Source organism: Thyridium curvatum (genome assembly GCF_004353045.1).
Source record: "Thyridium curvatum strain D216 chromosome Unknown NODE_60_length_267819_cov_83.081011, whole genome shotgun sequence".
Classification (NCBI taxonomy): Eukaryota; Fungi; Ascomycota; class Sordariomycetes; order Thyridiales; family Thyridiaceae; genus Thyridium; species Thyridium curvatum.
Window position 1 is genome coordinate 15,466 of NW_022156815.1, and position 60,948 is coordinate 76,413.

General features: G+C 55.3%; 15 protein-coding genes across 15 annotated transcripts in view; 8 read left to right on the top strand and 7 right to left on the bottom strand.

The window, feature by feature from the left end:
- E0L32_008786 (uncharacterized protein) overlaps nt 1-2,089 on the bottom strand; it is a gene marked incomplete at both ends in the record, with an annotated part of 4,348 nt that extends 2,259 nt beyond the window's left edge. Inside the window, 6 exons of the mRNA XM_031143679.1 lie at nt 1-65; nt 122-446; nt 544-1,030; nt 1,130-1,275; nt 1,366-1,508; nt 1,678-2,089. The exon at nt 1-65 is cut by the window's left edge and continues 139 nt beyond it. Coding sequence (XP_030991650.1) covers nt 1-65; nt 122-446; nt 544-1,030; nt 1,130-1,275; nt 1,366-1,508; nt 1,678-2,089 — 1,578 coding nt within the window. The remainder of the gene's footprint in view (nt 66-121; nt 447-543; nt 1,031-1,129; nt 1,276-1,365; nt 1,509-1,677) is intronic.
- Nucleotides 2,090-6,364: 4,275 nt separating this feature from the next.
- Nucleotides 6,365-7,564, top strand: E0L32_008787 (uncharacterized protein; the record flags this gene model as incomplete). The annotated part of the gene is made up of 1 exon (XM_031143680.1): nt 6,365-7,564. One exon carries the CDS (start codon nt 6,365-6,367, stop codon nt 7,562-7,564), a length of 1,200 nt encoding a protein of 399 aa, XP_030991651.1.
- A 206-nt stretch (nt 7,565-7,770) lies between these two features.
- E0L32_008788 (uncharacterized protein) lies at nt 7,771-8,551 on the bottom strand (the record flags this gene model as incomplete). The annotated part of the gene is made up of 2 exons (XM_031143682.1): nt 7,771-8,281; nt 8,340-8,551. 2 exons carry the CDS (start codon nt 8,549-8,551, stop codon nt 7,771-7,773), a joined length of 723 nt encoding a protein of 240 aa, XP_030991652.1.
- A 321-nt stretch (nt 8,552-8,872) lies between these two features.
- On the top strand, nt 8,873-9,876 carry E0L32_008789 (uncharacterized protein; the record flags this gene model as incomplete). The annotated part of the gene is made up of 2 exons (XM_031143683.1): nt 8,873-9,673; nt 9,733-9,876. The coding sequence occupies 2 exons, from the start codon at nt 8,873-8,875 to the stop codon at nt 9,874-9,876; spliced, it is 945 nt and encodes a 314-aa protein (XP_030991653.1).
- A 6,172-nt stretch (nt 9,877-16,048) lies between these two features.
- E0L32_008790 (uncharacterized protein) lies at nt 16,049-18,769 on the top strand (the record flags this gene model as incomplete). The annotated part of the gene is made up of 2 exons (XM_031143684.1): nt 16,049-18,111; nt 18,169-18,769. The coding sequence occupies 2 exons, from the start codon at nt 16,049-16,051 to the stop codon at nt 18,767-18,769; spliced, it is 2,664 nt and encodes an 887-aa protein (XP_030991654.1).
- Nucleotides 18,770-19,868: 1,099 nt separating this feature from the next.
- On the top strand, nt 19,869-20,840 carry E0L32_008791 (uncharacterized protein; the record flags this gene model as incomplete). The annotated part of the gene is made up of 3 exons (XM_031143685.1): nt 19,869-20,059; nt 20,113-20,259; nt 20,312-20,840. The coding sequence occupies 3 exons, from the start codon at nt 19,869-19,871 to the stop codon at nt 20,838-20,840; spliced, it is 867 nt and encodes a 288-aa protein (XP_030991655.1).
- A 625-nt stretch (nt 20,841-21,465) lies between these two features.
- Nucleotides 21,466-22,294, top strand: E0L32_008792 (uncharacterized protein; the record flags this gene model as incomplete). Its single annotated transcript, XM_031143686.1, has 3 exons — nt 21,466-21,552; nt 21,687-21,843; nt 21,927-22,294. 3 exons carry the CDS (start codon nt 21,466-21,468, stop codon nt 22,292-22,294), a joined length of 612 nt encoding a protein of 203 aa, XP_030991656.1.
- Nucleotides 22,295-23,886: 1,592 nt separating this feature from the next.
- On the bottom strand, nt 23,887-28,422 carry E0L32_008793 (uncharacterized protein; the record flags this gene model as incomplete). The annotated part of the gene is made up of 6 exons (XM_031143687.1): nt 23,887-25,391; nt 25,451-26,339; nt 26,699-26,888; nt 27,519-27,988; nt 28,086-28,106; nt 28,195-28,422. The coding sequence occupies 6 exons, from the start codon at nt 28,420-28,422 to the stop codon at nt 23,887-23,889; spliced, it is 3,303 nt and encodes a 1,100-aa protein (XP_030991657.1).
- A 4,848-nt stretch (nt 28,423-33,270) lies between these two features.
- On the top strand, nt 33,271-36,885 carry E0L32_008794 (uncharacterized protein; the record flags this gene model as incomplete). The annotated part of the gene is made up of 3 exons (XM_031143688.1): nt 33,271-33,397; nt 33,477-33,489; nt 33,555-36,885. The coding sequence occupies 3 exons, from the start codon at nt 33,271-33,273 to the stop codon at nt 36,883-36,885; spliced, it is 3,471 nt and encodes a 1,156-aa protein (XP_030991658.1).
- A 384-nt stretch (nt 36,886-37,269) lies between these two features.
- Nucleotides 37,270-38,919, bottom strand: E0L32_008795 (uncharacterized protein; the record flags this gene model as incomplete). The annotated part of the gene is made up of 1 exon (XM_031143689.1): nt 37,270-38,919. The coding sequence occupies one exon, from the start codon at nt 38,917-38,919 to the stop codon at nt 37,270-37,272; it is 1,650 nt and encodes a 549-aa protein (XP_030991659.1).
- Nucleotides 38,920-40,239: 1,320 nt separating this feature from the next.
- Nucleotides 40,240-42,967, bottom strand: E0L32_008796 (uncharacterized protein; the record flags this gene model as incomplete). Its single annotated transcript, XM_031143690.1, has 3 exons — nt 40,240-40,388; nt 40,475-42,472; nt 42,535-42,967. 3 exons carry the CDS (start codon nt 42,965-42,967, stop codon nt 40,240-40,242), a joined length of 2,580 nt encoding a protein of 859 aa, XP_030991660.1.
- Nucleotides 42,968-48,819: 5,852 nt separating this feature from the next.
- On the top strand, nt 48,820-51,471 carry E0L32_008797 (uncharacterized protein; the record flags this gene model as incomplete). Its single annotated transcript, XM_031143691.1, has 9 exons — nt 48,820-49,342; nt 49,398-49,742; nt 49,818-50,308; nt 50,367-50,405; nt 50,467-50,524; nt 50,574-50,765; nt 50,832-51,049; nt 51,114-51,161; nt 51,247-51,471. The coding sequence occupies 9 exons, from the start codon at nt 48,820-48,822 to the stop codon at nt 51,469-51,471; spliced, it is 2,139 nt and encodes a 712-aa protein (XP_030991661.1).
- A 332-nt stretch (nt 51,472-51,803) lies between these two features.
- E0L32_008798 (uncharacterized protein) lies at nt 51,804-54,322 on the bottom strand (the record flags this gene model as incomplete). The annotated part of the gene is made up of 4 exons (XM_031143693.1): nt 51,804-52,963; nt 53,083-53,117; nt 53,429-53,987; nt 54,055-54,322. 4 exons carry the CDS (start codon nt 54,320-54,322, stop codon nt 51,804-51,806), a joined length of 2,022 nt encoding a protein of 673 aa, XP_030991662.1.
- A 1,279-nt stretch (nt 54,323-55,601) lies between these two features.
- E0L32_008799 (uncharacterized protein) lies at nt 55,602-56,646 on the top strand (the record flags this gene model as incomplete). The annotated part of the gene is made up of 5 exons (XM_031143694.1): nt 55,602-55,615; nt 55,736-55,910; nt 55,969-56,016; nt 56,084-56,311; nt 56,449-56,646. The coding sequence occupies 5 exons, from the start codon at nt 55,602-55,604 to the stop codon at nt 56,644-56,646; spliced, it is 663 nt and encodes a 220-aa protein (XP_030991663.1).
- Nucleotides 56,647-57,619: 973 nt separating this feature from the next.
- Nucleotides 57,620-60,744, bottom strand: E0L32_008800 (uncharacterized protein; the record flags this gene model as incomplete). Its single annotated transcript, XM_031143695.1, has 2 exons — nt 57,620-58,646; nt 58,703-60,744. The coding sequence occupies 2 exons, from the start codon at nt 60,742-60,744 to the stop codon at nt 57,620-57,622; spliced, it is 3,069 nt and encodes a 1,022-aa protein (XP_030991664.1).
- Between the last annotated feature and the right edge of the window lie 204 nt (nt 60,745-60,948).

A 60,948-nucleotide genomic window follows, 5' to 3' on the forward strand; every position in this document is an offset into this window, starting at 1 on the left:
GTTTTCTGGGTTATCACATTTGGTAGCCACGAGGATGGTGGGCAAGCCCGAGTTTCCAAGAGCAGCTATTTTTGTTATCAGTACCGTTTCACTCCAGTTGCAGCTGCGCACGAGTACTTACACAAGGTTGCCGGCAACTCTTTGATGCTCTCTCTGTTCATTACATCGTATAATATCAACGCGCCGTCCATAACGGGTACCATATGGCCATTGATCTGCTTCGGCCACCTCACTTTCTGCGTGGGGTCAAAGTCAAAATGCTCGAGATCCAGCTCGATGAGACTGACAATGCACGGCGCACCCTCCACTTCGATACGCATACCAGTCACATTTGTCGTCGGAGGTCGGGGCAGCCGCAGAGCTCGCTGAATGAAAGCAGACTTGCCAACACCGTCGGCGCCTATGACGGCGATGTTGATGGTGTCCATCTTAGGTACCGCGCTTGACTGCATATAAAAAGAGACAAGCGGTCAGCTTTTCCCTGCTGGCTAGCATAGACAGGAGGAGCCGTAATAATTGTCCAAGAGCTGTGCTTTTACGTACCACACTAGATGTAGGCGATATGATTAGTGATTCTCTCCTGGGCGGCGGCCAAGCTTCAGCACCACTGGACGAAGGCTCATCGCTGGACTCGTCGTGATCTGAGGGAGCTCCGTGTGCGACAGCATCCACAGTGCCGTCCTCGTGAAAGCGTTGGAAGAACGGGTCGTCTACGATAGAAGCGAAAGAATCTCGTACATTGCGGACTGGAGGGTCGTCGGGGAGGAGAAAGGTGCCCTCGGAGGAGGCGGAGGAGGGTTGGGTCGGAGACGGGTGCGAGTAGGAGTGCTGTTGTTGCAGTTGCAGCTGGCGGGGTTGCTGATGCTGGTTCTGATACTGGGACTGGGGCTGCTGTGGTGAGTGAGAGCGACCGGCGGCCGTCACTCGAGGGAAGCTCGAAAGAGTCGGTGTTGCGGAGGCCGAGTTGGTTCGGGGTGCAGGCCGGCGCTGCGGAGGGTCGGCCGGTTGCAGCTTGGACGTCTCTGCATTGCTGTGAGTCCGCGATCTGAAGTGGCTGGCCGCCATGGACAACAAAGATCAAGAGGCTGCAGACCTCTTGACAGTACGAGGAGCAGGAAAGCGGACGTACAAACGACAACCAACAGCCACAACAGTAAAGGAGGCAGAGGTGAGAACGGCTTTTTGGGGGGCGGCGGAGCAGCCACAGAGGACTGATTTCCAGGGTTCAGGAGGTGGCCAGAAACGCCAGGCGGCGGGGGTGGGTTCTCCAAAGGACTAGGCGAAGCTGTTAGCTTCCAGGGTTGCCCCAAGTAAGTACATCTACAAAGTAAGGCAAGGGAGGTTCGCAATTGGGGCCCAACTCACTCTTGTCGCGTTGGGGGGGGCAAAGACGGTGATGGATGGGCTTTTGTCGCTCGCAAGGAAAAAGGCAGCACCAGCAGCACCAGCAGCAGTGGTGCTGGTAGTAGGTGTTGTTGTTGATGCTCTTATCGTCTCGGCTCGAGTAGCTGTCAATGCTGAAAAGCGCGGCCCTCAATTGCTGCTCCAAGCCCACCTGTGCTTTGGAGGGAGGAATTGATGGACCAGCTCGTCGAGAGACAACACGTCAGTGGATTGACCCGACTGTTGAAAGCGAGCTGGCTTGTTGGATGTCACCGTTGGAGCAAGAGCACACACCTGTCGGTGCCGGCGTGCCGCGATTGGGTCCGCGATCAAGTGGAGGGGGAGCGAGAGAGCCAAGATACGAAGTAGAGAGATAAAACAGACGCCACAAGTGCGAGAAGCTACCCATCAATCCACCTGCCACCAAACCTTGTTGCAACGGTGGGAAACAAAGCAAGGCTCCGTGTCCAGTCCACACAGCACGCCCGTGGGAAATAGGGCCATCATGTATGTGCCAGTGTGATTGAGAACGAGCACGGGTGCACAAAAGGCGTCGCATGGCTCCCTTCATCCTGCTGTTGTCTCCCTCCGCCTCCGCCTCCGCCTCCTCCTTCCAGCACTCATTCGCATAGGCATGGGACAAGCATGGGACGGCATGGGGGATGCATGGTTGGATCCACGGTGTCTTTCCCCTGTCGGGCCACATGCTCGACGGAACAGGCAAGCTGTGATCTGTTGAGGTGGATTGCCGGATTGCGGACTCACACCGTCTGTTCAGCAACGGCGCTTAGAACCCGAGGATTCCCCTCTCTATCACTCAGGCGACACAAAGTAGAGGGGAACCATGTTCAAGCTACTTATGTGGCAGTGACTATACCGGAGAACAATGCAGCCTGACACGCAGATGTCTCGCGAAGTGCTGCTACTCGACGATATCCGCCCCGGGATGACGACTGGGGTAGGTCGAGGTAGTAGGTACCAATGATCATCGCCATCATGGGTCCATGTCGTGCAACAAGTGATGAGCTGAAGAAGCAGGACCTGCAACATCTCTGTTAGCTGCCCCCAATTCTATGGATACCCGAGGTACCTACCTATACTTTATCGTCAACCACGATCCCCCATCGAGCGGATCAAGCTGGGCTTTTGCTTTCCTTACAAGCAGCCCAGACCAACTGCCACGTGAACCTTATCACGGAACTGCATTGGAGACCTCGTCTCTTGCCATGGGCCTAGAGGGTGCCAATACTTCTTGCCAATGTCTGCCAATGTCTGCCAATGCCCGCCAATGCTTTGACTTTGCTTGACCAGGCTCTCAGATCCGGCGGTTTCGACACGTGGGCTCACACGGCCAATCAGTGCTTGCCCGCGCCAAGCACCCCTCCATCGACATCGCTGCCAGGAGGATATCTTGTCCAGCTTAAGCCTCCATGGCGTGACTCGGCTTCTCGAGGGACCAAATCCTCGTCATGCCTAGGTAACAAACGATAAATGTTGCTATACTCTCTTTTAAGACGACAGACAGTTTTCGCGAGCTTCACCGCCTCGACTTGGACGAGTCCCGGGGCGACGGCTCCTAGCTTCCGTCTTTAGGAGGGGGGCAACCAGATACAGCGCGACTCAACTGTGCTGGACCCGGACCTCACTGTGCTGGAGTGATATGTGGACCGCGAGCGGACTCTACACCTCCGAAACCAGGCCTGGACAAGCATCTCCAAGACACTCTTCCGCTACAAATCACTTACACATATCCCTACGACAACATATACACAATAATTTATATGATTTGATGAATAGCGTTGGGGACTTGCAAGACTGGCAATCCATTATCAGATCTACCGCCGAACAACCACACGAAACGATCACAGTTGCCCCGAAAAGGCCGAAAAGGGATACCAGTGCTCGAGAGTATCATGTAACTCGGCTTGAGCACAACAGCGAACTTGTTTCTATCGTTGCAAACTGATACTAGGTAAGTAGATAGTTTCCCCCCTCGGCTCCCGGACAGTGTATGTAGATTTGCCCGACAGTTATATCAGCGAAGGAGCAACAAGTTAACTATCAGAGTGCCTAATCTCATAACTTGCCTCACTTCGTAGCTCCTCGCTAATTCTCCGCTCGACCTTCCCCAAAGCGGACAGGCCACGCAAGAGCCTCGTGTCTTTGCTCTCTTCTTCAAGTTGATAAGAATGGTATGACATGACATGCAAACAAGCAACAGAGGCTCAAAAACGTAACATCGGATCGCTTCCTCAACAGCAGACCCCGCCCAAGTGGGTGTCTGAATGGTTGACGGAAGTTCATCAGGAGCTACCTCAGTCTTAACAATCAATATCCTTGTCGCATCCTTGCCCTAAGAACTCGGAAGGGCTATCCCACTAACTAAATCTGATGGGCTTGATAGATAGTCAAGTACTTCTTTTAGCAGTCCGTCAACTAATCTGACCATCACTTGCCCGCCTTGAATTCACAGTGGTGGCCCGGGTGAAGTCGTACAGATTGTGTGCTCTTTCACGAGCATGTTGCCTACACACCTTTTGATGCGAGGGCTCCTTTTTGAGGCACCATACCCAGCTCACAAGAGATTCATCGCTTGGGCCATAAGAGATGCCTGGTCATTACAAAAAGAGAAAGAAAAATCGACGAGCCAATAGACAAGAACGCTTAGCCATTACTCATTGTCGATGGCGTTCAGCTATGGCCTTCAACTAGTCTGTTTCTGACCACACACCCAGCCGACAACATTCGAGGCCCTTCCACCGAGTCGTACGCCAGACCGAACGCCTAGACCCAAAAGATCTGGGGAGATTAGCTATCAAAGTCATACTGAATGAAGCTCACATCTCTGATGGTGGCGCGAGTCCACCCAGACATAGTTGGGTGCACCGACTCCGGGCTCGCGATCTCTGTCCTACTCCGCGATCTCATTTCCGTGGTGGATCTTGTCGAAGCCGTTCTCGCAGAAAAGAGCACCTGCATTGGCCGGCGATGCCAGTATCCGCAAGCCGCGGAAGACGGCAAACGGCTTGGAGACTACGAACAAGACCCTGTATGAGAAAGCTATGGAGCAGCGTAGTATTCACTGAGGAGGCCCTCTTGTCTGCGTCGCAACGGTTTTTGCCGATGACAAAGCAGGCCATGATCAGCACTCGCTACGCAAGCTACGAAGAACCGGAGTGAGGTAAGTCGACAACATTAGAACTTTGCGGACCGGGCCTGGCGCGAGACCGTCGAGAGACGGGGAGGTAAAGCCACGCACGCTTGCCTCGACAATCGCGGGCCTCGACCTCGACCCTAGGCAGCATGGCGTACGGCCAGTAGATACAGATCTAGTTACATGTGGAGCAGAAGGAACAGCCACCTTCCGTCTCGTCTGCTATCTGTCGGGCTAATAGGAAATGACTTGAAGAGATCCAGGCCGCACCGACTGGTCAGCTCGAGGCTTGCGACAGAGCCTCTCCCCTTCGAGACTCGGGGCTGGACCGATCGGGGTTGGAAGCAGAGATGGGCAGAGCTGTCAGGCACCTCTAGCGCCGCATCGTCCAAAGCCGTAGCGTGCCCCGAGTGGTGGTGTAAGTGAAGTGGACGGCCAACTAGCAGCCAATTTTCCGGCCTGATCAACTTAGACTAGCAAGGCAAAATAAGTCTAAGTGCTCTAGCGCGGTCAGCTGGGCTCAATGGTTTGCGTTGTGTGCAAATGCGCATCGCCCCACGGCCAGTCGACGCACGCACGCCAGGATCAGCAGGACAAAGGAGGGGAGCTGGCGAACCGACTCGACGATGGGACCTGTTTCTCTTGTTGGCCATGGTGATGGCGCCCCCTTTCGCCCATCTGATCCAACACGAGCATGGGGAGCATGCGGTGGATATATTAAGTTGGGTAACGAGTGAGACATGTCCCGACCACTAAGAGCGGCGGGTCGCCCCTTGGGGGAGCACTCTAGCACCTGTTAGCACCCACGAGATTTCATCCCTGGGGCCTGGTCCAAGGCTACGCCCGAGACATTCTAGAGCGGGAGGGTCTGGACTGGATCCAGCGCTTGCCCAGTTGCCGCGGCGCAAGGATTCGGCTGACCCGTTTTGGCACTGGATCGTCTGTGTCTGTTGCCGAAAGGGACCAAGTTTCGGCGGTGTGTGTTGATCAGCCATATGGCCGCCGGGAGTACGTACAATAGAGAGAAGGGCAGGTCGTTAGATGAACGATCTGCTGGCCCACTGTGTGTCATGGTGGATGTATCTATCCGTGGCATCGAGTTATCCGGCGCCGGGCACCGTGTCGCATTGTCTCGAATATGGTTGCAGGATAGTACACCAATCGCAGGGCAGCCTGTGTCCAGGCGGACGGGGAACAAGAAGGGAGCTGTCAAAGCCAAGTCTCTCGACTTGGCCCACGAGTCCCTTCTGCACCTTGGCGAGTGAGGGGGTGGGTGTGTGTGGGAGGGAAAATTTGCAAACGCTCGCGTGCCGTTCAATGGTCCTTGCTGTTCGGATCTAATCCTTATTGCTTCCCCACCATTGCCCGCCCATTTAGAGATAGTCTGCGGCGGCGCCATGCTGCTTTGAGGTCAAATACCCCAGTCTACCCACGATCCTCGCTCGGGCGTGGTGTGGTGTGCTATTCCTCAAAGGCACAGCTGTTTCTGCCCAGGGCTTGCCTGTCGCCTTTGTGTCTAAGACATACATAAGAGCCAGCGGACACCCTCGTGCCACTGCAGCTGTCACCACAATAAAGAGCCGATACCCGGGACATTTCATGTACCACATGAATCCCACATCACCAACTGAGACAAGAAACGCGTGCGGGCTTTGGGATTAAAAAACGGCCTGTGATTAGCCGGTGACTGATTCTCACCACTCGCCTACTCGCCTTTTATACAGAACACGGAGCCTTTTGCACGAGACGTCGGCCTCTTCCTCTTCAGAGTGGACTTGGACAGGAACGACTAGAAAGGTGGTCTCCATCGAACCCCCGTGGGTGGGAATGAGGAACAATATGAGCTGCACGCTGGACCAGCTGTCAAGCCAGCCGCCCATCAAGCCTGGCAAGCCTACCAAACCAAGGAGCCGACACCCGCCAGGAACGCCTTTGGATCCCGACGAGCTGTCGCGACGCCTGTACCTGGTCCTCGCCGATCAGCAACGGGCTCACGCTGAACGGAAGCTCAGAGCAAAGATCGAGGCGGGTGATCGAAAGGCACGAGAAGTACGTCAGAACAGCACGAGACAAGCAGACCCGGGCGCGCAAACAGGTGCGCTTGGAGGAGAATCGAGGCAAACGCCGCTCGCGGCCAGGCATGCAAATGCCACAGGCCGATTGAATCCATCGGTGAACCCGCTTTCAAAACGACCGAGTGAAGTCGTGGCCGTCGATGTCCGTGCGGCTCCTGCAAAGCGCGACTCTCGCTCAAGGGCTTCCAAGGGCAAGTCGATACCCGAGGTCTCTGCATCGCCGCACGATGGTTCAAACGCACCTCAACCCTACGTGCCCCGTGAAGCTGCTGCACAGTTCGCGAGGACGACAACAGCCGTGAGCTGGCGTGAGCGTGCGCTAGTTCCCAAATTATCGCGCAATGCTCTGGCCTTCCACCTCGACGGACCAACCACAGACCCTGCACTAGCGGCCAACAGCTCTGCCGCGGGGCCTGCGGAACAGTCGCGGGACTTGCAGCGCGTACAAACTCACAGAGAGCACCTGGTCGAGCGGATTCAACGTCAGGATACCCACACGATAGCACGGGACACCAAGATCGACGAGGAGCGAGAACAGCAGTATGCTCTTCAGGGCGGTCCTTGGCGCAGAACGGAAGATTATCAGCAACATCAGCCGAGACGCAGCAGCACGGGGGATCTTGTAGATCGGATTGATCGAGCGGACGGCTATATTCGTCAGTCCATGGTGCTCCTGGACCCGCCTGTCATCGAAGAGGATGAGGTAGCGGATCCGACAACGGCCGCGGAGCACCGTATCGACTGGACCCAGAGTGACGAGCCAAAGGACAAGCTCAAAGGCTCATTGAGATCTCGGGGATCTATTTGGGCATTGAAAGGGAAATGGGGAAGTTTGACACGGCACGGCCGGGAGGAGAAGGGTGTCGTGTCTCCAGGAGATGCTGAGTCCGTGACCTCACCACTATCTCCGAAATCACCCAGAGTGGGCTTTTTTGCTAGATTCAAACATTAGCGTGGCGTGCAAGGGCTAGAAGTGCGCAAGATCTTACGAATAATGGATGATGAATAACAAACAACAGACTTGATCCGAAGAACGGCCAGCGTTGCATTGCAGTCTCATTCTCCTCTCCAAGACCTGAGCTTCTCAGTCATACTGGTACTGCCCAAGTGATATCTCTTCGGCAGTGGTGGTGGACTAGTCGGCGTGAGCAGTCTGCATTAGCGGCCTTCGGATTGCATGAGCTTCTCGATCAGCTTTGCATCTTCCATAGCAGCTTCCTGGCGTACGAGCTCAGTAACGTCGTTCTCTTTTTCGGACTTGGACAGCAGGTAGAGCACAAGCTCGCAGTATTCACGGACGCCATCGCCATCTTCGCCGGGGTCCGTTCTAGCCTGCCTCAGTGCTTGTTGCCCACGCCGAAGACCAATGTCTTGCGTCCAGGGCTCGTTGTTCTTCTTGCTTGCGTACACTGGAGGTACCTTGGTCGGAAGGCCTCCTTTGACAAAGCTTTCATCTTTCGGAGGGAGAGTAGTGTCGTAGATTTGCTTGAGGCGCGACGGCAGATTCGGATACTTCCGGAAGAGTTGTTGGAGTTCCATGGAGCCATCAAGGACGCTAAAAGGGTGGTTATCCTTGGGCTTCTCCTTCACCTCCGGTTCAAGTACGGGCGGTCGAGGTTCGGAAGGAGGGTGGTTGTCTCGGTGTGTCCGTGAACAAGCTACAGAACAGCTGTGAAAGCCCGTGTCAGCGAGGGGACATGCATGCTTGGATATGTATATTAACTTACTAGGCCAAAGGACATTTTGGACACTTGTACTTGCTAGCCTCCTTGTTGCAGACGCCGCATATGGTCCGCGGCTTGGGCTTTGGTGCTGTTGAGGAATCGTCTGCTGGTAGGCTATTATCCGGAAGCTCTGGTTGTGAAGCTTCTGCCGTCGCTAGATGTGCGCGAGGAGCTACGTGCTCATCCCCGTCAGCGCTCTGGGGTATATCCGACATGGCGACGGCACCGGTGATGTCGTGCTGATGTGATGGTGATGTTGACAGCTGGGTTGGACGCGAGATAAGGTCGATAGATGTGAGGCCAGAAGTTATTGGTTGATGGCGCAAAAGCTCAGGTACCCCAGAGAAAATTTAGGTGGGGCCAACTAAAGAATGACGCAAATCACTGAGAGCGCCCCGGTTTGTCAGCCGCCATCCTCCCGAGAGAATTGCCTTCTTAGCACCCGGCCATAAAATATTTCCCAGACGCCACTACTTCCGGCTTTTCAACGACAACCCTTACTCGACAACGATTGCTACTCAAGCACGTCGGTCGCAATGACGAAGACAAGGCTATTACGGGCGCCAGCCTCGCTACTATGCCGTGGACAGTCGGCCAAGTCTGCTGCAAGGCCGTTGACCTGGGCGACGGCTTACAGGACAGCGCACACAGCTGCGCGCAGTGGACTTCCTACAAGCACTTCAGGGCTGAGGCCACGATCCACGGCGGTACAGTCTGCATGGCGCCTCTCCAACGTTAATCAGGTCAACGGACGACGACACATCTTCATCCAGTCGGAGAGCACGCCCAATGCGGATGCCATCAAGTTCTTGCCGAACCACCGAGTCATCCCGCCGGAAGTGTCGTCTACATTCATCGAATACCTCAACCCGCGCTCTACAATCGCGCCGCCGTACCCGTCCCCGCTGGCCGCGCAGCTCATGAACATCGATGGCGTTACCTCGGTCTTCTACGGGCCCGATTTCATCACCGTGAGCAAGGCCGCAGATGCAAACTGGGCGCACATCCGGCCCGAGATCTTCTCGCTCATTACCGAGGCGATTACCTCGGGCCAGAACATCGTGAACGTTGCGGAGAGGAAGGACGGCGAGGCTGGACAAGACGCTGCCGAAGAAGATAGCCTGAGCTACAACGAAAACGACAGCGAGGTTGTGGGCATGATCAAGGAACTTCTCGAGACTCGGATCAGGCCTGCAATCCAGGAGGACGGTGGCGATATCGAGTATCGCGGATTTGAGAACGGGATGGTCATGCTCAAGTTGCGCGGTGCTTGCCGCACATGCGACTCGAGCACCGTCACCCTCAAGAACGGTATAGAGGGCATGCTTATGCACTATGTACGACCCATTCCTCCACACTGGCCGCGGGTAGGACCGGCTAACATTGCTTTTCACAGATCGAAGAAGTTCAGGGTGTCACGCAAATACTAGACCAGGAGGAAGAAATCGCAATGAACGAATTTGCCAAGTTCGAGGAAAAGCTGAAAGCTCAGAAGGGCGAGGTACCAGCCTCAGGGACGCTTGATAGTGTGCCCGGCTAAGGCTGGAGAGATATCGCCCAAGTCGATTGATGTTGTACTATTATATACCCAATGACGCATAAACAATTGTAAAATCACCATTCTAATGCACAAGCAGTTCGTATTCGACTCACTTTGTCATGTGGTAAGGACGGAGTAGACATTGGTAGGCCCTTTTCAGGGTGACGAAGAGGGAACATCTGTCGTCATAGTGCTTCTGGGCCCTTGGCAGCGCCGGCTCCTGCGATCGCAGGGGCTATTTCTCGATGACTATCATTAGATGCCGCTTGTTCCATTGAGGAGCAGCAGCAGCAGCAGATCATCAGGTCTCCAGGTGCATGTATGCACTTGTAAATGTAAGTTGGTGGGGACCAATTTGTGAAATCAACGGCTAGGATCCGGAATCGGTAGTGATCTCGGTGGATGATTTCGGGCCAACAGTACAAGGTCCTTAGCGAACAGACACCAGGTCAACGGCCGCATTGAGCCAACCATACGAGAGAGCGACAGACATGCTTCTGCTTCTGCATGCAGCAGCCATCCCGGCACTCCCTCGACAGTCTCATTCGTGATGGAGCTGGGCGTTCTTCACTGTGCCGTATTCTGACATACAGTCTAGGTAGCGTAGGCACTAGACAACGTTCAAGCCGTAGCTGCATGCGCCACCACGGACGGTCACTACGACTAACCCTCCTCCTGCACTGCCATTCAAAGGGGTTTGCCTAAGGGGGTGTGATGTCAGCTTCGAGCCATTGATACAAAGCCTCTGACGATGAAGTCATAGCTTCATGGAGGGCCTTCGGTCGCGAGATGACGGAACAGTTCACGAGGAACCAACGTTTGCTGTACCGTGTCGTAATAGGACCTCCCTCTACCAAGAGCCGGCGGGGTAATGTAATTAGTGGCGCCACCAAGAGCTGGTGGCAATGGTTTCATGGCGAGACAAAGAACAACCATGTGCGCGAGACGGTAGACATGGACTCGGAGAAGCTTGGTTGGCTTTTTGGCGTCATGATGAGACTTGACACGCGTCTTCATGTACCGTTCTTCCCCGGCATCTTTACCTTTTGCTCCCGTACTATTGCATCAATATTGATACCGGCGAAGGAGCTATGTCCACTGACACGGGGAACACTGGAGAGAGGTCGCCCACTACGAAGTTGGGAAGGCGCTAGGACCTCACTCACTGACTCTCCAAATCCGGGGTAATCCCCCTCCCCTTGAATTGCAGGATCGCCCTTGATGCAACGGAGCGGCGCATCCCAAGCAAAACTTAAAAAAAAGAGGCAGTTATTGGCGGGTCGCTAAGAGCCACCGTCTGGTCTGCTGAAGGGTCACAAGCTCGATTGCACTTCTGCTGCAGCCGATTCGAGTTTGATAGTCGGTGTGCGGTCAGGCCAATAATGGGTTCGGGGAAGCTTCGATGAATGTTGCACGAAGTTTGTGGGGGATAGGCTGAGGATAGCACACACAAACTGCGCTTACTCTTCTTCTTCGCCCACCGAGTCGGGACTGGATTTATCCAAGCGACTTAGAGGCATTGCGACGCAGGGATATGGTTGGATATGGCGCCGGGTTTCCTTCGCGGGCGACACTGCATTCGGAATAGGATCGTCTGGTTCTCGTGCCTGGCTTGTTCAACCCCGCATATGGTGTGCATGGAACGAACATGGGACATGGGACAGTATCGATGTTGGCGTCTGCAGGCATTGGGTTGGGGCCGGTGGTGTCAGGTAACTCGTCCGTCCTGCAGTGATGGACGAAGAAGGCTCCTCGCGCCGAGGAATGCCGCGTGACACCCTGCAGCCGATATTCAACCCCCAGAATACCACCCTCCGGCCTTGCCTCTGCATGCATGGCCAAGATCGCGGAGAGAGTCCTACGAGCGCAGAACGGGACGGAGAGCGGTGGTGCGGGGAGCATGGGCCTGGGGTTGTACAGCAGCACCTGCTTGAGTCTAGGTGAATATGTAGGTACTGACCTATGCCTTGACCCCTCACTGATGACGAGAGTTGAGTCCTTGGAACAGGCTCGATGTTGAAGTTGCGCGCATTGTCGTCGTCTGGGGTGCCAACCGAAGACTCCTTCACGCATTGGCAAACTCACCAACCCACGGCAACGCATGCTTTTGACCAATGTCCGTCACCTGGTGCCGTCTTGGTGCAGTTCTGGTGCAGAGCTTGCTGATAGACTAATGCAGGAAGCAGAGAGGGGGGGGGGGAGGCATGGCAGGTCCTCTTAAGGGGATCGTGGATCGTCTGTGCTGATACGATCCTTGATCCTAGTGATCCTGGTTTGAAAGTCAGTTTGGGCAGGGCAGGTGTTTGAAGCTTAGATAGTGTACAGTCTGGCGTATGGAAAGGACAGACTAAGTAATACGGCAAGTAATGCGGCGTTGACACCAAACGGTTTGACAAGTCGTTGAAGCTAGCAGGATATGAGCAAAACTCACGGCGCGTGCACCATTGAAGACGCTCGAGTTGACGAGGCATGAGTGCCAAGCCTGCCAGCCAAGCCTGCCATTGGGAATAGAAGTCGGACTCGGCCTGCGGCTACAGCTCTGTGTCGGAATCCTCGACTTGGGTCGCGAAACGACTACATAAGTAGCAACATGGACACGATTGGCTGGCGGGCCGTTATTTGCTTTTGTTTCTGTTCCGGGGATTTCGTCGACCATCCCATCATCGATCATTCCAGGATGCAAAGCAAATCCCAGCCCAATATAGAAATAGCAGAGGAAAGTGCCGGCCGCCGCCGAGGCTGCTTGAGTCCGAACCAACTTCAATTTCTTCAAGACACGGGCTATCTAACTGCACAACCGATAGACTTCGATCACTTGGTCTAGAACATACCTGCTTGTAGAGAGAACGCGCCTTTGGATGTCGATCCAAGGCCTAGACCACAGCTAACCAGGTAGGCAGCCTTAAAGACGCCAGACTGCGCTGACGACGCGAGTGATAGACATTGCACTCCGAGCCAGTCGGGAATGACGTCCTTGGCCCTCCAACATGAAGGGCAGTTGTCTTGATGCGTGGAGTGATAGCCTTCATACGTATCAAGTCTGGTATGGCGTGAGCAGGTGCACGGGAAGTTTCTCTTCCACGCCCACCCTAAACCTTAAACTTTTCCTGATATGGTACTCAGCCAGCAGACCAATGACAACACAAGTATGCCAACTAGCAACAGAAGCTCTTTTGTGCTCTCGAGTTGACAAGACCCAGGCTGTTTTACGTAGTGATCAAGACCGCTTCGTTTGTGCCATGCCCCTGATACGATGGTGGATTATGGCAAGAGGAAAACCCACCTGATACAGATTGTCCGTGCCCACTTGTGCCCACACGCATCTCCGTGAGTACTTGTAACTGTCGAGATGGGGACCCGTCCCATCAAGAGCGTCACCCGCATTCCCTAGCGTATGCACTGGAGATGATGGAGGCATGGGTGATGGGCAAATCAGGGACCTCGGGATTGCAAACTGGAACCCACTGGAGCCCGCCACGCCCGCTTGGAGACCCCCCTTTGCCCCCTTTGGTGAGTCAGCCAGCGTGAGCCAGACAGCTCTGGAGCCACCTGGGAACCCACCCCAGTGGCAGTCACTCGACCCATTCTTGCCATCCCATCCCCATACTCCGCTTGCTAACGCAATCAGGAAAGGCATCCTGGTAGCGCAGGACAAGAATAAGGGGGAGGGGGGGAACGGGTGGTGCGCAGAAACAGCTCGAGACCCCGCAGTTCGACCTTAAAGTGGTCCAACCTTTTGAATCATTCAATCCACCTACTCCGTACGGGCCTACCTAGCAGGAGGCACGCCAATGCTGGTTTTGTTTGTCACGAGCGAAGGGCCGGAGGGATCCTGCTAGCAATCTACTTTAGCGTAAAAGCCTCTCAAGCACATTCCGTACCTACTTCTGTAGAATTCCTGCCCCGTTTTCCGTTTCAGGCAGTCTGTCACTGGGGGGGATGTACTAAGTGAACTGGGTGGTGTCCCCCGTGGTGTGGTGTCTGGCTGCCCACCTTTTGTCGTACACTGCCATCGAGTTCTCAGGCTTTTGCCGAGAGTTAGGAGCTCGGGTGCTTTCTGTGAGGCAGACAGCCGTTGTTGGTCTATTCCGCTGGTTGCCATACCGTGCGTCGCGGATGGTGTTGGCATTCACGATGGTGGTGGTGATGGAGGGAGGCGACACGAAATAAAAGTCAAGTCAAGCACAATACCTACCTACCTATAGGTACCTAACCTACAGTATGAAGTACCTAGGTAGTTGTTGGTGGTGGCGGCCAGCCCCATCATCAATCGCCTCCGCACGCATCGCATACAGAAAGGCACCAGACGGCACACACCACTACGATTTACTTGGCTGCTTGCCTGCCTGCTTTTCCCCAAAGTAGGTACGTAAGTAAGCTCACCTAGTGCGCCAACCTAAACCCTTTCTCGCCCTCCTGATCCCCCATAAACTCATAGACAGGTCCCCAATTCAGTCAGTATCAACACCCTTTTGTATTCCCTCTTCCTCCCCAAGCATCCTCCTCCGAATCGCCTCGACCCGTATCCTTCCAAAGCGGCAGCTTCTCGTGGATCAACCCTTCATTCATCAAATATCGAACTGCGCAAACGCGCCTCGGCTGGACAGATGCGGACCGACACCGTACCGCCAGCTGCTCATCCTCCACACGCCTAGAAACCTTAACAGCATTCCGACATTGCCATCCTTGCTAGCCCGGTCGCCGTGGCCCCCCCTAGAAGCTAGGACCAGCCACTCCCCGTACCAACGCTCGCCCAAAAAAGCCCCCCCGCTCCTCTGCACTCTCTTGTCCATCATCCCCCCGATCCTATCCATACCTTGCAACTACAAGCCCTGAGCAGGCAGGCCATAGAAAGACACGCTTCTCCCGCTCTGTCTGGCTCTTGTCGATTGACCTCTCTTCCATTCCTTCCCTTCCCCTTGAGTGACGCTTTTTCCCGGGCGGTGTCCATAGCAGCGGTCCACTCGCAATCTCGCGCGATCCGCCAGCCTTGCCAACAATGGGCCGCGCTTGACCTTGTCTCAATCCTCAGTGGTCAGCCAGTTCCGCACGGCAAAAGAGCTCCCAGGCCTTTTCTGCACACCACCAAGGACGAGGAGGCGAGGACAGGGCAAACTTCTCGAGGCCGCCGATTGTGTTCGAGGCCAGACTCTCGTGTGTACGAACAGCCGGTTGGAAGTCATTGCGACTCCTGGATCCTGCCACGCGTGCGCAGGCTTGAGATCGCCATCTTTGGCAATCCGCGCGCATCTCGTTTCCTGGACGTCACGAGCCACTGGAGACGCGCGGGGCGACGTCTGGGACACCTCCCTCGACCACGTTTACGACCTATCTTAGATTTCTGCTGCGTTTCGTTTCGCCAGTTCACACAAGACATTCGTTCCCTCAGATCGATTTAGAGCTTCCTGGTACCGATACCCTGTTTGATAGACTTCGCTGTCTGGTCAGTTTTGGTGAGTCTGCACGCACCCTTCATTCTCGCGACCAATTTTTGCCATTCCTTGCCACTCTGCCCTGTCGATACAGCAACTTGCATGGCATTCTGCGGTTTCCCGTTACTTGTACCTGTCGCAGTCTAAAAATATTTCTTTCCTTGTGCTATCTTGTCTCTCCATCCTTTGGAGAAGAATTGTGCTTCATTCCCGGCAATGGCATGGCGGCATTCGTACATGTCGAGCCCTCACGCGACCACATGGGGTCCTTCTGCCGAGTTTCATCGGTTCATGGCTGTCTTTTACGAACGGAGCCCGCAGGCCATGCAGGGGGTCAGCATCCAGTGTAGGGCATCTTGTTCATCGCATGGAAGCCCATGTGTTACCTCGCAATTCACGGGGAGGCCGTCGGTTCGATATGAGAGTTGTAGCGGAGCAGCCTGCGTGCACTTTGCGACCCTTGAAGCACACCACCAGCCTCGCCTCTGATTCAATCTGTACTTGATCGTGTTGAGCCTGCTGGCAGTTCTCAGGCGCCGTTGTTGTACCACAGTTCTGGAGCTCCCATTTCTTCCTCAATGCCAATCAACGAACGTGCTCTAACCAGTCAGCAGGTCACCACCCAGCAGACATAGAGAACATCGCCACCAGACCTGACAAGTCCACTCAGCACATCTATCTGAATGTATGCATAGTACAACATCATTCCATCCTGACTACATCCTAGAAATCCAACAGATATGAGCTCTCTTAACAAAACAAGCTCCCAAGGGAAGGCTGGCCCGGCTGGCCCTAGTAGCCAGGCGATCCTTCTGGAAAAGCTTAACAGGCGCTCGACTCCCGATTCCGAAGCATTGGCGAGCTCCGATGACGAAGCCGAAGGCCACCGTCATGAGGTTCCCCCACTGCCCATGCACCAGAAGCCGGTACGCAGGGCTTCGTGGCTCAATGATACGTCTCAGGCAGCAGCACGTCCAAGAAAGGGCTCCTTCGCCAGCAGTTCGATGTCACCGACCGCCTCTCACCCGAGCACCCCTGCTGCCGATGCCGGTACCGGTGCATGGGGCACACACCCAGCACCAGGCAACATCCTCGGCCGTGGCCACGCCGGCCCAAGCTCTTTTCCATGGGGGACCGGGATCTGGAACAACGACCGCAAGGAACCGCCTTCACGCCTCGCAGAGGTTTTGCCATCACCTACCTCGACCCATCCGCCCGGGTCTTCAGGCTCCTCCTTCTTTGGACCAGAAGCTCACCCAGGCCAGACCTCCCCAGCTCCCAGAGAGCAAGGGCCCAATTCGCAAATACCTTTCGCGATCCCTCTACATCCGACCCCAAAGACCTACCGCTCCCAGTCTTATTCTGTGGGCCAGCTTGATCCCGATGTCGTTGGCCCAGCCATGGGTAGTGCCGCGGCTCTAAACTCCCGGTCTGGGCGTACTATTCCTCACTCTGGTCTACAGCACCGACCATCGCGACCGAGCATGCTGAGCGAGATGTCCAATGATGGAGGCATGCTGGGAAAGGTGAAGGAGGTCGAAGACGATGATGAGGAGGATGCGGCTGATCCACTTCACGGCCTTCAATCACAGTCTGCGGAAGCCAAGGCGATCGAGATGTTGACGCGCGAGAACGCTCTGCTTCGCCAACAAGCGAGTCAGCAATATCACAATGCACGGATCAGGCCACGGGCCTCTACTGCTGCTACCTACGGTCTTGGCAATGGCTATGGGTTACAGGAATCGGTGCCCGAGGAGTCTGATTTTGCCATAGACGAACTGGAGGAGGCACAGGAAGGCGGCGACCTGAGCGGGAAAAGAGCAGCATATCGAAGGATGAGCGAATTCGGCGGCGCAGGAAGCATGCGTTCGCCCTTTACACTCGAGAACCGAAAGCTGGAGAACGTGAAGAAGGCCTTTTGGCAGAGCTCCCTTGGATTTGGAGGTGTTGGAGATGTTTCCCAGAGCAGACGGCACTCATTTGCCGACGTGCCTACTAGGCATGGGTCGATCGGTTCCATCGCCGACACTGTCATCTCACACGAAGCTGTTTCTCAAGAGGCTCAGCACGCTCAAGACTTCGCCTCTCCGTTTTCTGACCCACACAACTTTCCCTCGAATGCCCCGGCGTCATATTTCACAGGCGGCCCCGGAATTGCCAACGCCCACAACAACTACCTCCCTGCAGCGTATAGCAATCCTTATCAAGCCCCATACAGTATGCAGGCGCCATTCTCAAACAGATCCTCATCCCCGCATCGCAGCATGTACGGGATGTCGCAGCCGAATCGGTCGACACCTCTGCATGTCGTCTTGTTCAAATGCGCCCGGGCCGATGTGTTCTACATTCAGGAGGGGACTGGACTGACGGTCAAACCTGGAGATTTGGTCATTGTGGAAGCCGATCGCGGGACCGACCTGGGAACGGTCGCAGCGGACAACGTTGACTGGGTCGAGGCCAAACGTCTCAAAGAACATTACGCCGAGGAACAATACAAGTGGCTCATGATGTACTCGCAGACGGCTGGTGTGGCCCAGGACGGCGCAGGCGCTGGCCTGATGGCCGCCACCAATGGTCTTCAAGGCAGTGCGGTTGGTGGCATGGGCCCGCCAGGCCAGCATCATATGCAAGAGCCGAACTCAGGCGAGCTGAAACCGAAGCTCATCAAGCGGCTCGCGCAGAACCACGAAGTTCAAGCGCTACGGGACAAGGAAGGCAATGAAGCCAAAGCGAAGCGTGTGTGCATGCAAAAGGTCAAAGAGCATGGCCTGAACATGGAAATCCTCGACGCCGAGTTCCAAATGTAAGTTGTGATTACATCGCATGTTTGACTGAATGTTCTAACCAATGACTTCACTAGGGATTGGAAGAAGCTGACGTTCTACTACTTTGCCGACTCGTATATCAACTTCAACTCACTCGTTACGGACCTATTCAAAATATACAAAACCCGGATCTGGATGTCGGCAATCAACCCGGCCTCCTTCGCAAGCCAGCCTCTCGGCCTGCAGGCCCCAAGTGGCATAGGCCCTGGCGCTGTTGGTGTCGGACGGGGGCCCAACGGTTCTGAACGACGACCAGCCCCGCAGCAAGAGCAACAGCAGGCGGCATTTGGCAGCACTGGTGCTGGTGCGACTCCCCGGCCTTTTGCGATGTCCTTCAACGCATCGTTCGGCGCTGAGAGGCCTAGTGCTGGAGGCAGCGGCTACGTGCCATCTGGCTACCCATATACGCCGTATGGCGCCTTTGGGGCTACGAACCGCCCTGCGAACAACTCATATGGGTCGCCGGTAGAACCATTTGCTTCCGGTTATCCCCAAGGAGCTGACTACCCAGGCTCACGTGGACGCTTCTCGAGCCCGCAATCAGCTACCTCGCCCCATGACCAGAGCGTCTCTCCACTTGCTGGCCCGGGAGACTGGGTCGGGTCTTTCCAGGGTCTTTCCCTCAACTCTCGCTGAATTTCGGTTATATGGTTGTTGACCTTATTCAACAGCCTCCGTTCATTCTTGTCCTTACTTATACTTTTGCTCTCTGGTTTCTTGCTAAGATGTTCCCGGCTGGCGTCAAGAGGATCACTCGTTTTGATTATCATAAAGGATACACCTATACAGAGCACGACAACGGAGCGGGGATTGATCATTTGATCATACTGCTCTGCAACAGCATGATATATGTCCAGATAGAATACGGAACTCTCGTCGTTTTTTGTTTTGTTCTTTGGAGGCGTCAGCGGGTGGACTAGTGTCCGTTCACGAGCTCTGGCACGTCCTTCGGTGCCGTCCTCCTTTTCGTGGAGTTTGGTATGTGCCTGAACCCGGTTTGGAAGGGGATGGGGAGCGTTTCCTATCTTCATGATGTAAAAGGGGGTAAATAATTTTTGTTTTACACATACCGTATAGAAAGAGCAAGAGGGGTCGGCAAACAAGGGGCGCGTGTATATGACCCAAGTTCGAAAAGGAGGCACGTTTTTGGTTTTGGCTAGCGGAGATTCTTTGTACGGACTGGACATGCCGAGCTTGAGCGATGTCCTTTGCTTGTTGAGTATGTAGGTATTCTACCTTTATCCCGATTCTGTGCTACTTCAGACCTACCCCAAATGATCACTGCCGAGTATTGTATTCACGGCCAAGGTCCGGTCCTTGTGACGTGTTGCTGTCTCTGTTACAATATTCCAGGTTCTAAAATCCATTGAATGTTTGAAGATCCGAGGTTGTTTCTCCTTGCAGCCTGGACCCATGGTGTCGTAGCTGTCCATGTTCGGGGGCAAGTACTGTCTGCGGGAAGATGATTAGGCTCCTTCCCTCCAAAGGAAAGACAAGCAGAGATTCCTATTCCGACAGTCGCATGCAGTCGCTATTGTACTCCCGCACCTTCCACATATGATAATAATAACACAATGGCTCCTCTTCCCTCCTCCTCTTCCCTCGCCCACGCTCAAAACTATCCATCTATTCAAAGTGCTTGCATGGGAAGGCTTTGTTGAGGTCTGAAGCCTTTCTTACCAGTCATCTGCTATCGAGTCGCCTGCCGGATTTGCCTCGTTCCCCAGATCCTGTCATGGCACCTGCTACGAGCAAGAGAAAGCCCAAGGCATCGGCCTCGGCCATAACCTTGGAATCCAATGGCAGCCAAGACGAGCTGAACGAGGAAGGAGACACTAGACGGCCTCGCAAGACAACCAGAACCGCGCAACCTTCGCGATCCAAGTTGAATGAGTACGAGGAAGACAAGGGGCGCCAGTCAAGCCGGTCAGTTGAGAATATCCTTTAGCTGAATCTTCTTGCCGCTGACTGGCGAGAAGTGACTTCTTAAGCTGGGGCTCGTGGCACCAGAAGCAGGTCAAGAGGGAAACCGACTCCTCGGGAGACTTTCTCGCCAAGTTTCAGGCCGCAGTTGCCGCATCCCAGGGGGACATCAGCAAGGACATTGAAAGCGCCGAGGAAAAGATGTAAGCGGAGCGGGTCTGGTTATCACGGTCCCAAACTAACATCAGCAAACAGCACTAGCATCGTCGCGCAGCACAGTGAGCGACTCGAGAAAATTTCAGCCAGCATCAAGGCTTCCAAGGATGATCCTTCTGCCGCTGCTACGGGACCGTCTACACTCTCTTCCCGTGGTGGTAACGACAGAAAGAGAAGGCGTGAGACAAACGCTTTGTATCACACTGGCAGGAAAATCATGACGGCGTGCCGCAGCATACTGGAGAGGCACGAGGTTGCTAATCGCCAGACTCAAGATTTCACCCCAGAGGTGCCGCATGACGTGTGGAGACAGGACAACGAACAGCTCGTTCAACTGCTCACCTACGGCCGCCAGTTTGGAGAGAGGGTTGTTCAGACGATTGTTAGTCCCGACCACCGCCTAGACGAGCTGACTGCCGAGAGAAACGAGCTGGGAGAAACAGGCCGTGCCGCGATAGGACTGTTCAACAAGACCCTAGAGGTGCAGAGGAAGGCGACAGTGGGCCAGACAATGAGGGAGCAGTTCAACGCCTTTGCTGATATAATCCGGACTGTCGAAAAAGATTGAGCATCTCACAGTCTGAGCGGAGGATCTCTTGGCTTGACAGGGACGAAGGGTCTTGCTACGGCTCGCTACGAGGACGACATGGACTTGGCAAGAACCAAGAAACAAATCGTTGAACTCTGTTTACAATGTAATTCCATCTTCTGTAGCTCGGGACCAATGCGGATGGCACAGGTTGAATGATTAGGAAGCCAGTACCAAACAATCCATTCGTGCTTGCATATGAAGTCGTGACTTACACCCGGACCTGCCCAAACAGTCAGCATCAGCCACCATGTCTCCGTACAGAAAAGTGCAGCAGGGCAGGAGCACTTATGTAAGCAAAAAGAGAATGCGTCAGGTTCGCCCCACCACACGTGATCTAGCAGACCTCAGAAAACTGGTCCGCGCTAGGTCAAAGATGGATTAGTCTCTGAGATTAGGGCACACTTTCTCTCAATTTGCTCTGCCCTTCTCCCAAAGCGCAAATCTCTCGAGAAATTTCTCGTGATCTTTTCCATCAGCCAGTAATTCCACCACCGGGAGAGAATCATCGACAGATTCTGGTATGTGCCCCCTCACACTTACAGTATCCTCCCAATCACTCTTCCAAGCCATTTACTAATACGCTCCTTCACCAACAGCCAAAATGGGTGCCCTCAAGTACGTCGAAGAGCTGCAGAAGCGCAAGCAGTCAGATGTCCTGCGATTCCTCCTCCGCGTCCGATGCTGGGAGGTATGTTGAAAACGATGATACCCAATATGCGATCATGGCCGAGGACAGGTTCTTTCATCCAGCATTTGCTGGAGAATGAGACTTGTTCCGTCCTCGCTATACACTCGTTGAACAATTGCTGAGAGTGTATATAGCTTCGCCAACTGAACGTCATTCACCGGGCCTCCCGTCCCTCCCGCCCTGACAAGGCCCGCCGCCTCGGCTACAAGGCCAAGCAGGGCTATGTCATCTACCGCGTTCGTGTCCGCCGTGGTGGTCGCAAGCGCCCGGTTCCCAAGGGTGCCACCTATGGTACGTTGCCATTGCCGTGGCGGATGGAGATCACGACGGTCACGAAACAGAAACACGAATGCTCACATCTCTTCTCTTTATAGGCAAGCCCACCAACCAGGGTGTCAACCAGCTGAAGTACCAGCGCTCCCTCAAGGCCACCGCCGAGGAGCGTGTCGGCCGCCGCTGCGCTAACCTGCGCGTCTTGAACTCGTACTGGATCAACCAGGACTCGACCTACAAGTACTACGAGGTCATCCTCGTCGACCCCCAGCACGCCGCCATCCGCCGCGACCCCCGCATCAACTGGATCGTCAACCCCGTCCACAAGCACCGCGAGGCTCGTGGCCTGACTGCCACCGGCAAGCGCTCCCGCGGTCTCAACAAGGGTCACCGCTACAACAAGACCCAGGCTGGCCGCAGGAAGACCTGGAAGCGCCACAACACCCTGTCCCTGTGGCGCTACCGGTAAACGGTTGGCTAGGGATCTGGAGGTTCTGGGGTGTCTTCTGCTGCACGGAATGGAAAAAGAAATTGGGCCTTCTACAGTTAGCATGCTCTGGGCTTCGATTGAGTTACGGTCTGGGGGTTTCACGATAGCATATCAAAATGAAAAATGGCATGACCATCAAGTCCACTGTTGCTACATGTGTCCTAATAATGTTGATTTGAGTGAATCCGGAGGCAAGCCATCCTTGGCCCTGATGCGAGTATACATCATCATCGACTTGATTTCCCATTCATATCTGGCACGTACCATACTGCGATCAGTAGGCTCTCTGAAAAATTGGGCACCCGAGCTCTTTGTTACCGAGTAATCGACATCGTCCCACGATCTATCGCCAGAGAGGCTGTGGTAACCGGGAGAATGACTGGGAGCATTCTACGTAAGGCAACTACTTTCTCCGGTGCCTCAATTTCATGATGGTCACGTCACATTTGGCAGCAAACCCTGCATAGTGGTAATTCGTCGTCCGGACGCTCAATTGATGAAGTGTACTTCACACAGGCATTTCGCACCGCCACTTCGCACCGCACTTTTTAAAAGAATAGCAAAGATCCTCCTCCTCCTCCTCCTCCTCCTCCTCTCTGTCTCGATGTCAGACGAGCCGATGGATGACGCTTGGACGCAGCCGAGAATCATCAAGCAACCTTGAACAAGGACTTGGAGAAAAAAATCCCTTTTCCCTCCAGTCAACCCGACGACCCCTTGATAAGGGCCTAAGGCCCATCGCACGATACACACAGCAGCAACCTGTCCGTCTTTCGATGGTCTGATTGCCGATCGATCTGAATCCCGAGGCAGAGTGAGAGAGGTGGGAAGATGAGAGTAGGAAGTAGGCATGAAGGTTATCTATAGCTAGCTTAATGGTCATCAATGGGATGGATGGATAGAATGCAAAAGCGATGGAAGACAACGTTCCCGAAAATGACAAGACAGAAGACGAAAAAAAACCATGGGGTGAAAAAAAGGGGCCAGTAGTAAGAGTAAAAAGCTAGCTATCAACTATTCCTCGGCCTTTTTGGTAGAGAAGAGAGAAGATTCTATGCTAAGTGGCAAATGCCTTGCCTGTCCCCAAGCCCGCGGTCAATGTGTGAAAGAGAAGATTGTCAGCGCTTCCCGAACAAGAGGTCGAGCCAACGAGTTTCCTCCAAGCTCCCCTCCACGTTGTATGGCCCCTCTGCTGAGCCGCGCATATCGATGAATGAAGTGTACCGTCCCAAACTGAAAGCAGTGAAGAAGAATGCCTGGTAGAATATGCGTCGAGCGTTCTATTGTACAACACAGCAAATCCGAGAAGCACTCCTCTGTGAGCTGTTTCAAGAATTGCTAGATGCTCGACGGTCTTGTTTTGTGGAATCGTGCACGTCATGGGGTCATCTCGATGTTGAAGAGAACAACAAGAAAGGAAATATCGTACTGTGGCAGCATGCCGTTCATGTCCCTCGCGTGGTGGCGGAAAAAACAAGTTCTGCAAATGGCACGATGCGTGCCCCCAAACAAAGAAAAGAGGACGCCATCTTTGCATCTTGCATATGCGTCGAGTCCACAGGTGGGTATATCTAGACCCAGGTGTTGTCTGCGTTGTCGCTCGGAACAGCACCGTTGGGAGCAACATGGCCAGAACCGGGGACATTGGCACCTCCAGGGACGCCAGGAACACCACCAGGGACGCCAGGAACACCACCAGGGACGCCAGGAGCACCAGGAGCACCCAGACCGACAGGGGTGGTTTGCATGCCAGGGATGCCAGGGGCGCCAGAGATGCCCGGGGCGGGGGCACCGACTTGCGGAAGGCCAGGTTGACCGAACTGGGGGCCAGCATACTGCTGCATCGGGCCGTGACGAGCAGAGGGCTGCGGCGCAGGTGCAGGCGCCGGCGGAGGGACAGTCAGTGTAGCGCTGGAGGGGTAAGTAGCTTGAGTGCCACGGGGAGAGATGCCGTTTGTGCCATTGCTGTAACCTCCCGAGACGAGGACGGAGGTGTTGCTAGACATGGCACGATTGTGGCTTGGGCGCAGAGGAATCTGTCCCTGAGTGCTGTCCGCAGGAGTGATCTGGCCACTCGACTGGCCGCTACGGTTGTCAAAGGCCTGGATCTTGGCCTGGATACGCCGACCATAGGGAGTAGATCGAATTGTCGGGAGGATGGGACGAATGACATCGACAAGCTGCTGCTTCTTGTAGAAGGTAGCGTACTCGAGGGCCGTCTGGATGACATAGTTCGCAAAGGAGTCGCGCAGAAGTCGCTCCATCTCGCCGGGTGCCAGCAACTCATCCACAATCATGTCCTTGGAAGGGTCGAGGGCGCAACGGAGGCACTTCTCCACGACGTTGGAGCTGAACTTGTGGCGGGACAGCTGGCCGATACGACCGCTCAGCTGACCGACAAGAGGCTCAGTGAAGCTGGGTTCATTCAGATCGATGATGTATTGAACAACGTAGTTTCCGAAGGGATCCTGGATCAAAGTGACAGCGTGACTGGTAATCCGGCCGATCAGCCAGACCTTCTGGTCGCCAGATGCGTGGTCAATGCAGCGCTGAAGAACACAGCAGCCATGGCGGTGTGTACCGACTTCAACGCAGGCATCTCCGACAGCGTCGAAGATGAACTGAGCGTCGGCAGCGCTCAGCTTGTTCAGACACTTTTGGATGACATGGTTGCCATTCAGATCCTGGATGAGCTCAACGACGCGGTGGCGAAGAGCCTCGATGATAATCTGAACTTGCGCCTCAGTAGACACAAACTCGATCATCTTCTGGAGAGCGCGTGTGCCGTGCTGGTTCAGTGCAATGCGAACCATGTCCTGAGCAGCGTTCTGAATTAGGACTGTGCGCTCATCATCATTGCAGTATTCGAGAAGCTTCTGGCAAAGATAATTGCCAAAGGGGTCGGTCATGAGCTCGACAACATGCTGGTTGGTCTCCAGCCAGATCATGTGGACGTGATCCGGGATGCGGTTCTCCAGCTGCTTCTGGAGATAACGGCAACCATGCTGATCTTTGCAAAGCTCATAGATAGTGCCACCCACAGACTCGAGGGGCACGTTGTTGTAGCGGTTCATGGCTGCGACAAGATGATTAGCTAAGGAAGTGTGGACTGTGTCATGACCCAAGAGAACATACCCTCATTGTCAACCTGTCGACGAGCTTGAATGACACGAGCCTGGCTATCGCGTGTCTGGTTGGGAGTCCCGTACATCGATCCGTAGCCTGTGAAGTTCTGCTGCGAATACATGGAACCGCCGGACACAGACATTCCCTGGAGCTGAGCCGACAGCAGAGGAATGTTGTTGGGATAAGGGCTTGGTCCATTGCCGTTCGGAGCGAAGTTGCCGCCGCCGCCGTTGTAGTAGGCACCATAGTTGTTGTTCGGGACCGTCGAGGTGACTCCGTTGTTAGGGCCCAAGGACTGTCCTTGCATAGCAGCATGATTGAACGGAGGGGCGTTGGCATGGAGGGCGGAGCCAATAGAGGCGTAGCCAGTGTTGGGGTCGCGAGTGACAGCAACATTGTTGTCAGTCGAAAGTTCGCGGCTATGGCGGTTGGGCATAGCACCAGGAGGAATGCGGCCCATGCTGGCGTTGTGGTTGTGCAGGTACTGCTGGGCATGATTGTTCGCATTCGAGGCAGAGACGCCAGTGCCAGAGGTGTTCTTAACAGTAGGCACGTCGTTGGAAGAGAACGAGCTCTGCAACTTGGGGGGAGTCGAGTGAACCGAATTGGCCTGGGGTTGCATCATCTTGGTGGGCGAATCAGCTGAGTTTTCGGCGAAAAAGTTCAAGTCCATGGAGTGACGCACGGACGAAGGACGACCGCCAAGACTCGCGACTTCGCTCGAGCTGCTCTGAGCAGTCGAGGCAGCTGTGGTGCCGTTCATCTGAGCGGTGCCAAGCGCGGAAAGACTCTGCTGAGTGCGGTGGCGGTTAACAGTGCCCCAACCACTAGGTGACGTGCCGTCGGGAGCAGGAGATTGCGATAAAGCAAGGTCTAACGCAGCAGAAGATGCAGACAACTGGGAGAAAACAGTTGTCAGCAGTGCAGCGTGGGAAGATGGATTTGAGCGAGGACTGCGCAGGAAAGGCAGAAATCAAGGGGGAGGTGGGAGAGTTTAAATAGCTGCAGCGACGCGATAGGGGGTTGGGTGGGAAAAGAAGAAAGAAAGAAAGAAAAAGGGTTCGACCTCGAGGCTATTGTTGCCTGCGATCGGATCGGACGATGAACAATAAGGTCGCAAAGTGAGAAATGAATGAAGCCGTCGTGTACAATAGCCCGAGAGTGCACAGGTGAGAATGCCTCTGATGGGAAAGTGATTGCGTGATGTTGAATAGGGAATAGGGAACAGAAACATATCGGGAAAACCTCGGAGCTTACCATGTTGGGCTGATCTTCTCGTCGCGTCAGTGTTGGGAAGTTGTCGTCCATCTTTGCGGTCTGATGGTACTTGACGTCGTGGGTTGCGTCTTCGTCGCCGAACAAAAACCGGGTAGTGTTGGTTTGGTCGAGATTGACGTCGTAAAAGCCGGTCCTCGACCGAGTCACTGGCATCGAGTAGCGATTGAGGCTATGAGATTGACGTGAGTAGAAGCTTCTGAATGACGTTATGAACTTGTAGATGATTTAGGAGTGAACGAGGAGTAATCAGGGACGATAGAGGCAAGGGGCCGCAGTAGAATTACAACCTCGAGTGGTCAAGCGTGTGAAGTATGAGGTGGACAAGTGAGAGAATGTGTTGTGCTTCGTCGGTACGCGATTCAGATCCTGAGATCTGAGAAGCGTTTCAAGCAGCAGCAGCTCAGGGGTGGGGATGATGCTATGATGGAAAGATAGGGTGTGGCCGAAGCGGTAGAATTATTTGAAGACTTGGGTCCGAGGGGAGAGAAAGATGTGATTCTTTTTCGTCTTTGACAGAAGGAAGAAGAAGAGGACAGAAAGAGAGGGACGAGAGTTGGGTTGGAGGATTTTCAACCTACGCTCGTCTGATGTCACCAAGGAAAGGAGTGTGGTCACAAATTTGTGAGAACTTTGTCAACACTCCTCCCTCTAGTGACAATCTTTTGAGCGAGCAGACCTGAGAAACCAAGCCGAAAATGATACATGTAGGCAGTGAAGCTCCCAACCCGCTGCCGGCTGTCAAGCGCTCGCTAGACAGGCAACGGATCGACAAAAGGATAAGGCAGAGATGGGTACGTACGCATTGGTAGATCGATGACTGGTAGGGTCCTGCCGGACAGCCTGCTCCTTCTCATCCTCATCGCTGTTTCTTCTTGTCCCAGGGACTGATCTTGAGGGCAGCTGGTCATCATAGGTGAAGCGTGATTGCGACTGGGGCATGATGCCTGACTGCGGGGAGGCCAGCTGCGAGCCAGAGCGGGCCGGTCGATTATACAGGCCAGGCGGCGATGTCAGGCTCGACATAGAATACCGATTGGGCCGAGAGAACATCGAGGGGAAGCCCGAAGACGTCTCACGGTACTCGGGGGGCGTTGTGGGCTCCGACTGATGCCCCGAGAAGCCGTTGGGGCCGATTCGTACAAAGGTCTCCTCCATAGCAGCGAGCTCCTGTTCCTCTCGTCGTTGCTGCTGATCCAGTTTCTGCATCTCGGCCTCGAAACGGCGCCTCTGCTCCCGCAGCTTCTCGTATTCCATTCTCTTCTTCTCAAGCTATGAACAGGGTCAGCACTGGTGTCCAGAATCCACACACAGCCTCCGCCGCTTCATGGCTTTGGTTGCTCAAGTCAAGACGATCTAGCTGGCATACCAGTTGAACTCTGTTGAAAGTCTAGAGAAGAGTCAGCCTCGTGTCAACTGACAAGGAGTGGCCATGCCCCCGCCACAGTCGCGCGCCTGAGAGCAAGGAAACAGCATACCGTAGCGGTCGGCAACTCTTGGGGTTCCGGAACCCTCTGAGTTGTGAAAGACGACAATGTTGGTACACGACCCGAGTCGGTGGTGAATCGACGAGGCAGAGCGGATCGAAGGTCGTGGGAGGCGACCGTCTGTGTGATGCGAGTGCCATTGCGAGGAGGAGACACAAAGGGATTCATCGGCGACTCGTTTCTCGGAGACTGCTGGGACCGGAAGCGTAACTCGTCCATTTTTACAATATCGACAACCTTTCGTACACGGCCCTAGGGGCAATCGAGGAGCTCTCTATATGATACTGCAGGGGAGGGAAGACGAGTTAGCGCTGACGATACATATTCGATATGTCACAGCAGAGAGAGAACGCAGGGATGCAGGAGGCAGGGCGCGAAGAGCTTTGAGGGCCCAGAAGGAGAGTCAAGGTTGTGTGTGTGCAAAGCTCCGAGGCTCTGGCCTGGTCCTCTTAGGGCTGCTGTGTGTAGGGGTGCTGCAACTCCCACCGCCACCTCCCTCGTGAGGCGCCAATGAAGAAGTGGACAGGCCAACCGCGGATCATGTCTGGTGAAGAGGAGAAAGAGAGACAATGTAACAACAGACGAGAAGACCCAACTCACCTTGAATACAACTATTAGACACAGGTCTGCGCACCCTGGAGAGCCAGGAGAGCAGCGAAGAGTTGCGAAACCAGAGCAAAAAAGAGCGTGGGGGAGTTGGAAAGAGGAGAAGGTGAGCGTGGGCGTGGGCGGAGCGTACCCGTGTGTGTGTGTGTGTGAGGGAGAGAGAGCGAGCGAGGTTAAGGTGGTAGTGGAGCGGCCAGGTTCTGCCGCCCCTGGTAACTTGGTCAGTGCTGGCAAGGGTCAAAGTAGGTACAGCGTTCTGGCAGGTTACAGCTGGGTGTGTGCTGTATGCGATGCTGAGTACAAGGAGGTAGAGAAGCGATAGCACTGCCCGGCAAGTTGACAAACAGCGAACTTGGAAACAGGCCAGTTGAGCACAACGCAACGCAGCACTCAACTGTGAGCGCAGAGCGGTCCGAGAAACCCCTGACAGATGTCCTGGTGGAGACTAGGCGGCAGAGGGGTGCAGCCAATGACATTGCAGGTGACAGGCTAGGGGAGAACCCGCTAAGATGAGCTTCGGCCCTCCTAAACGCCTTTGTCCTCTAGCGCTCCCACACCATGAGCCATGAGACCCCTCCTTGCCAAGCTCAACTTGTACAATACAAGATGCTTCAATCTTGTCTATGTGTTTTGTACTTTTATTTTCACTTCTTGTTTCTTCGCCCTATACCGATATCGACTCGCCTGCTTCTCGACCAGAAAGCTCCAGCTATTTCTTACTGGTACAGTTTCGGTGCTTAGTTCCCTTGGGCAGAGGAAGGACTCTATCCCAAGAGCCGCTCAGTACATACCTACACAAGTTGCAACTATTTGCCTCCTCCACTGGGGCCAAGCATCATCCACATCCCCCACCATATCTCACCTTCCCTGGAAAGGGCAAGCGAGCACAAGGAAAAGGAGGGGGCAGGATTGAGCCTCCCGATTCAACAGAGTGGCCCGCCAGAGCCAGTTGGACATCGGACCAAGAACGGAGAGCCTGGGCCAACGAGACAGTTGCAGACGAAGTGCTTCGTCCAACGGATTCTCTGGAGGTACTGTTTTCGGCGGAGGCATGGACATGGCCGTACTACCCGCGGCCGGGACTGTCTCACTAGGTACTCCCATGGCCCTTGGCAATGACTCTGGAGCACGCAGCATATGTGGCGGCCAGTAAGATACTGTCCATTGAGAAGAGTTCCTCAGAAGATCGAGTGCCTGACCAGAACCGACGCCCCGCGCTCTGCCAGTGTAGTAAGGACGAATGATACTCCTGTCCTTGACATCATACCTGCAGGATGCGTAGCGGTGTGGGATCCCATTCAAAGCCAGCCTGCCTATCACATCCAGCAGCGTCACGGCGCTCAAGGTCAAGAGCCAGTCGCCGGGGCTCCTCCCGCTCTCGAGCTGGACTGTATGGCCTGTAGGCTGTACCCTACCCCAGGTCCAGTCCCTGTCCCTGCAGCAAGTCTATGCAACCGATTATGTGTCCTGCCTGTACCTATGCTGCCGATGAAACAGTGCAAAGCCCTATTGGCGCTTGTTAGGCCGTGACTTGTGTACATGAGGCGGGCAAGCGATCAGTTATCGACACCACTGCAGAGTACATGAGCCAGTCAGTGCTTTGGAGGGGACCCATCCACGGCATCCACCGCCGTGGCAAGATGTTTTCGACATTGCGCAGCTCGGATCTGCTGATTGCCCATCGCAAACATGAAGAAACGTGAAGACCCGCTTCAACAGTAGTAGCGATAGTGTGGTTTTCTCTCGTCGAGTTGGACAATCCGTGGCATCGCCTTCGAGCCGCTTAAAGGACAGGTAGGTACGGTACCCTTTTAAGGGTGCCGCCTATCTTCCCAAACAGTTGTCACCACCATCCTTCAGCTAGAGGGGTGTGTGGTGTCCGGTTGTCAGAAATGATGTGTGTGGTCGACGAGCGTGGCTGGCGTGGTTGACATGGTGGGCGCGGTGGGGTTTAGCAGCGCATTTACCCGGAACAGGAATCGATAGGGGACCACAGAAACGGGTCTCGATCATCAAACAATCTCAACAAGAGGCGCCAGTGGTTTCACAGATCAGGGAAGCGGGCAAAATCTCCGAGGGGGCTTTCAGACTGTCGATGAAGTTCGGCAGGGCTTCGAGAAGACTGGCCCTTGAACGGCAAAACGATCATCGAGGCGGCTCGTCCGAACCACATTGACTCTCCTCGGCGGAAGGCCCCTTGTCTCCATGTGCTTTGCTTTGCTTCAATTTCCTTCACTTGACGGGGTGCGCTAATGCGAAGGCCGGCAGAACGCCGTCCCTTCTCGAGCCGCACCCTGGTGTTGCAACTATCCGCAAGTGCTTTAGTGAACAACGCCTTTGATTGACCATCCGAAAGAATTTCTCGACTCCAGGTTGCAGGGTCTTCCCGTCGACCCAAAGCCCACATTATGTCTTACATCCAGCCTAGCGCGTGCCCCCCTCGTTTCTCAGCCGCTGATGAAACTACCTACTTCGTACCTACGGACTATTTTTCTCGGTAGCCATCCGTCTGGCGTTTTTGTTGTGTTTGTTCGTGGTCTGCAGTCAACGGGCTGGGCGTGTCCGCCATGGCGCACACGCATAAAGGTGGTTGTGTTGAACGGTTCCTTCGAACTGCTGATTCGACACCTGTCGAACGATGGTCGTACAGCAGAAGGAAACCTAGATCATCGCCAAGTAGCGCGCTATCAACCGATCACTGGAACATACGGTGCTGTTCATGCTGTGACGAACATGGATTGCCACTTGCAGCGAGGGGCTCGCATCTCCCGCTCCAAACCCACCTCCTCTGCATTAACGACAACAAAACAACAGTAGTCGAATGCGATGGCCAGGCCTCTTGCTCCCGTTATGTCTTTTTTAGTCATTTCATTCAATCCCCATCCTGAGGACTTTGGGACCGCGTGTTGGTCTTCAAGCAGATAATAGATCTCGTCCTTCTGTCGTGAACCGGGACCAGATCCTTCGTCCGTCATTCACACCTGCGCTGCCCCCATATTCGACATCCAGAGGGTCCCTCGATCGGGTGGCAATCCTTTGGGCACCTTTTGACGCTGCGTCAACATGTGCAGCCGCTTTCGGTGGCTCTGCAACTATTCCCCTCCGAGTGGTCCTTCACCGCTTCTTTAGGCGTCATGCTCGAGTGGAGAAGAAGGCCAGACCATCGTCGCCAACTCGTTGCCCACATAAAACCTACCCAACCAAGTCCCGTTTTGACCGAGGAATAATCCTTTTGTGGACAAGCTCTGCGAGTACACCATCCCCGAGACGACTTTTCTCTCCGCACTGAGAACGAAGCCGGTGCCCCTCTTCTGGACATGATATCCTTTCGTGACGCGAGGGATCTTTGCCGATGCCCAACACTGATTCTTACGAGAAGCCCCTAATCACTTTTGCGATACGAAAATGCCTAACTAGCATGCTACCTAGACTGAACAATCGCCTCACTGTACACCCTTTTCTGGCTACAACTCGAAGTATCCATGTTGGACTCCGAGCAGCTTGACTCACCAACTCATGAGGGGAGACCAGCAAAGCAATGCAGCCAGCTGCAGATACAACTCATCCTGGCACCGGTACATGCTATTGAAACGTCCGCTCTTGAGGCGAGCAGGGGCCGTAGGTGAGGAGGCTAAGAGATGCAACTATCACTTGCATTCTTGCTGCAAGAGGGAAGTCCACCTTGATCGTCAACGGTTTTGGGCATGGGCCCTCCTCCTGTGCGCAAGCGGGCCTATGCACAGCACTGGAGTTGTGGCAACCAGACTAACCCTCTCGAAGACTTTGAAGGCTGGCTCGCGTGAAGACAGTATGTGGGCTTGGGCTTCAAACCCTATATCCCTCACAAAAGAGTCATGGGCCAAGGTCATAAGGCGGCATTTTGCAAAATTGTGTCCACGGATGGTTACCAAGCTTGTCGACGATGACGTGGTGCCCTCACGAACAACGGGTGTGTAGTTGCTCGCCTTCTGCAGTTGGATCGAGCAAGATGACAATGGCTAAGGTACCGCAAGCAAACGCTTGACGCCCATCTGTTGCGACAATCTCTTTTTGTCTGGCAAAGCTCGCTTTAGGTGACGATCGAGGAAGGGAGGTTGATCCGAAGAGCGCAGCTCCTGTTGAATAATAGGGAACCAATACTGCTTGTTGCATGTCTGAATGAAGTCTTGAACCAATGTTGTTTGATCAACCTGGAACTCCTACCTAGGTAGCTAGCGCCTTCCCAAAAGCATGTGCAAGGCTCCGTAGAACGCGACTGGAGCTCCCGGGCTAACTAGCGCGCCTTCCCATATCTTATCGCCCAAGTTCCTTCCCTTATCGTGACTCGACGCGGGGCAAAATTCAAAATTTCCAGTCATTGCCAGCCATAGACTTTGTGAAGACACAGGCGTGCCGCAGGTCATCTTGCCTCAACAATCCATACCCTTCAGCAAGAATTGTAATTGTCATGCTTCTGTTAAGATGCCGGTGATTGACGACGGCTTCGAAGCACTGCTCGAGCCCTTCTACAACGGCAAGAGCCTCACGGATCCGATCTCGACCAAGGAGGATAAATACCAGCTTCTGCCAGCCTTCCTCAAGGTCAAGGGTGAGCTTTCCCCCATCTACATCGCCGCCTCACTCGGCTGGAAACAAATCCGCTGACTCGCCTTTTCTCGTTGCGCTAGGTCTGGTCAAGCAGTAAGCTGCCCTCGCCGGTTGGCTTGCGACGGCATACCACAGATGAATACTGACTGTCGGGCTAGGCACATTGATTCGTACAACTTCTTCGTCGAACATGAGATCAAGGAGATCGTCCGAGCAAACCGGACTATTCGAAGCGATGTCAAGAGCGACTTCTATCTCGAGTTCACGGATATCCGCGTTGGTCAACCCACCCGCGCCGATACCAGCGAGATCAAAGCTCTAAGCGATGTGACTCCCATGGAATGTCGCCTGCGAGACATGACATATGGCGCGCCAATGATTGTCGATATCGCCTTCACAAGGGACAAGCAGAGGGTCATCAGGAGGGACATATCGATTGGCAGGATCCCGGTCATGCTCAAGAGCTCCAAGTGCCGCCTCAGCGGCGCAACCAACGCGCAGATGGAGATCATGAATGAATGCCCTCTGGACCCTGGTGGCTACTTCATCATCAATGGCACGGAGAAGGTCATCCTGATTCAGGAACAGCTCAGCAAGAACCGTGTCATTGTGGAGGCAGACGAGAAGAACAACATCATCTCGGCATCTGTGACTAGTTCTACCCACGAGAGAAAGTCTAAGACCTATGTGACTCTGAAGAGGGAACGTATCACGCTCCAACACAACATCCTCGTTGAGAACATCCCCATCGTCATCATTCTGAAAGCGCTTGGCGGTCTCTCTGACTACGAGATCATGCAAATGGTTGCTGGTTCGGATGGCCGCTACATGGATGATTTTGCCGTCAACTTTGATGACGCCACCAGGGCTGGCGTCTTCACTCAACACCAGGCTCTGGAGTACATCGGTACCCGAGTGAAGATGGGTTCCAAGAACAGACCGCAGGCTGGTCCCATGCCGCGTCGAAATAATGTCGAGGAAGGTCTGGATGCGCTGGCAAACATTATCATTGCCCACGTTCCTATCGAAAATCTCGACTTCTACCCGAAAGCTGTCTACGTAGCGATGATGGTGCGTCGCGTTTTGATGGCTGCTCATGACCCAAAGCTAGTTGATGATAGAGACTTCGTCGGAAATAAGCGACTTGAGTTGGCTGGGCAACTTCTGTCACTTCTTTTCGAAGACTTGTTCAAGAAGTTTTTGGTCGACATGAGGTTCCATATCGACAAGTTCTTCAGGAAGCCTCATCAGTCGGTGGCGTTCGACCCGATGACCACGATCAGCGCCAGCGGTGGTCATATCTCTGCAGGTATGAACAGGGCCATCCAGACGGGCAACTGGAGCGTCAAGCGCTTCAATATGAATCGCGCTGGCGTGACTCACGTTCTCAGTCGGCTCAGTTATATCAGCGCTCTCGGCATGATGACGCGCATCAGTAGTCAGTTCGAAAAGACCAGAAAGGTCAGTGGACCGAGAGCTCTCCAGCCTTCGCAATGGGGCATGCTGTGCCCCTCAGATACGCCGGAAGGAGAAGCTTGTGGCTTGGTCAAGAACTTGGCTTTGATGACGCACATTACGACCCATGTTGAGGAAGGCCCTGTGAAGAAATGGGTCTTCACGCTTGATACTGGCGTTGAGCCCCTGAGAAATTTCTCGGGGGCAGAGATGCATCGACCCGGCGCCTACATTATCCATATCAACGGCACTCCATTTGCCTTGACTCAGAATCCTAAGAGGTTTGCAGCGCGTTTCAGAACGATGCGCCGCCGTGGTTGGATCTCTCCATTCGTCAGTATCAACATCAACAACCATTTCTCTGCTGTCCACATCGCGACAGACGAGGGCCGTATCTGCCGGCCGTATATCATCGTCAAGAACGGCACACCGCGACTGAATGCAGAGCACCTACGGCTCCTCCAGCTCGGTAAAGCTACGTTTGACGATTTCCTCAACCGTGGTGTTATTGAGTATCTCGACGTCAACGAGGAGAATGATGCTCTCGTGGCTCTATACGAGGACGACTGCACACCAGCAACGACACACCTCGAGATCGAGCCTTTCACGATTCTAGGTGCCGTTGCTGGTCTGATTCCCTTCCCCCACCATAATCAGTCACCCCGTAACACCTACCAGTGTGCCATGGGTAAGCAAGCGATCGGCGCAATTGCATACAATCAGTTCAATCGCATCGACACCCTCCTGTACACCCTCGTCTATCCCCAGCGGCCAATGGTCATCACCAAGACTATTGAGCTCATCCACTACGATAAACTCCCTGCCGGGCAGAACGCCACCGTCGTCGTCATGTCCTATTCTGGATACGATATTGAGGATGCTCTCGTTCTCAACAAAGCATCGTGCGATCGCGGCTTTGGTCGCTGCCAGGTATTCCGCAAGCACAGTGTGGAAATGCAGAGGTATCCCAACGGCCGCACTGAACGTATGGGTGGCCCTGAGATCGACGAGCAGACTGGGCAGATCTGTGCAAAACACGAGGCCATTGACGGACATGGCGTCGCTGTTGTCGGTTACAAGATTAGCGCGGGTGAGGTCATGATCAAGAAGGAAACGCCCATGGATCTTGCTTCGACCGGTATTGGGGCTGATCGCGGATCGGACGAATATCGCGATACATCTGTGACATACCGTGCGCCGGACCCAAGTTATATTGACAAGGTCATGATATCACAAACGGAGAAGGACAACCTCGTCGTCAAGGTACAGACCAGACAGACAAGACGCCCGGAATTGGGAGACAAGTTCTCGTCTCGCCATGGTCAAAAAGGTGTTGTGGGAATCATTGTCGATCAAGAGGACATGCCTTTCGCAGACAGTGGTCTGGTTCCCGATATTATCATGAACCCCCATGGTTTCCCCTCTCGTATGACCGTGGGCAAGTTGTTTGAATGTCTCACTGGAAAGGCGAGTGTCGTTACTGGGAAAAAGCAATACGGATATGGAGACGCTTTTCGATCCCATCCGGTTGAGGCCATGGGCGACGAGCTGATTGCCCGTGGATTCTCATGGGAGGGCAAAGATTACTTCACGTCTGGCATCACTGGCGAGCCTCTTGAGGCCTACATCTTCAACGGTCCCATCTACTACCAGCGCCTCAAGCACATGGTTCAGGACAAGATGCATTCCCGATCCACGGGCCCGCGCGCCATCCTTACCCGCCAGCCCACTGAGGGTCGATCACGAGACGGTGGCTTGCGTCTGGGAGAGATGGAGCGCGATTGTCTCATCGCGTACGGAGCCTCGCAGTTGTTGTTGGAGCGTCTCATGACGAGCTCGGACGCGACAAAGATAGACATCTGCCAGCGCTGTGGTCTCTTTGGCTACAAGGGTTTCTGCCAGACTTGCAAGAGCACAAGGGAAGTCACAGAGATGACGATGCCCTACGCCGCGAAGCTGCTGATCCAGGAGCTGATCAGTATGAACGTTGGCGTGCGCCTGCAGATCGAGGATGAGTTCCCTCACCCGACTTAAGACGCTGAGCTTTGTCGCGCCAGGGAAGGGAAGGGGGTTTGATAAGTTTAAGGGCATCACGCAGAAACTGTACATCATAGCATCTCACAGCGTTGCATTCAACGGCGCAATGGTTTTTGTTCTTGTAGCTTGTTTCGGACCTTCGGACAAGGAGTTAACTTAATCGAGATTTTGTATTGTGTGAATCAATCATTCATCGTTTCTAAAGTTACTTTGGTGATACTTGGATCATTCCAACATGGCGTTTCGAAACAATTCATGACATCATGTCTACCTGCCCCGTTGATCGTCGTAGATATACAATAACTGATACTGCCCGTGCATCCAGGCCATTGCTCCGCCCCAGTCAAAATGGTGGCACAACACACCAAGTCAATACATTTTTCACCTCTTGGGCTCCTTGACGACCGCCCTGACGCCGGCCATGGTGACTTCAAACTCGGTAGCACCGTCGAGGCCCATGCCGGAGGCGGCGACGTGCGGCGCAAACACGACCTTCATCCACCTCCTCCAGTTCCGCAGGGTGGGCGTCCCCCGGGCCTCGTCCTCGTCTCCGGCGTACCGGGACCGCCCGTAGGCTGGCCTCTTGAGCAGCGCGATCCGCATCGCCACCTGGGTGGTCCACACGAGGCCGAGGCTCGGCGTCTTGAGGCCGGAGTCGGCGAAGGGGTCGTCGCCCCAGCCGGTGAACCAGCGCTGCTGGTGGTCGAGCAGCAGGGCCGGCGGGGCCGGGGGAGGCAGCGGGTCCTCGGGCGGCGGCGGCGGCATAGAGGGCGGCGGCGGCGGCGGCGGGCTGGAGGACTGTGTGGCGGCTGCCTCGGCCGCGGCCAGGGACGAGGTCGGCTCGACGGCGGGGAGCGGGCCGGCTGCGCGGCTGCGCGAGGCCAGGGGGCTCTCCTGCGAGACGGCGGGCCCGCCGCCCGGCTGGCTGCTGCCGAGGTTGTGCAGCCGGTGAGGCGGGGGCCGGAACGCGCTGGCGGCGGCGGCGGGGCTCGGGTTGTTAAACCGGTCCGCGACCTGGTTGGCGACGACGACGGCGAGGTTGTGCCGGCGCGCGAGGTCCCGAAGCAGCATGCCCAGGCGGACGAGCTCGGCGCCGCGGGCGGCCATGTTGCCGAGGCGCGAGGACGACGACGACGCCGGCCCGGCGGTGCCGCGGTCGAACTCGGCGCGGTAGTTGGCGGCGACCGAGTCGAGGACGAGGAGCCCTATGCCGTGGCGCTCGACCTGCACGGGCACCTGGTAGGTCAGGATGTGCTCCTGGGACTCGAGGTCGGGCGTGGCGGCGCTGTGGATGCGGTCGAGCGAGACGGCGGCGCGGGCCTCGGGGTCCAGCGCGCAGAGGGACGGGTGGGCGGCGAGCATCTGCGACAGCCGGCGCGTGGACAGCGGGGCCTCGGTGGAGATGTAGAGGGCCGGGCGGCCGAGCCCGCCGTGCTCGGGCGCCAGCTGGACGGCGAGCAGCAGGGAGAGCAGGAGCTGGGTCTTGCCCGCGCCGCTCTCGCCCGCGATCTCGGTGACGTAGCCCGTGGGGATGCCGCCGCCGAGCGCGGCGTCCAGGCGGGCGTCGAGCGTGCTGATGGCGGACCACCGGGACTCGAGGCCGGCGAGGGTGTGCTGGAGGCTTCCTGGCCGCCGTGGTGGGGAGGGTGCCTCCTCCGGGCGGGTTGCTATTGCTGCTGCTTCCTTCTCTTCTTCTTCGTCCCCCTCTGGTTCGTTCGTGGCAGCAGTTTCCTCCCGCTCGCCGTCGTCCCGATCTCTGACCTCTGGACCGGCAGCCGGCTGCTGCTGCTGCTGCTGCTGCTGCTGCTGGGCCGGGGCGGCGAGTACCCCGAGGTCCTCGTGCAGGGCCCTCAGCACGGCGTTGGCCAGGCGCTTGATGTCCAGCAGGGGCAGCTGCGTGCGCTTGCCGATGTCGGCGACCTCGAGGGTCAGCAGGTCGCTGGTGGTGACGGCATGGCGCTCGAGGGCCGGCAGCAGGCCGGCGTATGGCTCCGTGGGGAAGTCTGGCAGGACGCGCAGGAGGTCCGTCATGTCATGGGAGGATTTTTGTTGGGTTTTTTTTATGGCGGCACCAACCCCCCAGCTACGGCGACGGCGACGACGACGACGGCAAAGGTCTGGTCCGGCCGGGTGCAGTCATCAATGTGATCGGACGAGAGGTCGTTTCACCTGTGCATTGGTGTCAAAAAACGCGTCATGGACGTTTTGGTGGTGTTGGCGACGCGTAAAGTGGTTTCGAAGTCAGTAGTGGATGTGTTGATCGATTCCGTCTGCCCAGGTGGTCATTTAGTGCCCGTTAGCGCCTGGAGGACGATGCTTCTAGAAGGGCATTTCGGGGCCGAAGATGCCTGAGCCGCCCCTCTGTTGCATGCCTTGGTCCAAGTCGAGAACCTCATTGAGATGGGATGCTGTCTCTCTTGCTGTTCTCACCTCGATCTGCTTTGCTTGTACGATATGCACACAACCGGGCCGTTTTCTGTATACAACTCGATCATGTCTTGAGCAACATCATATGCATCTGGCTGGATGTCTCGGGGAGTTGCAAGGTTGCGCACAGTCAGAGACCGATCGATGCTGATCCCGTGTTACTCACCAGCTTTTCATGTTATTCCCGTTCTGTCTCGGGTTTCACGTTCCAAATACCCAGATGGAAGCAAGACTACCAAGTGATGGTCAGATTAGTTGACGGACTGCTAAAAGAAGTACTTGACTATCTATCAAGCCCATCAGATTTAGGTAGTGGGATAGCCCTTCCGAGTTCTTAGGGCAAGGATGCGACAAGGATATTGATTGTTAAGACTGAGGTAGCTCCTGATGAACTTCCGTCAACCATTCAGACACCCACTTGACTACACAGAGCCTCGTCCATTCTTTTCTCGGACCGCCTTCAGAGGGCCGAGCCGTCTCACGCCGAGACATCACGTCCTCCCCCGAGAGACCTGCAGACCACATACGTCCAATCACTCCAGAACCTGGTCATTCTGTCGTTTCATATGCAAAAATGGGACATTCTAGATATTTGCTGCTTGGGTCCAGCTGTTGAGCGCTCATGATATGTACAGAAAAGACTCCACGCACGCATAGACGCTGTGATGCATATGCCCAGCAAGTGCGGCCCTCCCCTCGACCCGACGACACACGAGCCCGAAACAAACGCTCAGCAATGCCAGAAATTCCCTTCCTCCTCGCGCATAACGAACCATGTTCAGAAATCAGATAGAGTTCTGCCCTCCAAATCACCCCAAAGACCAGCTCGTCCAACACAAAAAAACGCCTTGGAAGGAACCCTCACGGACAAACGAATGTTTTGTACATCAGAGCCCTAGCAACACAATTTGATCATCTGCCGCACTAGTAATCAATCAAGCGCAATTTCTTACCAACTTCTCTTCGGCGCGCCTGCACTTGGGCGCGCTCCGAAGGGCGAGTCTCGCCAGAGTCCAGGTTCTCTCCCCGCGCCTTGAGCGCCTGCAGGAGCATACCAGCGTCAAAGAAGCCATCTGGAAAGCAAGGGTACCGAGTCAGCCATCCATGCCATCCAGGAAACGTGCAGAGAGGGGAGGGGGGACCAGTGAAAAAAACTTACATCCACCAAGCTCATCATCCTCGCTCAGGGTAGCGCTCTCGTCCGTAGGCGAGGTCGTGCCCGTCGCAGACCGCTGCGACTTGATAATCTCGGCCCCCGTGATCATCCTGCCGCGCGACTTCATCCGGCTGACGGGCTTGGGCCGGGTGTGCTCAATCTCGCGGGCGCGCGTCTGCTTGCTCATCGTGGCCTTGCGGGTCGTGATGCGCAGGATCCGGCGGATCTCCAGCAGGTAGCTCTCCAGGGTGTCGATGAAGCGCTTCGTCTGCCGGTGCTTGCTGGAGGCGCAGATGGAGATGCCGTCGTCCTTGATGATATAGCCAATGCCGAATCCTTCACCCGATACGGGACCGAAGCCGAATTGTCGCAGGGAAGGGTTGCCACAGTTTGAGGTCGACAGGATGGTCTGGTTGAGCTTGTCCCAGCCCGAGTCGGCAAAGATCAGAGGCAGGGTCGCGCCGTTGGTTCGAGACGTGGTGCTATCACCCCTGGCACGGGCCAGAGTCTGCATCTCACCGTCTTGTGAGACCGCAGATTGCTTTCCTGGGCTGCTGCCGAGCTCGTAGGCCTGGTCCGAGTTGCCGTCGTAAGGGCTGGATGATCGCGGACTGCTCAAGATGCTTGCAGTCTCCTCGTCGACCAACCGCTGCCAGAGGCAAAAGAGCGCATAGAAGTGGCGGTCACAGCCTTGAGCCTTTGCGCAATACCTGGTGACCTCGACATGCTTCTGGCACGCCTTGCGAAGAGCTTCAACCTTGGCTTCCGCCGGATTGTCCGCCCAGAATGTCTGAACAAAGTTGACAGACTCCTCGGTCACCGATCGGATCGCCTCAGTCCGGCCGTGGAGGAAGATCTTGGTCATGGCCGGCTCATACGTGCACTCGACCCTGCCGTACAGGCCATAATAGGCAGCCTGGAATGCCATCTGGACAAATGCGTCGGGCGAGCAGCCCATCGAAGTGATGAAGTTCTTGCCGTAAGCACTAAAGTCGAGGCATTCAAACTCGTTCTGCTGGATCAGATCCGCGAGTCGGGTCTCGGCAAAGCGCACAGCAATGTTGATCTCGGGCGTCAGGTCCCACTCGAGCTTGCGAGGTGTCGTATTGACGTCTCCAAAACTCTCTGGATCACGCTTCGACGGGTCTGGGCTTGTCGATGCCCAGAGAGTTGGGGCCTGCCCGTTGATCGTGCGGGCAAAGCGTAGTATGGTGTCGGTATAGACGTCACTGGCGAACCGGAGCACGGTGTGCCCATCGACGCCCGTGTGTTCAAAGTTGATACCTGCACTGCCGTTCTTGCAAACAATAATCTGCAGTTTATCGTACCATCGGTTGGTGCATGTGCCGATCTGGACGCCCTTCTCGATCTCACTCGATCCACAAAGCATGTTCTGGCACAGCATGGCGGCGGTGGCTGGTTCTGTGTAGTCTAGGCACAGGACAAACAGCGCCGAGTCGACAATGTTCAGACAGTCGGCATTGTTGGAGCCCTCGTCCCGCAGCAGGACGTCTCTCAGCCCGGACCAGACCTTCCTATTTTCTGTGCTTAGGACGCCGAGGGCTCCCTTGGCAGCTTCCTGGATAGGGGTTTCCGTGGCATCGTCGATGATAGTCTGGAGATTGATGGCAATATCCTTCTCCGTCATGATGAGATCCGAATTGTCATCGAGGACATCAAACCAGTAGAACTGGCCATGGCACATGACGATCATATGCTTCGAGTCTGGGTCCTGCTCGATCTGACATCCATTCTCTGTTGGTACTCGGGCAGTACCGAAGAGCCTAGAGAATTGGTACATGTCCAGCGGTTGACCCTTGATTGTGTCGGGCGGCAACTCCTCCTTGCGGACAGCTCGCACAAACTCGAGGGCCGAGACTGCCAGTGAGGCAGCTCGTGTGACCTGGTTGTTCCTGGCCGGAGTCGGGTCATCTTCGAGCAGGAAGAAGGGGTTCAAGTTCAACACGACGGGGTTGTCGTAGTTGAGATACGAGTCATACCCTGTGTCACAGTCAGTGACACATCTACCAAGGAGACCATGGCGGAGATATTCTATGACTTACAGAACTGCTCGATATAGCTCGTTCTCCCTTCGGCATACCTCTTCAACTTCTCCTGGAGCTCAGGCCCATCGTGCCTGAGGAACTCATCGACAGCATGCTTCGTCTCAGCATGCTCTCGTGCAGTCTGGAGTGGCTTGAGAGCAACAAGATACTTTTCCGCGGAACTCTTCAGGTCCGGGATGGGGAGCTTTGGGAGCTTGTCCTGGTGTGCAAAGGTAATGCCTCCTTCCACGCGCTTCTCGTCGTAGACAGACATGGCGGGAGGTAGCGGCAACCTAGGCGTCGAACAGCGGATGGTCGGCTTGGGTATCTCGGGATAGATGGGCACCGATCTTGGGACGTAAGGTGGCTGTGCCAATGTTGGCTTTGCCGGTTTTGCCAGAGTCTCGTCCAGAGACTGGGGCTTTGTGAAAATTCGGACTTGTGTTGGCATGGCTGTTAGCTTGCCAGTTGAACCCTGCTTATGCGTGAAGAGGCGAGACGTAGGTGCAGATGTTCAAGCCGCGCAGGGCTGTGCGGTAGAAATAGTGGCAGTCTTGGAGATAGTATGGTGGCATCCCCGGAGCATGCGTGTGAGGCTTAGGTTGGTGTAAGTGGTGATAGTGTGTAAGGGAGCCATGGCTAGGAGGAGGTGACAAGAGGAGTGGCTGGCACTTATATAAAATGACTCTGGAGTAGACAGGAGGAGGGAGAGTGGACCAACTCGGTTGGGTACCCGTTCGGTTTCGGCAAGGGGAAGAGGAAGGATGGGAACGTAACAGAGGAGAGGAAGAGACAGTAGGGGAGACGCCACAAGAGAGGGAAACGTGAGGGAGTGTGAGGGAGACGGAGGAGACTCTGGAGACTCCACAGGTACATGGGCCTGGGTCCGCAGGGGCCGGCGGAAGCTCACTAAGACTTTGGCTCTCGTTCCTGACATGTGGAACCTTATCTTTCTCAACCTGGACTTCCAGGAGGGCGGCAGCCTTGCTGAGGTACTGGAGTACCCAGTGCCATGCGGACGAAAGACGCCTGACACGCGAGGCGTGAACAGATCATTGGACACTACCGTTTTGCGTGATCTGGAGCACCCTCCGCAGGCCCGACAAGAGATGGGTAATATGGGTACAGCGTGTGCAAATATGCCGACAAAGGCCTAAGAACTTTATCCAGGCAGAGACACAGCGAGATACACGTACCTGAACAGGGAGTGAACCCTTCTATCGGAGACTCCTTGATTCCTCCGAATTAAGTCCTGGCAGACTGCTTTCTTCCAGCAAAGCCAACGGAGCAGCTATCGTGGAAAGTGAATTGGTGGCAGCCGCAGTGCCAAAGACGCCGGACACTAGAATGGAGGATATGTCAAACGGTGCTCTGCTAGTGTGTTAGTAGTGTCAATATAAAATGAGTCCTCTCATTCTCCTTCCGAGTGGCATGGAAGGCCGAAGGTCCCTCTTTCACCCGTGAATTCCTACTGAAGCCTCTCTCTCCCTTGCGCCATCGAATCCGGAAAAGAACGCCACAGCTTCTACCACTCTACGTCCGTCACCAAGAGACTGAACAGAAGGGGAGGAGCAGGCGTCGCTATCCCGAATGGTGGTGATGGCCTCGCAGAAGACGCAGCAGCAGGGTGGGATGGATGACTTTACCTGTCGTGAGGGTCCGTTATCCTTTGACGGACTGAGCCAGTGGGGTCTGCTGGTTCGAGAGAGATACTGTGCTGTATCTCCCAAAGCAGATAGTAAATGCAGACGAGCAAAAAGTACAACGCTTGCTTGCGATCCGTCGTTTTGGCGAGGGCAATGCAGGGAGTTCTGCGTATTCCAAGACTCTGTCGATGGAGCCTAATGACGCAGCAGAAACGCTAAGTGATGGAGACCCCACGGGGATCGGTCGGTGGTTTTTCAATCTGTGACACGACGTTGTGTAAGCCGAGTGCTGTGTCTGGTACGCAGTAGCTGAGTGGTCCGGCTGGGATCACGGCATGAGCATGGGAGGCCAGACGGTCGAGCGCTTGAGACGACCGGGTGGATAGCGAGGGACAGTGAGGAGAGATGATGACCTGTTCTCGGACCAGAGGAAGTACGGCTTCAGAAGGCGCGCATATCCCAAGATGGAGGGTGGTGGAGATCCAACGTGTGAATGTGACGCAGTCCAGGGTGTGTTGGAGAAATGGCCCGCGACCGTAAAGGGATACATACCGATGGGAACTGCCCCACTCAGCGCCCGGCTCTGACTCTGTCAAATGGAACCTGCGACTTCTTCTCGTCTTGTTCAGATGCCTCGAGATTGGCTCGCTGCTCACTACCTGTACCTAAAGTACGGAGTAGGTAGCCCCCTCAAATTGCCTGGCCAATGATCTCTCTAAGCTCTGGGAGATGTCCTTGGACACTGAAAGGCGCTCTGGCCCGCCTGTTCCGGGTTGCTGGGAATCGAGATGAGGAGGAGCTTGATGATCTATGACCCGGGTGTTCTTTCCCCCGTCAGCACGAGTCGGGAGTGTGGCCGATGCCGGATTGACTTGTCGTTGTCTGGCAGCCGAACATACGTTACAGCTAGAGAGTGCAGAAGGGGTGTGTGTGTGTGGGTGGTGAGGGAAGCATGTGCCTGTTTGGCATCTGCAACTTACCTTAGTCAGGGAGCCAGCTAGACTTGCGACACGCTTTTACTTGTATTCTTTGGCCCACGAGACACTGGAAAGCAAGTCAGCTCAACAGTTTTTAAATGCCACGAGCCTCCGGTCTCATGGACTGAGTCTTGCCTTGGAATCCCAGCATACCGGTACCAACATGGGTGCGCAAAGGCTCTGCAAGCGATATGGAAAAAGAGGCAAAAATGGATAGAGGAAAAGCATGTGAATGGTGGTGGGCTTGCGGGTGCATGATGCGCCAGACAAGACAAAGTGGGTTAAACCCTTGCAGAGCTCAGGTGCTAAACAGGGCCAGACTGGGCCACCAGTGCATCTCCCGGTCGAACGGGACTCAGCCAAGCTAACCTTAGGAGCCGTTCTGACTAACCTGGTGGCTCGGTCTTCCCAACTTGGCCTCTTTTGGAAGCGTCCATGAGTCTGGGTTGGATGCATATTTGACAATGCAACTCCGCTGCATTGTCCAGCATGCATTTGGGTTTCCCTCCCCTTTTGCGCATCAGCAGTAGAGACGAGAGCTTTGCAGCCGAGTTTCATTATCCTCCCGGGAGTTGCCATGGAATTCGCGAGCTTCATCAGAGACGAAACGAAACGGGAGGCCGTTATCGAAGAGAGGGCTAGCGAGAGACTAGCCTCAAGTGCCGGGTCAACGGATAGGTACTTGTACATTTTTTACCTATTGTACTAATTGGGGGCCTTGAGAGACCCAGTTCTCGATCGGAGTTCCAAGGTTGACAGTTCTGCCTCAAGTGCCCTGTCGTATGATCCGGACTATTGGAAGAGCCACCTGTCGCCACCTGAAAGAAGATTACCGAGCCATAACCGTAATTGCAACTGGCGAACGGAACCCCAGCCAGGATTTCAAGCAGAGCCGAGTACCGCATTTGCCTGCTTTCCCATTCGACAGTGGCAGCAGCACCCCGGAGAAACCCCCGCAGGGCCGGCCGGGCATCCAGCTGCTGCAGACAGCCTTGCCGAAAGATCCACTGTCCAGGCTTGGGGCTGCCTTGGCCATCTCGGCATGACGTCTCTTCGGCGGCACGGGCGAATTCGGCTTCTTCCAGTCTTCCTCAGAGCCGGGTCCGGCCCGGCCATGATATATTCGCTGGATGTCGCAAACGGACATGCCTCTCATTAGGGCCGACTCCGATATCCTCGTCGGAATCCTCTGCTGACAAAACCCAGATTTTACTTGCTGGAACCAGGCGTGGATCCCATCCCGGCTTTCCTCCTTGCGGCTGGTAGGCGATCTCTCTCCAAAACGCCCGTTTCACGAGGACCTGTTGTGATATCTGCGAAGCTGCAGTCAACACTTTATGAAGTGTTTTGCATCCACTGAAGCTATGGAAACAGTGACTTTCCCTAGAAATCTTTCACCAGGGCAACATTTGCGTGTGATGTGTTGCTGCGGCTCTAAGGAGAAAAGCCCAGTAGATGTCTGACACAAGCAGCAGCCGGATTTGGTTTGCTTTTGGAAGGATTGATCATCGGCATAAAGAAGTTCATGTAACGACGTGCCATGCTCCTCGCTTGAAGCACGAATCAGCGTGGGCCAGAATAGTTGATGGAAGTTCATCATGAGCTACCTCAACATTAACAATGCACATATCCTTTCTCTTAAAATCAGAAGGGGAAATCGATGGTTTTGATGGCCTGCCTCTCAGCAGCCTGTCAATTAATCTGACCATTACTTGGCCGTCAAGTATCCCCGGCCGGCGGGTAAGATGCTGTTGGGGACGATGGATCGGTAGTACTCTAGCAGTATTCATGTCGAACTAGGCTGGATATGTCGTAAACGGATATGAGGGAGAGATTGTGATGTCCCGGGATTTCGAACAATGATTGATGTCTGCTTGCTCGGAAGGAAACTGCAAGCCAATACCGCGTGAGCCTCTTGATCTTTTTGTATTGGGTTTGTGACCTGCTTGGGGATAATTCCCAGGGATGGAGCAACGCCTGTTACTCCGTACACTCTTGGTCAATTGAATCCCTGCAAAACACACTATATCCACAACATTACTGGATAATAAACACACGCGAGAGCTTCGAACTGAGGATTGACACAGCGAGCTTCAGCAAGCTTTAAGGTAATTAATTGTACGCCCGCGAAGGCAATGCTGTAATAAAGATGAATGCGACGCAAATAAGCAAACGTGCCAGAAGGGTAAACGAGCGAAAACTAACTAAGAAGCCAGTGCTTTGGTTCTCTGGTTCTTTAGGATTGGACCCAGGGGCGGCCTCGAGCTAACGGCTGGCTAGTGGAAGCTTGTTGGGCATTCCAGCGCTGGCATTGGTCACAGGGCTCAGATCGGGGTGTTGGAGACCCCGGGCTGACACGGGCTGACAGCAGGTCGCCAAGCCGGCGCGGGTTCGCTCTCGCTATCGTCCTCCGGCCCCGTCGCTCTCGCCAATCACTGCACGCTCTCGCTTTCGCTTCCATCCACACGCTTCGTGCCCTAGGGAGCCCTTCCCCATCGAGCTGAAATTACAACCGCGTGGCTGAAGCTTGCTCATTTGTCTATGCCACGCCATCGTGCAGGCCTACCGACTCTTACATGCCTCGCAATCTGCTGTCTGACTGCATGCTGCATCAACATAACCCCCCGCCCATCCCATCCTTCGTAGATCTCTCCCAGCAACAAAGGGCCGCCGTTACGCCGCGTCACATCGTGACACAGCGCCGCGCGGTTGGTAACATGAAACCTGGGAACCAGCAGAGGTTCAGGGTGAGACCGCCGGCGGCTGTTTTGGAGCCAGCCCACAGACTGTAGAGAAGAGAAAGATGCATACTCGAATGTCTCGAAAGCAGTGAAATCTGCAGGTCCAACGGCCGGTATGCCGCCGCCGTACGACTCAGGGCAAGACACAGATCCGGGCTACAACAGCGCAACACCTAGCGCCTCTCCCGTCGCCTTGGTACCGGCGGGCGTTGAAGCTACCTAGATGAGCTATAAACCTTCTCGGTCCATGTTTATCTCGGTGCCGTATGGAGCTTCTCATCGCAATTTTTGTTTTGTTTTCATCATCATCATTCTCGCCGCTTTCTGTGCGTCCTCGTGCACATCACTGTACCAATCAAGCGGAGGCTGTGCTGCCTCGAACTCAGCTAGTCACGATTCCACACCACTAGAGCAACGGTCAACGCCAATCATCTGCGATACAGGCACCGGAGTTGCATAGGATCGAGTCCCTGGAAGGCCATATCGTGCAGAGAAAGCAGCAAAGCTGCTTTAAATATCGGCATTGCCTGCCGGTAGGTTCCACTTTCTTATGTGTAAGGCTGAGCAGGCCCCGGAGACGTGACGACAACCCGCCTCCATCTCCACCACGCCCCATTTCCACGGGTCCCTTTCCCGTGGAGACCTCGCATTCGCTCCGGTCCCGTCTCCCTTCAAGGCAGCCCACTGGGCGGTCTACGGCCTGGTTCCGTATTGCGTGTCATTGGAGGCCCTAGTTTCGTATTTCGTGCCTTTGGAGAGCCCAATCCTTCTTGCAATATTTATATTGACCTCTTCGGCCCCTGATCTTCTTGGGTTACCTACCCATGCTTGACTTCTTCGCCCGAGCATCTATCTTTTTTTGTTGTATAACAGCAGTTGGTTCTGACGGGATCACTCAAAAGAAACAGAGACCTTGAACAACAACTTTCAAACGGCACCATGATTCTGCTCTACCGATACGTGAAGAGGAAGCGCGCCGAAGCGGCTGCGAGGGCAAATGAACAGGGGCAACCAGCCGCCGTCAATACGGATCAAGACGGCAATCCATATCAGGAGCATCCAGCCCAGCTTCCTCAATCCGAGCCTCTTGAGCTCCGTCCTATTGGAGCCGTTGAAACCCAGCCGGCACCAGCCGACCAGGTCTCTCATCGCCAGGAGGTCCAGTCGACTACCAGCGAGTCATCACCCTTGCACCAGGGACGGGATGTTACACCGGTAGCCACCTCGAAGGCTACGGAGTCGACCATCGGCGCAGGCCGAAGCAAAGAAGAGAAGAAGCGAGCGCGTATCTACCGCCTGAAGATCATTGTCGGCATGATCCTCCCTTTTGCTCTTCAAGCGCTCGATGTCACAATGTCAGTGCCGTCCTCCCGACTTGAAAGTGGTCTTGAAACCCAAACTAATAAGCCATGCCCTCGTCATAGTATCGCCAGTGCATTGCCGTGGATCGCCGCAGACTTTGGTCCGTTCTCACGTCTCCTGTCCGACCCCCTGACCAGCCACTAACACCTCCCTAGGCCAGGTCTCGCAGCTCAATTGGATTATTTCGGCCTTCAATCTCACATCTGCTGCCTTCATTCCATTCTGGGGCCAGCTGACTGACATATTTGGACGGCATTCTTCCTTGCAGGCCGCTATTATCATCATGATGATCGGTAGCGCTATTTGTACCGGCGCTCCCACCCATGCGTTCCCGGTCCTTCTGCTCGGTCGCGGCTTTCAGGGGTTGGGCTGTGCCGGTCTCAATGTGATTGTACGGGTCATCCTCGCCGACAAGGTCTCGCTTCAAGAAAACGCAAAGAACTGGTCTATCTTCTCCTTTACCGCCGGCATCAGCTACGGTATTGGTCCTGTAATCGGAGGTAATAATAACCATTCATTCGCGGAGCACCTAGTCCAAAGACGGCTCCTTGGCTAATACTTTTGTTTCCCCGCAGGATACCTGACAAACTCCAACTGGCGCTGGTGCTTTGGTATCAACTTACCGATCTGTGCAGTAGCCATCGTCTTGATCATCTTCGTCCTGCGAAAGGAACTCCTCGGCGCGCAGCCTCTACCCGGCCTCGACGAGGAGGAAGCGCATAGCCCCGGAGCCCGGCCCCGACTGGCCCGCTTCTCGCAGCGTATACTCACCATCGATATCGGAGGACAAGTCCTCTTCCTCTTCGGCTTCGGCTTGATCATCCTTGCCCTGATCTGGGGAGGCGCCACCTACGACTGGAACACGGCTGCCGTCCTTGTCCCCCTCTGCGTCGGTGCGGCCCTGACTGTGGCCTTCATCGTCTGGGAGAGGCTGATGCGACCCGGTAGCATCCTGGAACGTAGATGGCCAGCAAAACGACCCATGGTCCCGTGGAAGCTATTGGTGACGCGAGACATTGGTTTTCTATTCTACATCAACTTTGCTACCGGGGCGGCGATGTATTCGGTGAGGATGGCGCTCCAAGACTTCCGTTCGGACAACAAGCACTAATGCTCGATGGCAGGTTCTCTACTTCTGTAACCTCTATTTCACAATGGTCAAGGTGAGGATTGCCCGGAATGGAAACTTCCGTGTGCTTGGATCAGTAGTTGACGTCCTTCCAGGAGTACACCCCCGACAAAGCCGGAGTTCAGCTGCTGTATTACACGCCAGGCCTAGGAGGTAAGTCTCAGCACTCTGCGCAACAAGGATCAAAGTTGACATTCCACAGTCGGAGTGTATATGGCCATGTTCATGTGCAATGTCTATCCACGCAAGACATTTGTACCCCTGGCTCTTGGCTCCATCGTCGAGGCAGTAGGCGTCGGTATTCTAGCCTACGCCTTGTGGACAGAGCACACACCGACCGTCTTTGGCATGATGGCCCTCACCGGTGCCGGAACAGGACTTAGGTTCATGCCTGGTAAGTCTCGGAAGTCTCGAAATATGTTTCTCACATAGATCAGATCACTGATGCGTCGTGATGAAGGCTCTCTGCACGCCATTGGGCTATTCCCAGATCACATCGCCACGGTCGTGTCGCTGATGGCAGTCGCTCTCCCCTTTGGTGGCACACTTGCTTTGACCATCATGTCGACGGTGTTCAACAACACATCGGGTATCGGACAAAACTCGCCCTTGCGCGACTTTGATACCCTTTCGGCAATGCCAGAGAACGTGAAGCATCCGATTCAGGAGAAAGCCAAGGTAGGTGGTCATAGACCTGGTCTCTGTCTTGAGTCTTGAATCAGTTCCGTTAACACTCAGGTAGATGGGCATCGTCTGGGCGTTTGTTGCGATTACGCCGCTTTGTGTTCTTGTAAGCTCTCCCCCCCCCCCCCCCCCCCCCCCCCCCCCCGCTTTTCAGTCTTGATGTTCCTCCTCTCTAATATGTCCTCTTCTAGTGTATCATGGCCGCTATGTGCTTGGGCAACGTCAACATTGCCAAGGAGAAGAAGCAAGAGGGAGAAGCGCTCGGACCTAGCCGCGGCCACGATCACATTGTGTCCGAGCCGTACCTGCTCTATCTTGCCCGAGGAGGCAAACGCCGTGAGGCCATCGTCGCCAGAGATGACGCGGAGAAGAACCCAGTGGTTGGCCAGGAAATGTCCCAGGATGTAAGGTCATAAGTTCTGGGTGGGCGGGTGCCAAACGATGTCAAGGGGATTAATATTGGGGCGGTATGTATTTCTTGTAACCACGAATGCATGTAGAAAGTGATCTTGGATGCCTTCAGTTTATTATAAAAATCGGGAGGAAATACCCTATTTTTGAACTCATGTCAAGCACACGACACACTTGTGTTTTGATTTTACAGTGCATTCTCATGTTGGGTATCTCTTCGTATATTAAAATTCTATGTATTTATCGTCATTCGTGTATTTATCGTCAGGTTAAAGAAGGACTCCGCATCTCGTCGCTGTCACCCACCTCTCACACACACTATCCCGTCCCGCCTCACTCAACAGTCCTCGCGGATGAAGCGCTCCAGCTCGTCCTCCCGGACCATGAGGATCTGCTTGTCGGCCAGCGACGACGTGACGACCGACGTGCCGCTGACCCAGCCGCGCCAGATCTTCTGCATGATGTTGTTGTCGGCCTCGGCCGACAGCACGGCGCGGAAGCGGGCCAGGTCGGCGTCGGTGCTGGTGATGAGCAGCCGCCCCGCGCCGGGGAACCGGTCGACGACGTGGAACAGGCAGGCGAAGATCTGGTCGGCCTCGAGCTCGCCGTAGCCGAGCTCCTCGAAGGCGCAGGCGACGTGCCGCACGCGCCGCGTGTCCTCGCGCCGCAGGAAGTAGACCATGGGCGTGTTGAAGCCGTAGCTGTCGAACGGCTCGAGGTCGCCGAGCAGCATCAGGGCGTCGAGCGCGTAGTTGAACCACACGCGCGCCTGCTGCTGGGTCCGCGGCGCGGCCGCGCTGCGGCGGCCCGACGAGGCGAGCATGCGCGGCGTCTGCCACGCAAAGGCCAGCTCGTAGTGCCGCAGGCCGAGGGCGCGGCTCTCGGCGCAGGCGTGCAGCAGGGCCGGCGTGGGCGAAGGGGCGGCGCGCCTCCGGCTGGCGAGCTGCTCGCGCTTGGCGGCCTCGGTGGCGGTGCTGAGGCACGCGGCGATGACGACGCGGGGCTGCAGCAGCAGCTCCCAGACGCGCAGGCGGAGCTCCGGGGGCAGGTCCGGGAACCTGGGGAAGGCGGTCGGGGCGCCCGGCGCGTTGGTGGAGCCGGGCCCGTGCAGGCCGTCGCTGGCCGTCTGGAACTCGAGCCAGAAGTCCGGGTTGTTGTCGTCTTCGTCATCGCTGCCCAGCCTGGGGGGCGGGAGGAGGTCCATCTGGGAGAGAAGAGAGGCCCCCCCTTCGCTGAGTGTTTGACGAACGAAGATATAGCGGAGGACGGAGGCGTTCTTCAGGGGATGGGGCTGGACCGATCTCGGCCTTTGCTGATAAGAGGACGGTGATGTGTGGCTTGTCAGGCTCTCCAGTAGTGGCGGTGTTGTACCTTGTAGTGGGTGGACGGATGGGGAAATGTGGACAGGCCAAGATCTGGGGAAAGAGAGAGCAGAGGAAATAGCTTCCAAGGCAAATCCACGCTGTTTTAAAGAACCGACTTTCACAGGTGGGAGATCTGGCCGTTGTCCGTGTAAGTGGCCACAACGCAACGCCACCTTCATTCCCGCTGGTGTAGTGCGGGTTCGTGACCGATGCCAAGACCTCGAGCAGCTCTTCCTGATTCGGTGTGCGTACCCGGCTCAGGTGCGTCAGGGAACACCCAATTTATGCTATATTACCTGTTCAGACAAGTGGCAGTTCTGCTCGTCATCATCCCCAAGACGTGTAATACATCACACTCGTTCTCTACAATCCCCAAGTCGGGTGAACAGATGATTTGCCTCTAGGCTGTCTGGATCGGATCAGTAAGGTTATCAGACATGGGATATCAGGTAAGATATGCTAAGACTACAGGTATTGGTACAATGCTGAGAGGGGTTTCTTCCCTTCTACCCTGATCCCTTTGTTGCCGGTCTTGTTCGTACACTCGGGGCTTCTCCCGTGTCATGCTCCAGTCGCAGCACCCTGTTTACAAGGTTACCTCCTAGGACCGGGCCCGTGAAATGCCGGACAAGGCGTATTATCACCATCCCTTCCGCCCTTCATGCCACCGAGCAGCCAGTCAGTCAGTCCCACCACTTTTGCGCCGACGCCATTTTCCCAATCTCCGCCCTCCTGGACGTGCTCGATGGTATGGCTCAGCACTCTTCCCTCGTTGTCAAACTCAAAGATGAAAAGACCGGTAAACTCCTTGGACTCGTCCTTGGGCGCGAGGCCCCAGCCCTTTGTCTTGCCTATCGTCCGCCACCGCACCACCAATTGCTCGCCGATGGCGCCCTGCCTCTTAGGCGAAAAGTGCAGCGGCTGCTTGACCATGCGTTCAGACAGGATCTCGAGCTTCAAGTTGCCCACAATTGGGACTCGATTCCACGCTATTGGCGAGGTCCATAACGCAGCAATATATGCGACGCGGCCAGAGACGGTCGGGAGGTGCGGATGCGTCGAAGGGAAGAGGTGCAGGGAGATGTACGGTGATAGGATTTCTTGCGGCAAGGGCGATTGCAGGAGAGTCGGGAGACGCTCCTGGAGTATGCGCAAAGCTATAGAGCCCCCTAGTTAGTGACACTGGAAAGAATTGAACTATCGTGCTTGTCGCCGCAGACTTACTCTTGCCTAGCTTGACGTTGCGATCATCCTGAGGCTTCCTGCCCTCCGGTCCGGGTGGGCCATTTGGTCGCGGGATGGTCGAGCTGAACCAGAGGTCTGGCAGGTTGCGCGGATTCGCCTCCTGCAGCGTAACCAGGGATTTTGTCGGCCGCAGCGCCGTGCCGGTCTGGGTGGGCGCCTTGCCGGTGAAGATGGAGCGCAGGCGGCCGAGGGAGGATTGGCTCACAACGTGGGATTGCGATCGTACGATGCGGTTCGGAGCGGACATCAGGCCCGACGTCGAGGGAGGAAGGCCTCGAGCTAGTACATGAAAACTGCGAGTCTCCCGATAGACCAGGGTAGTTGTTCTGGGTACAGTCACAGGGTCGAAGGGCGCATGCTCAGTCAGGGCCGGCTTGGTGATATGATGTCAGTGAGGTTTTCCCGACCGGTGGTAAGCTTTTTGATGGGATAACGCTTCCGGCTGGCTACTCAGCTGGAGCCGCTCAAGCGGCAGTGGCTCAGTGGAGGCCCCGCTACTGAGAGGGTGGGGTGGGGGGCCTAAAGAACAGCTGGGCCGAGCGCTATGGCAGCATGTCTTTCACGGCTTGTAGCGAGGAGCGGAGAAGGCCTTTGTTGGAAATGGCCATCAAGTATTTGGCGCTCACTGGGCGCCTTTCTGTGGCTGGAGAGTACCTACCTGACCTGAAGCAAAGAAACCGAGGCCTAGGTTCATAGCGAACTGCCTGCACTGCGCACTCGAGAACCGGTAGCCGGTAGCGGACTCTCTGGAGGAGGGCTGACCAGAAAAAACACAGATGCCTTGGCACTGCTCGCTCTTTGGAATGCCCCCTTCAAAGCGCTAGTGTTGTTGATGTCACATGGGCCTGTCAGCCAGATAACCGCGTCTGGTGCAGCTGCTGCTTGAGAGACATGGCCATGGTCATGTGCCTTGTCCCAGTTCAAGCAAGGATGGAGAAGAATTGGGGATGTGAGGGATCGAGAGTTATCGATCATCTATCTCCTCTGTAGGTACCTTTATTTGGCCTTAAAATACCTTACCATCCATGGATCGATCTTACACCACCCCTGCATGTGCCGTTTCCTGCGTCACGTGATGTGCATACCGTACGGAGTACGTACGTACTCCGTAGTTGAAACCCCCCCTTGAAAGGCGCAGGCCAGCACTCGAGATTCCAGTGGAGACCCAAGGCTGCAACGTTCTGTGACTGCCAGCTAATCAAACTCCCATTGCACTGTCAACGCACCTGACACAGGCCTATCTTTTTTGACACCACAGGCCGCCACAGGTACCTGCCTCCACGCAAACCATCTGCACCGCAACCAACCAAACTCCGTACCTAGGCCTAGTCGACCCGATACTCTGATTCCCACCTTCATCACCCTTCCGCGCTGCCCACATTAATCTCTCCCCCCATCATTGTTCTTCCATCACCCTTTCCAAAGACCAGACCTCTTCGCCGACGCAACATTCTCGCTTTGGCCTCTTCCTTCATTTCGATTCTCATCCCCAGACTCCCGGCTCGAGACCTTTCTCTTTGCGCACCATGAATCCCGAGTGGTACGGCTGCCTGCTCGCTCCGAGCCTATCATCATCATCATCCTCCTGTTTAGGTGGTCATGCTAACCTGTTGCTCAACCCTCGCAGAGTAGAGCCCTCTTCCCCAACCTAGGATCACAGCAGACCCGGACTTCTTCGCGCGGTTGATGGTAAACTGACAGATGCTTCAAGATACGACTATCTCTTCAAGCTCCTCCTCATCGGTGACTCCGGTGTTGGAAAGTCTTGCCTGCTGTTGCGGTTCGCCGACGATACCTACACCGAGTCCTACATCTCGACTATCGGCGTCGACTTCGTATGCATCTCCTGCCTGCTCTTGCCTCGTCTGCCAACTGTGCTGACCTATCTGATAGAAAATCCGGACTATTGAGCTGGATGGAAAGACGGTGAAGCTGCAGATCGTAAGCTCTCGGCCTTAACCCCTGCATGTGATGGCCAAGACTCAAACTGACCCGTTTCGCACCTCAGTGGGACACTGCTGGCCAGGAGCGTTTCCGAACTATCACCTCGTCATACTACCGTGGTGCTCACGGTATCTGTGTCGTTTACGATGTCACCGACATGGACTCATTCAACAACGTGAAGCAGTGGCTTCAGGAGATTGACCGGTACGCCACCGAGGGTGTCAACAAGCTGCTCGTCGGAAACAAGAGCGATATGGCCGACAAGAAGGTTGTTGAGTACACTGTTGCCAAGGTACGCGCATCCTGTTCGGGGGTCCCCTCCAAGCCTCTATTTCGTCCCGTGCCAAGCCTTGATGCTCGCGGCGTGGGTCGGGTGCCTGGGAGGCCCCCCAAAATGCTTGAAAGCATCGTACTGACTATTTGAATCAGGAATTCGCCGACAGCCTTGGTATCCCCTTCCTTGAGACCTCCGCCAAGAACGCCAGCAACGTCGAGCAGGCCTTCCTGACAATGGCCCGCCAGATCAAGGAGCGCATGGGCACCGCGGCAACACAGAACAGCAAGCCTAGTGTGCAGGTCGGCCCGGGCCACGGTGTCACCAACAACTCGAGTGGCGGCTGCTGCTAAATTGCCTTGCCTCGTTGTCTCGATTTGTAACTTGCACTCTTTCTTTTGCGACACGACCATCATGGAGCGGAATTTGGCGACTAGCATAGGTCATGCTGGGCGGGGTCTGGCAGGCAGGAACTAGGGTGCCTCATGGTGTTTTTTCTCCCTTCTACGCATAGAATGGGCTGTTCAGTTGGATCCACGCCACCTCTACCTGAACCAGGCAGGCAGCCTCTATGCCTTCTGACCCCTGGACAAAGAATGGGCTCGGATTGGGGGCGGCCGAGATCCTGACGGGCAGCAAACGCGGGATTCTCTCGAGGATGTTCTGCGTTACGTGCGTGCTTGATCGGGGTTCCTGGACATAATGAGGAGGCAGAGGCTTTTTCTACTCGCGTGCGTGGTCAACATGTTCACTCTGCCGTCTTTCTCTCTCCTGTCATGTGAAATTACCGATAAACTTGGGACTAGTAATCTATGGGATTTTTATCTACCTTGCCATGGCCCACACACTGTAACCCAACATGGCTCTTGCGTGATGCGAAACTCGAGGCTACTGGGTCGACTCCGATCACACACAGCCACATATGGGGATGTCAACCGGAGTTGTACCCAAGAGGCATTGTTTTCTCAACACCCGATCATGAATCAATCCTTGAATCTCGATATGGTTACGAACAGATGGCAGCCCGAGAGAACGGATAGAACTGGTTTCAGAAGTCGATGGCTGATGCATCGGGAAATAGTAGCACTGCAAGTAAATGTGACAATAAGGCTGTCGAGATCCATCTGTATATATATTTACATGCAAGAAGAGAAGTGGCATTCCCACCATCGCCCAATTTCCATACCTGGCTCAAACACCGTTGTCTAGATCACTTTACTCCTTCCTTTCAACAAAACATCAAGGGGAGTGCAACCCCTTTCTTCTCACACCTGCACCATACGCTTTACTTGGGAACTCAAAATTTGAAAAAAAAGGAAAGCATGATCACGCAAGACCCAGCCACTTGAGCGCCTTGCGGCTGTTGGTCTTGCGCGAAGGCGGCCGCACGGTGCCTCCTGCGGCGGCGGCCACGGTCCTCGCGAACAGCGGCATCAGGCGCCGCTCCTGCTCGAGGTCAAAGTCGGACGAGTCGCTGTCCTCGCTCCATGCAGAGGCGAGGTCTATTCGCGGCGGCGGCGGCTGCTGCTGCTCTCCGCCGCCAAAGAAGCGGTACGCCCGCGCCGAGCGGACGGTGCCGGAGGCGGTCCGGACGGTGTCGGCGGCCGTCGAGCCCTTGGACCGCGCCGAGGGGGCGGGCGAGTCCCGGCGCCGGCCGCGGTAGTGCGACGACGGGGTGTCGGGGAGCGGGGACTGGGGCGGCGAGCTGGGCGACCGGAAGACGATGGACGTGGGTCGCGGCCGGCCCCTGGCGGCAGCCGAGACGCTGCGCGGGGTGGGCATGGTGCTGTACGTCGGCGACGGGAGCGGCGGCGGCGACGTCCGGATGGACAGGTCCTTCCTGGGCCTGAGCCTACGGGTTGACGCTGCTGCAGGCGAAATGGGCGGCGGTTCTGGGTTGTAGAAGGGCGAGGTGTCCATCAGGGTCTTCCAGATGGCCGACATGAAGTTGGCGATCTCCGAGTCGGTGGCCGAGGACGCGAGGAGGAAGTCGGCCTTGGAGAATGGCGCACTGGTCCGTGATTGTGGATGGCACGAGGCCGGAGCAAGGGGTGATCCCGGAGGGCTGTAGCGATGAGTGCGGTTGGTGATTGGAGAGTCCGAGCTCTGAATGATGCCCGCTATCTTCATCACGTCGGGGCCAACGAAGTCTCGCAGAGCCAACATGGTTCCGAGTTGGTCGTGAGGGTACTCGAGGAGGAGAAATCTGACAGAAGCATGGGTGCGGAGGTAGATATCAAGCTGCGAAATGAGGAGCGCCGCAAGCTCCGAGGCAGAAAGGGCGGAGTGATCTCTCGCTTGTTTATGCAAAGAACGGGCAGCAGCCGATTGGAGAGCATTGACGATGAGATATCTGAAAGATATGGTCAGCCAACACTGTCACGGTGAACCTCGGATAGTGAACCATACCGGATGTCAACTCGGCCGCTCCGAGTCTCCCCTGTTGACTTGCTTCCCATCTTCTCGATTTGACTGGATATAGTCGAGTTGTACTCCTTCTCGACGCCTTCCTGCGACCCAATGGCCAGTATCAAATCGACGTTGCGCCTTTCTGAGCCCTTGCCTGCCTTCTCAAACAGTGGTCCCCACAAGCGTGCCATCTTCGGGAGAATGTGGAATAGGAACGGGGAGCACACCTCACCTTCCACCGGGAAATAGCTCTCTAGAACACTCCGAAGGGCGTTTTGAATGGAGAGTGCAGTTTGGTCAGAAGAGACTTGAATATTCAAGAACTTGTGACCAATCTCTGGCTTTGCTGGTGGCGGTGTGCTCATCGGTGTCGGAGGGTTGATGGCAGAGCTACCCTGATATGGCGTCCCCCGAGGATCTGACGGACGCCTGCACTGCATATTTTCAAGATACGTCTGAGGTGCAAAGGGGTCGTATTCCTCATTCCTGGTCCAGGGCGGAGTGTCCATGTGGGCAGGCTGAGGTGTGATAAACATAGGCCCTTGAGGCGAGGTCGGGGTCGCTGGGAATGCCAGAGGCTTCTCTGCCGCATCAGGCGTCGGTTTCTTTAACGAAGCCTGCAATACAGGATACTGCGCATCCTTGAGACTCTGTATGGCTGATACAAGCAAGGAACTGCGGTCTTCATTGTCTCGGAGTTGAACCACAAGGTCTTCGATGAAAGGTAGGACGGGTTGAAAAGAGCAGGATTCCGGCCGCGTTGTTGGCTCATTTTCCTGGTTTGACTCCAAAGGATCAACTGTATCGGTCGCTTTGTCGACGTATATCGTCTTTTTGGCCGGAGGCGATGGGATCCTCAGTCTAGGAGGTAGCCTTCTGACCGATGCTTTGTGTGGCGCGCCAAGACCAAAGGGGGCTAAAGGCGATCCAATTGCCTTCTCATTGATCGTTTCAGAAGGTCCTTCTAGCTGAGAGGCATCAAATATTGAGGGAAGGCCTGCTGATTCGACTGATGGAGTACATGAAAGCTCCAATACAGATCGTCGGTCGTGTACCTTGGTCCGGTAGGTCGCGTGAAAACGGCCAAGGGACCGCGTGCGCTGCAGGCCCGGACTGGCTATTGACGATGGTCTCAAATCAGAGCTAGTATCTACAAGTACCGCATTCCTGAATGCGAGACCTTTCTTTGCCTTAAAGACCGCTGGCTCGTCGGGTTCTCCTGAGCAGGTCGGGGAACGAGCTCGCTGGGTTGGTGGAGGGCTTCCGGGGCCGTTGACTTCACGATCCTGGATCCTACTTGTTGAAACCTCTGCATAAGTGGTGGTTGGGGTAGTGACCGGGTCTCCTGGTATTTCCTTGGACATCGTTGTTGCTGGGACGGCACCAAGAATCAAGTACGGGGTCGTGTCTGCGGGATCGTCTGAAAAGCCATAGAGTGGTAGACTCATGCTGCGAGGCCGAGGCTTGAAACCGAGATCAAGAGTGTCGTCTTCTTGAAGAGCCGCAGTCTCTCGATCAAGTGCCTCTGCTGCTCGCATAGCTCTTGATCCAGGATCCTCCATAGGTCTGGCCTGGCTCTCGCTGCGCCTTGCGACGAGCTGAGACTGTTCCTTGTCTTCCCTTGCCGCCCTGGCCTTGGCCACCGGGAGGCCTTTGAGCCCATCTTGAATCGACTCTTTGAATTTTAATTCCGCCTGATGTACATCTCCGTCGGTCACATATTGGCTAATCGTAGCTATACAGAGCGCATATGCACTAGCCGTACCGCCACTGAGAAACACAAGTCTCTTTTCCTTGGTCGCCGCCTGCTCGATGAAATGGAGGGCATCTCCTTCTCGTGACTTTGCTGCCTCATGCACCGAGCGGATGAAACCGGGGGCGTCTTGAAATTTGGAGTATCCATTGTTTTGTAGATAGTACTGTATGTCGGGGAGAGTCAGAATGTCCGGAGAACTCGGCAGGAGGCGTAACTGTGTCGACACAATATGAGCCGGGCCTTCCAGGGCAACCACATTGCCCCGGCCAGAGGCGTTTATATCCATGCTGTGTTAGACCAGCAGCCTGTGAATCATCTGCGACTTCTTGGGGGATGGTTGGGAACAGAGCCTCGTCTCTCTGCGTTTGACAAGGGACTCCTGCAGTGATCTCTTGAATGAATCGATACTTCCATGAACAGTGAAGCGGTAGGCTAGAAGGTGTGTGGGGTGGAAGAGGCAGCAGGTCGATGCAGGCTCGCGATATATTGC